Consider the following 60,999-nt stretch of genomic DNA (forward strand, 5'->3'; position numbering starts at 1 on the left):
TTTTAAAGCCTCCATCTAAATGAAATATGAGAGTTGCTGCTCCTCCTGGAGTATTGGTGAGATTTGAGTGAATGAGATTGAGTTTGTCCTAGATATGACTGACTGTGAGCCTCGGTGACTGCTCAGCGGATTTGAATTCTTATTAGTTTGTGCACTTTCTTTCTGACTTTAATACAAGAACCTGTGAACTGTGATGGATCACAGGATGAGCCGAATGAGCTATTATGTTGATGTTCTGGTTTTCATTGAAAACTGCATATATAGACTCACGGGTGAAGCTGGTCTTTTTTCCCCATAAGTAACTTTTACTGCGCACACAAAACAAACAAAAAAAGAAAAAACACATCCATTATGGCTTCTGCAACGTGATCAACGTGGCTTCTCCAATCAGAGCCAACCATTCAGTTTCTTCCGCTTATCCAGGTCAGGGTTGCTGGAGCTTATATCAGCTACCGTAGGGCGAGAGGACCCTGGATCTTCTTGCTGTGAGGCAACACCACCATACTTGCCTTTCCCCTATCCACCAGAGCACCATAAGAAATCCTAATTCATGTTATGGGTGTGTAAAAAGTACACTTACCTACATCTTTACTACACACAGCAGAAGGTAACATCTAGGATAGTACACAATGTACGGCTTAGATACGGTGGTGCTAACAAAAAGACAGGAGGCGGAGCTGGAGATGCTGAGAGTGAGCAAGATCTGGAGACAAAGTCAGGCAGAAGGAGAAGAGGAAGACCACAGAGAAGGTTCATGGATGTAGTGAAGGAGAACAGAGGAGGATGCTGGGAATGGGTGAGATGGGGACGACAACTAAAGGGAGCAGCTGAAAGAAGGCAGCCTACAAACTACTATGAATGAGAGTGTGACGACACGATTGGCTCGTGTGTTAAAGATGGTGAAGATTCAAAGATTTCTATTCGGGATTCTGCCTGTCATGTCTCTCAAAGTTTGCATGACATCACATCAGGCCCGTGTGAGAGCAGTGGTGACCATGTGTTCTGATGCAGGAGTATTTCTTGGAAGATGTCCTGCTCTGTGTAACGTAAAAAGAACGACTTCACCATCTGAGTTTATGTGGAAACTCTCATATGAGTTGCTGTTTGTGTAAACCACTCTGTGTCTTCCTGTTAACATGTCAGTAAGTGCTTCTGTAAATAAATTTAATAATTCATAACATGAGGGAGCATCAGGTACCATTAACGTGTCGATAAAAGCACTCGTGTCGTCAGTGCGGCGCTCTCAGCACATCGTTTGAAGATCTTTATTAGAAATTTGAGCCAACGACGTCAACATGAGTGCATTGTCATTCAATTAAAGCAGTAAAATGAAAATATTTACTTTAACTCGTTTTCGTCAAGTAAACTTTGTAAAAGCTGTTTTTAATGAGCTCCGTGCTGACGAACTACAAATTAATGTTCAAGCAGCCGTAATAACTGACAGATGATGCGTTTCTCCATCAGGGTGTTGGCGTCTCTAAACCTGCCAGCTGCTCTGGAGGATCTGTCAGGAGACTCCATCCCACAATCCATTGCTGAGAAGGCCAGGAACGTCGTGCAGCACGGAGGACTGCAGAGCATCGAGCAGCTCATCAAAGACCTGCCCGAGCTGTTGACCCGCAACAGAGAGATCCTGGATGAGGTCGGTGACGTGAGCAGACACGTGCCCTCTGACCTTCCTGCTCGCAGCGACCCCAAAATCTGTTTAACAAAGCGAAGAAGCCGCTTTTAGAACAACAGGCTGCAAACAGCTTGTTCGTCATATGGCTTTGCTTTCTTCAAAACGTAGCATATGAATCCTGGCTTGGACGCCGCGAATGTTGGAGTTTACTACCACCATTATTACCAGAAGAGCGTATTAATGCTAAAAAAAACTCTTAATCGTTCCTAGTGGCGGAAATCCCAGATCCGCATCATCACAGGAATCTAATCCACTGATCGTTGGGCCAAGGACTGTCTGTCCACCGGCTTCAGCCAACCCATTTTTTAAACATCATGCTGACAAACAAATAAACAGATGGGAGGGAAAACATAAAGCACAATCTGCCTCCAAGTTTGTTGGCAGAGTTGAAAAGTCCAAACTGAAATGCCCTAATTTTCCTAAAAAGTAGTCATTAATGAGACTAAAAGGAGGTAAAAAAAAAAAAAAAAAAGACGAAAATACAATTGAGCTCGCCAAAAAATGACTATTATTTGAGATTTTAATTTTTTATATATTGAGTTTTTATTTTTAATTAAACTGCAGTTTCAGTTTTTTTATTTAACATGCATGTTGAGTGATCATTAAAAAGTACACGAGGCAAACAAATATGGACGAGCAAAGTTTATAATCACTGATGTAATAATTGCTGCTTCGTGTGTCTCAAGTGTGGCAGTTTCTGAAAACACATGAATGAATGAATGTCTTTTATTCGAGCAACCAAATAATAAAGTTATTGTAATGTACAATTACACAAAAAAAGAAAAAACAAGTTTAGCTCGAAAAGGAGTGGGATGAAGACAAGCTTTTTAACTCCCACCCCTACAATCTTATCTGAGTTTTAAATTTTGTAGTTGCGCAGTACATTTAAATATTTGTGACATACAATTACGGTTATAAAATTATCGCATTGTCATAATTACGACATACAGTAGTGTAAATATTTAGCATCAATAATACAGTCTTTGTTACCACCGCTGAATATCACAGTCATCACCATCATGGTCATTACATCCTCTCCGTATATTATTTATATTTTAGCTATGAAAATATCAATGAAGTTTGCTTCCATTGTATAGTTGTAACTTCATCAATTTTACTTTTAAGAATTAATTCTGGTCTACTGTTTCCTAATAATGGAGATAACAGTAATAACAACAGCGTAAGACAATAATCAACAGTGTCCATTTCAACTCTACAAAATAATTGTTTATATAAGTATTTGTTGTTAACATTCTATATATAAACAAAGAAAAAAGAAAGAAATAATACAAAGAATATATTATTATTTACTATCATCGATAAACAATCACACACTCGATTCCTCTTTGTACCTTGACAATATACATTTTTTGTACCTCGATTTAAACAGATGAATATTTGGACATTGCTTGAGCTCTACATCCATTCTGTTCCAAAGTTTCACTCCACACACAGACACACACAAACTTTTCCTGGTAGTTCTAACTATCTGCCTTTTAAAGTTACTACATCCCCTCAAATTGTAACCTCCTTCTTTATGTGTAAAGAGCTTTTGGATATTTTCTGGCAGTATACCCTTATTTGCCTTATATAGGAGTTGAGCAGTCGAGAATTAAACTAAATCAATCAATTTTAATAGTTTTGACTGCAAAAACAAAATATTAGTGTGACTATAATATCCTACCTTTATCCTACCATTAAACCCAAAGAATACATTATTCTTATAGCACATTTTTGTAGTATAGCCAGGTGATGCAGAGAACTTTTGTAATTATTGCCCCACACCTCTACACAATAAGTCAAGTATGGTAGGACTAGTACACAGTATAACAAAAACATTGCATGGCAGTTTAAGAAGAACTTGGCTCTATTTATGATTGAGATACTTTTGGACACTTTATTTTGTATATGTCTGATGTGTGATTTCCAGCATAATTTGCTATCAATCATTACTCCCAAGAATTTTATTTCTGATACTACGTCTATGACTACACCATCTATTTTTATCACAGTATCTTCATTTACATTGTAATTCCCAAAGAACATTACCTTGGTTTTACTCAAATTTATAGATAATTTGTTAACATCCATCCATATTTTTAATTTCCTTAACTCGTTGTTAATGTTAAGTACTAGGTCACTATGGTCGTCGTTAGAATAAAAAATATTGGTGTCGTCAGCAAATATAACTAATTTTAATAACTTTGATACATTAAATTTGTCGTTTATATAAAGGTTAAATAGAGTTGGTCCCAGAACTGATCCTTGTGGCACTCCACAGCTAATGCCCAAATACCCCGATTCAAATTCGCCCATCTTCACATACTGCTGTCTCTCAGTCAAATAACTTTGGATCCATTTCAAGGCCACTCCCCTAATACCATATCTGTCTAATTTTTTAAATAATCTGCTATGATTAATCGTATCAAATGCTTTCTTCAAGTCAATAAATATCCCTGCTGCATGTCTTTTTCTATCCAGACTGTTGGTTATCTCTTCTATTGCATCAATGATAGCCATTGAAGTTGACCTTCCTGTCCTAAATCCGTACTGACTTTCATTGATTAGTTTATGTTTGTCAATAAATTTACCTAGTCTATTATTATAAAGTTTTTCTAATATTTTAGAAAACTGCGGGAGCAGGGACACTGGTCGATAGTTAGTGAAGATGTGTTTGTTTCCACTTTTATATATGGGTATAACTTTAGCTATTTTCATTTTCTTTGGGCATTTCCCCGTTTGAAATGATAAATTACATATATAAGCTAGAGGTCTGGCAATGCTATGTATGATTCGTTTAACTAATGTCATATCTATACCAAAACAATCAGTAGAGGTCTTGTTCTTACAGTTGTTAACTACATCTAAAATATCTAATTCAGTAACTCCCGACAAGAACATAGTCTTTGAATTTATTTCTATCAGTGACATTTCGCTGTGATTACTTTTTGGAATTGTTGTAGCCAGCTCCGGTTCCACATTTACAAAAAAGCTGTTAAAACACATGCCACAATGACAGGATCTCACCAGCTGTATAAGCAATTTTTCCGTATCCTGACATTATAATAACAATAATAAGAATATCCAAATAGTCTAACAGATTCCTCATGTGTCATCAGGACCTCCCCAACATGATACATATTCAAACCCGTTTGAAAACCCACCTTTAGAATCGGTTCTGATTACTTTTTTGTATCATTTCTTACTCGGGTTTCCTCATTTTATGTGTCTTTAAACTCTGTTATCTTATGCTGGTGTTATGTCCTCTCATTATTTTAGATGTACAGCACTTTTGTGCTAATCGATATGTATCGGTGGTGTTTTTGTCCTCTCAGCGTCTTTGTGTTCTCGTCCTTTAGTCTCTGAAGATGCTGGACAATGAAGAGACGACCGACAACGAGCTGAGGACCAAGTTCAGCCAGCGCTGGAGCAGAACTCCCTCTGGAGACCTCTACAAGCCCCTTCGAAGCGGTATGCCAAGGAAGATTGTTGCTCTCATTTGTTGTTGGTGTTGGGCGCTTTTTAAAAAAAATTTATTTATTGGGGCCATTACACACTGAGCGCGCTGCAAAAGAACAACAGGAAATTCCTAATTTATTGGACACAAACTTGTCGTGCAAGTTTATGCGCTGTAAAAAGCCCTCTCTTAGTCCCTCTAATCCTCTCCCTACACAGAGGGCGCTAACTTCCGCAACATCTTGGACAAGGCAGTGCAAGCCGACCAGGTGGTGAGGGACCGCTACAACACCCACTGTGACATGATCGCCCTGCTGTGTAAACCAGAGAACGAGCTCAACGCCGCCATCCCCTCTGCCAACCCGACCAAGACACTACAGGGCAGCGAGGTCTGTCTGACATCTTTACATCTTTGTTTGTGAGCTTAAATATTGGGAATGTGCTTTTTTTTTTTTTTTTATGTGTGTGTCCCATAAACGTCGACTCCTGCTGCACAGAAACCCCCGGTGGACATTGTGTTCCTTATGGCCCTTTACCTCCTCCCCTCACTGCCTCCCTTTTTCTTTTCTTTTCTTTTTTTTTTTTGCTGATACTGTGTTGTGTTTCACTGGGGAGCTCAAATAACTAAGCAAGCAGAACTGAAAGAACTGCACCTCTCTCCAGCTGCTGGACTCACTGTAACGAGGGTGAGAGGTTAATGTCGGACTGTGGAAAAGTCATGTGTCTACCTTCCCCTGTAGGTAGTGAACGTGCTGCGCTCTCTGCTCGCTCAGCTGGAGGAGGTAAAGAAAGAGAGGGAGACTATCGAGGGAGAGATCAAGTCCGTGACCTTTGACATGTCCACCACCTTCCTGACGGCGCTGGCTCAGGATGGAGCAATCAATGAGGAGCAGCTGTCGCTGGGCCAGCTCGACCAGCTGTACGGCAGCTACAACCAGCGAGTGCAGGCCAGCCTCCGCACACAGGAAGAGCTGCTGGGGAAAGTTCAGGTACAGGCAGCTTTGGTGGGAAGTGTGCGGGTTTTATGTGTGTTTATTGCTTAAATTGGGTCAGAATTCCCTCACGGGAATGATGCTTTAACTGTATCGGATTAAAAGAATGTATAGATGGACATAAAGTGCATACATAATAAAAGGAGTCGGAGGTTAACCGTCCTCTCAACCTGCGATCTGCTTCCAGACGTCCCACCAGGAGTTCAGCAGCCTGAAGCAGTCCAACGCAGACTCCAACCAGAGGGAGGAGGTCCTCAAGAAGCTGGCCTCGGCCCACGACAGCTACATGGAGATCAGCAACAACCTGCGCGAGGGCACCAAGGTACGTGCTCAGCAGAACAGCGGGACCAGCCGTGCCGCAGCGATGCATATCTTTTGTCAGATGTGCTCTACTTTTGTGCGTCCCAAACCGGGTTAGTTATTTTTGTCCCTGTTTGTTTCTCCCCGCTCAGTTCTACAACGACCTGACAGAAATCCTGCTCAAGTTCCAGAACAAATGCAGCGACATCGTTTTTGCCCGTAAGACGGAGCGCGATGAACTCCTCAAGTACGTACCCGCACGGTCATTCCAAGCTGGCCAAGAAGGAAGACTGTTTTTGCAGTTGGGTTCTGTTTTATTTTATTTGTGATGTTCGATTTTTGCTCTCAGGGACCTGCAGCAGAGCATCGCTCGAGAGCCCAGCGCTCCAGCCTTCAACGTTCCCGCCTATCAGAGCACTCCCGCTGCCCCCTCCGGCCCCGCCGCCCCGGCTCCTGGACCGACCCCTGCACCCAGAACCGTTTTTGTAAGCGGATACTCAGCCCAGCATTGAATATTATCAACATCTGTCAGTCGTGTGCTCATCTTTCTGTTCTCTCCCTCTACGTCTTCCAGCCTGTGCAGCCTCAACAACCCGAGTCAAAGCCCCAGCCCCCAGCCAGGCCACCTCCACCAAGCGTGATCCCTCAGGCAGCCTCCACCACACCCGCCAGCTCACAACCTGCTGCCGCTCCCACTAACAACCCACCACCCATGGCACCCCAGGCCCAGGGACCACCTTACCCCACCTACCAAGGCTACCCTGGGTCAGTTTTCAAATCTGTCTTCTCTGTTTTTTGTTTTTTTTCCCAGTGGATTTCTCAGATCTGAGCACCTCATTTGGTCCTTAAAGTGACAAAAAAAAAACTGCTGCAGGTTGACCGGTTCGCATTCTCATTGGTGCATGAAATATCTTCTCAGTAAACATGGAGCAATTAAAAATCTATAGATGGTCTTTAATTTTACCAGCTGCAAATGCCATTAAACCCAAACTCAGTTCTAGCTCTGTATACTGATGCTAGAAGAGGGCGTTACTTGCTTCATTATAACTTTTAAATGAAGTCTGCAACCTTTGACTCTGAAGTGTTTTGATTATACAATGTTTGAAGTTTGTCTCGTCTGTTGTCTTTTCCCTGCAGGTACTACCAGATGCCTATGGGCTACAATCCTTATGCTTACGGCCAGTACAACATGCCCAACATGCCCTACATGCCCTACCAGACTCCGGGTCAGGGAGGATACCCAGGAACTGCTCCAGCAGGACAGCCCTACCCAGGCTACCCCCAACAACCCCCTCAGCAACAGCCCTACTACCCTCAGCAATAACTCCCCTCTTCATCCCCGTATTCCTCACATGTTAACACCAAATTAAAAAACAAACAAACAAACATCCCCAGCAATAACACTTCAATCCCATGGGCTCCTCCACTCGTCTTACACTTTTTCTCCTCCTGACAGCAGCTGTGTGAAGGTGGAGCTGCTGAAAAGCCTTTAACACTTTTCTGTAACTCATCTTTCTTTTTGTTAAGCGCATGTTTTTCTGGATCCTGGCAGCACTTTTCCCTAAAACTGTTTCAGCTTTCATCAGTGCACTAACACCTCCTCCTCCTCTTTATTTTTTTATGTACTCATTTTCTAAAAGTTTTGTTGATTAAATTAAACCCTTAACCTCTTTCCGATGATAACTGACTCTTTGACTGAGGTGGACTGCTGTAACAACACTCATCGAGGCGCACAGAGCGGCTCTTCATTTCCTCGCTGGAGACTGTGCATCTGTATTGACTCAATCAAATCTCCCAGCGCATCTATATTAACTATATTACTATTTTTGTAATGAATACTGATGCTTCTCTGATGTATAAATCTATAAAAAAAACAACAAGAGAAAAACGAATGGCCGGTAGGTTTTCTAATGTAGATGACTGTTTTTGTTTCTCTTTCACTCTTTCCTCTCGCTCTCTCACCCCGGGAATGTGGGTTTATTTCCGTGTTACAATCAAGAGGCTGTACAAGTGGGAGAAATGGCTCTGCTATATAAATATATGTATAAATAAGACTCTGTATGTGATTAACCGAGACACTCTGTGTGTGCCACTCCTGCTCTTTGTGTTTTTGTTTTTATCCATCACCTTTGAGATTAAAAACAACAGCAACTAGACGCCATTTGTTTGTCTTTATGTGTTTCAGATGTCTTTTATTTATTGATTTATTATTTTTTCCTCTCCTTAAACTGTGGAGGTTTGTAAAGCAGCCAGAAGAGGGCAGTCCTGCAGTTCACAGGGGAGGGGGAGGAGGGGGTGTGAAGCAGCACTACCTGCCGTTGTTGTTTCTGTCAGCCAATCAGAGATTGACTTGTCCCATCCAACTAATCGGATGCTTTTTGACCCCCGAGCACTGGGGGCAGATCCCATTTAGATGACATGCAAATTACGTTCCAGTGAGGTCGTGATCTCATCCAATCATATTTCCCCGCAGGTGATTTCTCCATAGACAGATTTCATCCCGAGATATTTATTCAGTGTCAGGAGACGCTAATGATTTCGCATATCTCCTCCCCGTGTGTGCGCGCGCGCGTTTGTGTGTGTGTCAGGGAGGCAGATGGCAGCGCAGTGTGATGTCTGGAAGGATGCATGGAGATGTTGGCAGAGAGCTGCTGGTCCCCTGCCTACATCCATCACTCCACCTCTCTCTCCATTTTCTCCTCTCTTCTGTCTAATCTGTCTTCTCGAGTTCCTACCACCACAACTCTTTAAAAAAAAAAAAAAAAACCCCACCATATTTCACTTAAGTTTCCCTCTGGGCTCTTCCCATCCTTTGTTTTCCTTCTTATCAGATTTTTTTTGCTTTGCTCTTAAGCGTTTTCTCTTTTTCTAAATAATTATTATTTTTGTACACCACCTGGCATTTCCTCGCTCCCCTGGCTCATCTGTTTTTGCTCACCATTCGTCTGTCCTTGCTGTCCGAGCTGCGAATCGCTGGCAGTGAGTTATCTACACCGGTCAGTATCTCCTGGCTCATAAACGTCTCGCAAGATTACGTCAGTGTGCGCGCTCGCGCTTTGGAGTGAGACTCACAAGGAAACACAGTTTTAATCAGATCTAACAGCTCGCATCTCCTACTGGAAGTGACACAACACATACACACTGCCATGTTTTTCTCTCTGTGTATATCTATACAGCATGGCTCTGCCGCCGCTGCTGCCAAAGCCAATTGTAGCTCTGGATGTGTTTATCAAAGGTGTCTGTGCGTCTCTGCCGTTTAATTTTAACAAGGCGTTCTCCACCGGAGGAGTGTCATATTTTAATTGGTCTGAAACAGAATAAAGGCAGCGAACAGAGCACTGCAGTGACAGGTATTAATTACCTTCTGCCTAATGGCTCCCAAACTCCGCACTCAGCCATATTGGTGTTCACACTATTCTTACTCCCCCACTCTTCTCTCTCTCTTTCTCTCATCGCTTTGCTCTCCTCCTCACCATGTGTTTGTCGGTAATAAGGCTGAACCGAGGCTTTTCTTTGGCTATGATGTTGATAATTGCAAAGAAATACTCGATTAGAGGAATTGCTGCGCAGAGATACCCAAACGGGGGATTTGGGGCAATTTTTCATTTGTCCTAGGGTTTATGTAAAGAGTGTTTCAGTTTAATAAAATAATGGAATATAGAGCTGAAGCTCGTACACTAACCAGCCACTTACCAGGCATACTTATTTAACTCGGCAGCAGCTCGGAGCGTTTAGGCACGAAGGCACGGACACGACGACCTGCTGGAGTTCAAACCGAGCTTCAGAATGAGGAAGGAAAAGGGATTAAGTGACTGAACGTGGCTGCTGATATACTGGGATTTTGCCACACAAGCATCTCTAGGGTTTATGGAAAGGGTGTCAAACATAAGGCCCAGGCGCCAAAATAGGCTCAGCAAGGACTCCAACCTGCCTCAATGGACTGCTTTGAAAAATGTTAAGGAGGGCATAATTATTATATAAAAGACATGATAAAGACCAGCCTTATGTCCTTTTATACTACACCAAAGTAATTACCAGATAAACATTTAAATGACAGTGAAAAATCAGGAACTTTTCTATCAACCATATTTAGAGATAGAAATACATACAGTGCTGTGCAAAAGTTTTAGGCACCTGTGGAAAAAAATGCTGTAAACAAAGAACACTTTCAGAAATATAAATGACTGTTTATTGGCCCCAAATAAAAATATTCTGCAGCAGGACAACAAACTCAAACACACGGCCAAAGTCATTAGGAACTATCTTCAGCGTAAAGAAGAACGAGAAGTACTGGAAGTGATGGTATGGCCCCACAGAGCCCTGATCTCAACATCATCGCGTGTGTCTTGGATTAGATGAAGAGACAGAAGGATGCTACATCCACCGAAGATCTGTGGTTAGTTCTTCAAGATGTTTGGAACAACCTACCAACCGATTTCTTTCAAAAACAGTGTGCAAGTGTACCTAGAAGAATTGATGCTATTTTGAAGGCAAAGGGTGGTCACACCAAATATTGACTCGACTTACATTTCTCTTTTGTTCATTCACTGCATTTTGTTGATTGGTGAAAATAAATGATTAACACTTCCATTTTGGAAAGCATTGTTTGTTTACAGCATTTTTTCCTCACCTGCCTAATGAGTGTGAGTTCACAGTGACTGTGTCAAGCTCTAAAAACTGTCCAACATGGAAAAAATCCCAAAAATGTAACAAAATTGGATGTTTGCTTGGAAGTTCCACTGAGATAAAGATCTACACAAATTACATTAGAACTGACATTAGAACCACACGCAAGCTTTAGGCATTCATCACAATATACAAAATCAGCAGCAGGGGTTTCTCAGTAAAAACACCTGCATGCTTCCTGCAGCACATTTTTTTATGTGCTTCTAAATTTAGCAGCAGGAATGTTGACACAATGGTCCTTTTCCTTTTAACTGGTTTGCCTCCACACGCTGCAAGGAAAAACATTTTTATGTCTTGGATAAATGGCAAAATAACACACAGAATTATTCCGGCAACACTTTCCTTTGGAATTTTTGACCTGCTTGCTCAGTTCCTCATGGGAAAAGTTTATCAGGATGGGACTTTTCAGTCACTTCGGCGCTCTCAAATCTCATCAATGACTGATCGCCTTTGCTGCCTGTCTACAATATGGTCAATACTGGCCATATCTGTCACTGCCTGTGTGCTGTGTTCTATGTGCTCTATATTCAGAGACTAGGTATTGTGTTGTGTTGAACCATTTGTTGTAATATTTTTAAAAAATGTAACAAAAACTTCCATTCATCCATTTTCTTCTGCTTATGCAGGGTCGGGTTGTGGGGGCAGTAGCCTAAGCAGAGAAGTCCAGACCTTGCCACTTCCCCTCGCTTGTCCGGGGGAACCCCGAAGTGTTCCCAGGCCAGCCGAGAGATATAATCTCGCCATAGGGACTTGGCCAGAACACCTCGCCCAGGAGGCATCCTTGTCAGATGCACCTTAACTGGCTCCTTTTGATGTGGAGGAATAGTGGCTCTACTCTAAGCGAGAGGCAATCTTGTTCTTTCTGTCACTACCCAGAGCTCCTGATCATAGGTGAGAGTAAGTACATATATCCACTGGTAAATTGGGAGCTTTGCTCTATAAAGTTAATAGAGATTAAAACATACATGGACGAACCCTCCTTGTAGTTTAAACAGGACTGATGCTGGAAGTTCTCAGGTGTTTTGTTAATGAGGGTCTACCTGTGTGAACTTTTAACCTCTGCCTGTGATTGGTTCAGGTTGTCTGTTTGTTAGAGTGATTCCAAAGGTTTTCATGGAGGACTTTTTATTATTATTATTAATCCTTTACTCGCTGTGTGATCGGGGAAAAATGGACAATAGCGGACTTTTGTCTTCCCAAGAAAGCACCACAAACTAAAAATCCAGTGTAGGTATGCGGTCTTGTATTGTGATTGTAATTGAATAAGTTTTGCTGTGACGGCCCCTCTTTAGTGTGCACACACCCTGGCTATCATTCAGCGTTCCTCTTTCGGCTCACTTTCTTTGAGGAGAGTGCGAGAAGCTCTAAAAGGAAAAGGCACAGTGCTAAAATCTCATTTATGGTGTTAATTTGATCAGCTATCTGTCAGCTCACAAGTTGCCAGTATCAGTGCCTGTGCATTGCCTGATAATTTTGCCTCTACTAAAGCAGCTCTCTGGCCCTGCTATGTGCGATATTTTTTTTTTCCCCATAGAAGCGAGATGCCTGAAATAGCTCTGATTGACAGGTATAGAGACACAGTTACTATAACAACTACCTCCTGGCTCTCATGAGCACTTCTCTTCCTCTCAACCACCACCGCCATCATCCCTCCCCCCTCACCTCTTCTCTTTTCATTTTCTTTTACCACCTCTCCTTTTTTACCCCCCCCCCCCCCCTCCCCAATCTTCCTCTCACCACCCTCCCCCCTCCACTATGTGCATGTGTGGGTGTAGAGGGAAGAGATTATGAAAAAAAAAAGATGAACTCCACTGCAATATTTCCTTCACATGGAGATGTTTGTGTTGCAAGATAGAGGCCTGGCACCAGCTATTGGATCTAACCTGTGTGGGTGAGGGTAGGCGAGAGTGGGAAGATGAAACATGCTTATACAACACGGGCAAATAAGCCTTTTATATTCTTTTCGTGTTTCCTTTTCGGTGCCTGTTCCTCTGTCAGGTTGAGCCGCTCTGCTTGTATAATCAAGTCAGTCCAGCGTGCTCTGTGTTCCTGCATGCGGTATATATGTGTGTGTGTGTGTCGGTGGGTCTGTTTGCATGCGTGCACGCAATTTGTGTCAGCGAGCGGCACAGTGAGGCCACCCGATATGATGAGTGAATTTCAAGCATGATAGGATCTAGTGGGACTGACAACGGAGAGCGCACAGAGAAAGTAGGTGTGTGTGTGTGTGTGTGTGTGCGCGCACTGCTGGGAAGAAGACGGACGTCATTGCTACCACCTGCTTCTGTGGGACAAAGGCCAGACGCATACACAGACATTTGCATATGCAGACAGCCAAGCAGAGGTCAAACCAATCTCTTAACATAGCATTAATGATATGATTTACTTAGCCCCCACATCCAACCACCTCCACCCACTTGCCCCCCCCCACCACCACCCTGTCTTCACCCTCCCTCCCCCAGCCCCCTGTCCCTGCCTCTCCTTTCATCTCCCCGTCTCTGAGTCATCACACAGGGTGAGAGGTCTGAGGAAAACAAGCTGCCAGAGTTGGACATGCCATAACAATGCAGCACCTGTCAGTGCATGTGTGTGTGTGTGTGTGTGTGTGTGTGTGTGTGTGTGTGTGTGTGTGTGTGAGTACATGTGCATGCTGCTGTCTCAGAGCGTCTGTCATCAGGAGAAGGCAGGGAACATTTCCAAGTGCTACTGTAAATACAAAGACACTGTGCCCTGTCTGTGCTTGTATGTGTGTTTGTGTGTGTGTCTGCGTGCGCGTGTGTTCTCACCGCTGTGGCTTTCTCCAGAAGTTGCTCTGTCGCCCTATTGATTGGCTGTCTCACTTTGTGGCAGGAAATGAGACGGCGGCTGCCACTCAGCACCTGTGTGACCCCCCCACCCATCCACAGAGAGCTCCTCTAATGATCTGAGCTCAGCTGCCTGGGTCTTGCACTGCAACCGCTTCCTCACCGGCTCACGGGCTCAGACCTGATCAGTGGCGCACCCATCAGCGTCTCACAATCGTGCACACATCAGACAGGTACTCCTGAAAAATATGTGTGTGCGCGTTTCAAATAATGAGAGCACCTGTAGAGGTCTCTCCTCTGCAGAAGTTGATGATTTGGAAGAAGTGAGCTGTGCATCAGGTTGTGCTTTTGTGCTGATCCATTGCACTGAACTGACCGGCTGAACTGATGTAAACTCGTGCTGATGCTGTCAGCTCGGTGGCAAATTTGAGCCGATTTTTCTGCAGCGTTGACACGAAGGCGAATAATTCAGAATTAATTAGGCTATGACACACAAGAGGAAGGGGGGGTGGGGGTGCAGCCCATAATAAGACATTTAAAACAGGATGGGATCTGGTATCCAAGTGCAGGGTATCCATAGAGACCGTTGCTATGGCGGAGAGAAATCTCACCTCATTAGGAACAAATATAAATAGCCTTGCGACTCAGCTTATGGTCATGATGGCCACGGTTGAAAGAACAGGCTCTGAGGCTCCCGGGTCAGCAATGCAGGCTGGAGAGTTAAGTGGAAGACAGAGAGATGGATAAAGGGAGTAATTCAGAGAATTAGAAGGAAGGAAGATGGTTCATAAAGGGGAGAGAATAGATTGGGTGCCTCATGGTGGGAGGCAAAGAAAGGGAGGAGGAGGAGGTGGAAGGGAAGAAGACAGATGCGTAAAAAAATGGAGACAGAAAGCAAGTTTGTCAGTAGCATCTGAGGAAAATCTCCCAAAGGTCAACCTGTTTGCTTGTTTCTATCCTCAGGAAGCTTTTAAAAAAAAGCCAAATAAGTAAAATCTGCATTCACATCCACTGAACTTTGGATTTAAATAAAAGTACAAGACAATCCAGATACAAAGTGCAAAAGAAAGCGTGACTAAAATAGCATAATGAGACGGTGTGAGAGACTTTTTTTCTTCTTCTCTTCTCAGCAACACATGAGCGATGGAGGAGGGGAGGAGGTGGGAGTCGTGGGAGGAAAAGTTGGGAGTGGGAGAGAGGTTGACAGCCGAGAGTCGAGGAGACTGATGGCAGCAAAGTGAAAAGTGGAGACGTCCTAGCACAGATTGCATCAACAGGTCTGAGCCCCTCCAGGTATGCTGCAGTGCGCCGCAGTGTTACTACAGTATTGACTCATCCCTGAACGTCCGGAGATTCTCTGCGTGGACTTCATGCTTCTCACTTCCTGTGTTTTACTTTCTCTTTCGCTTCTTTTGCAGCCTGCGGTCTCATGCTGTCTGCATGCATGCGTGCAGACAGCATGTATGTGTGTGTGTGATTTAAGTGCATATCCATTGTGTTTTGTCATCAAGCCTCAGTTAGCAGCTGAAAGTCTGCTTAGTGGCATGAGACCAATGTGGTTCCTCTGCGTCCCTGACCTGTGTAAAATCCACCCGCTTATTATTCGTTCACATCAGATATCCAACTGTGTCCCCCCCTCCTTGTTTGTAATCATAATTATTGCACTGTAAGTGCATCCCACCCCACCCCACGCCCTCCACATATCTGCCGTCTCATGCTTAATTGCTTTCAAACCTTTTCAAAATGTGCCAGATTATATTAAATCTTGCGGCAAAAATCAGCAGAGATCCATCTGCATGGTGAATGCCATCGCACCGCTTGAGTAAATTTAGCAAATTTCAAGCAAACTGATGGGTCAATTAAGGCAGGAGAAGCAGAGAGAGAGAGAGAAAGAGACTCCCTCCTCTAAGATGCAAATAAACCTTAAAAGCTCGTCGCGGCTTCCTGTTCTTCAAAGCTAAATGGTTTTTCCTCTGCCTTTTGTTGTGAACAGTGTGTTTTCAACTCGGGAACAAAGGTGTCTGCGACTGAAAGATGAAAACTGCGACAGCTGATGAAGATGGTACAGAGTTCAGACGCACGTTTGTGTGGGCCGTCTAATTGAGGGGATTGTTTGATTCCTCTCCCCTCTGTGTTTCTCTCTCTGAAGGCCTGTCAAACTCGCACTCGGCGGAAGAAGAAGGAAAAAGAAAGAAAGAAGAAGAAAACACAACAACGCGTATGGAAGGACCAGAGGAGCAGAGGAGGGAACGAGAGTGGCGATGGAAAGACGGCATTTAGGAAGAAAAAAGGAGGGAGTTTACGCCCACTGCCTGAAGAGATGAGAAGACAGGCAGAAGAGGAGGGGAGGGGGGTGAATGTGTGGAGGAAGCAGCAGTGTGAGTGTGTGTGAGTGTGTGTGAGTGCCATAGCCCATCAGCCTGTCAAACATCCGTTACAGACCGCAAACCCACACAGCCATTGTGCTGCTGAGGTCTATCACTTAACAGGTGCACCTTCTTCACCCTCACACATCGTCTTATGATACAATATATACGTATTTGCGTCCGTGTGTGTGTGTAAAGGTGTGCGTGTGTAGGTGGCCACATTTACGCAAGTTTGAGCTTCGTTCACTGAGCTCAGCCCATCCTGGATGATTTCTGTGTAAGCGGTGATCCACAGTGAGTCACGCTCATTGATCAGAAAATAATAATTAAAAAAAACAGCCGGGTGGATTCTTCTCCCGAGCTCCTTCTCCTCTCCCTCTCTGCCCAACCCACGTTTGAACCCTCATTGTTCCTCGCCGTGCTCACAGTTTTATAATTCTGACTGCTGACGCACCGCATCTAAATTCATCACCCACTTACCCAAAGGTGTTACAGCATTGATTTCAGCACTTTTTAGTGTTTTTTTTTTTTTGTTTTTTTTGTTTTTTTTTTACCTCAAATACCCTCAGAAATAGGTACAGTTGAGATCAGAGGATATTACATAACAGAGAGAACACAGGAGCCCCCTTTAAATAAGGTTAATGTTCTTCTTCTCTGTTGTGTGTGGGCGATAAAAAGCAGCATGTGATATCTCTAATTAGAATACTCGATCATTGTGAAATCGGCGAATCGCACCCCTGAAACCTCCAAACCTGTAATCCATATGCTCGGATATATTTGCAGTCTCCGCTTATGATGCACGTCAGGCGTCCTACCAATGAGAATAGTCATATCTGTGTTACTAATGTGAACCCTGTTGTGATGCAAAATAGTGAGTCTTGCTATTTAAAAAAATGCAACCTTTTCAGAGGACCTCTTGTCACTTTTTACCATTTGAGATGAGAAAATGATCTATGTAGGCATGCATTGGTTGTTATAGTTAGAATGTTTACATATGCACAGCTATGTTGGGTCACTTTCTCTGCAACACAAAAACTTCCAGGTTTCATGTGATGTCTTATCCATAATTTAAGAGATCTGTCTGTCCATCTCAGCAGCCATCCATCCCGTCCACTTTAGACTTGACAGGTGTGTTACCGGGTACCTGAGTGAGTACACTGCCGAAGTTTGAGTTGGTTTGGATGAGCAGGCCTCAGATTTTTTTTGGCCTGAGGTTGTTTTCTGACACAGTTTTCTGACACAGACCTCATACACTGAGGCTTGTTATGTGTTGACGTTCTCTTAAACCTCCTAACAAACCTCTTAATCAAAAGGTTTAACCACCAAGATAACATCTCAAACCCTCAGAACCACAAACTGAACCCATATTTAAGTTTAACTCTAAATCCAACCTTCAATTAAGTGTTTAAAAAAGTCTTAGATTCTCAGCCTGATGATCTGAACCTTGAATTGATTTTCTTGTGACAAATGTCTTCTATTACTCACTGCTGCTCTCAGGAAAGCTGCTTCCCACACTCTGCCTATTCTCCAACATCGCACACACATTCTGAGAGTCCTTATCTGCTTATTAAGTGATAACATAGGATCCCTGTTTCCAGGCGTCTACTGTGTTGACCTCAACACCTCAAAGAGCATCAGTGGCCATTCTCGGCCTCTCCGTCTTCTCTATTAGCGCTGTTTATGTGCAGCACGTCTTTATGCAAAGTTTTTTTGTATGTTTTTTTACGGTATAAGTAGAGCCCCGGGGCTCGCAGTGTCCCAGACACAAAATATTTGGACACGTCAGAAGAGAAACTTGTACTTGAACAATTTAAACCTTGTCCAACATTTTTCCTTTCTAAGGCGTTTACATTAGCTTAACAATAGCTCTGTAGCTAGCCAGCAGTTAGCAGATCTTTATAGGTCAACTAACCCTCCACACATCACTACTGTTTAGTTGTTTACATCCAAAGTTACAGCAGAGCTGTCCGTTTTAGTTTTTTAAACATACTGCAATCAGCACATGGTTTATCATCTTTAGATGGAAACTAGCTAGCTAACTTCCTGCTAACATCGAACTCAGCTAAACCTTGTAAATGCTCATTTTCACAGATGCCTGGATGTTTAAACCTTTTTAAAATAGCCAGACTGATCATTTTACCGAAGTTTAAAGAATGTGGACCATTTTTAACTTTCAGCATTGCCTCAGTTTTTGTTACTTTTGAGAAGTGAAGGAACGATTAGCATTAGAAACGCTAATGTCAGACTTAACAAGCAGATAGCTGTCGTCTTTGCAAAAACCACACCTTTGTGATTGCTCACAGAGTGTACGAATGAAAAGCGAAGTCTGTGCAGAACTGCATTCATTCTCATGACCAGCAAGGGACAAGCTCTCTGCTTTCAAAGAGATCTGTTTGTGTTAAAGACTATGGTCAAATTACCCTCTTGACTCCTGCGCTCAGCAAACACTTTATAAGTATGCATTGTTTCTCAGCCGGATCCACCAGTGTGATGGCAGGACTGAGGGACTTTCTAAACTAATGCGTGACATCATGGTGGCTATGTCCATCCTTTGCATACAGTCTATGTGTTTTATTCCATGTGTAAAAGCTACAAAAACATGATTGAATTTTCCGCAAACATGGAAAATACTTTTACTGCAATTATTGTGCTGATTATTCAAATACTGCAAAAACAGAAAGCATAGTATATGTACATGGTAAGAAGACATTTATTCAATCTAAATGTAGTAAATATAGTTTATTTTGCTGTAATGCATACTATCATTATTCATCTGCAGAATGTATCTTTATTTTTATCTCATCTTTATAATGTGGACAGTTTGCAGGGTTTGAATCGGTAAGCCTCCACTCAGCAGGTTTGCCTCATTTGGAAACAGGAGCTGGTGGTGTGCTGCAAAGCATCCTGATGATCATTACTCTTACCCTGAGCCATAGTTCACATGAAAACGAAATCATGAAAATTATGTTGTCTTGATTAGAATGAATGAGCCCTTAAAGAAAAGCCGCATCCCACTGAGGTTGGGAAGCAAAAGGAGAGGAGGTCTATTTTTCTGTTTCTTGTCTGTGGATGTCTAGTCGCACGGCCACATGCTCCATCATAGTTTAAATATTCATAGGCTGCCAGCTGAATATTCATGAGGCCCCTATTAATATTTATGAGCTTCACTTGTTGAGGTGTCACTCGATCTCTTGTACACACATGCACACACAGACATTTACGCACACTGACAATCAAAGGATATGACTTTATCTACATGGGTACATTCATAAGCACTGGTTGCTCTTATCATGTGACGCAATGGTTAAAAAAAAGAAAAAAGAAGAAGCCATGGCCTCCTATTTATAGTAGCCAAAGCTTTATAAAACTCTGCTTACTAGGTAACAAGAAGAGCTCGACTTTCTGGGCAATAAATGTGAACTCTTATAAAGTTAGAGCTCAGTGAGGCTTTAAGATGGGAAACCGGCTGTGTCTGAACCTGCAGATATCTACCTAGCAGCACTTCTGAGAATCACTAATTAACACTGTTTAAATTAATCATGAAATCAGTACGAAAACAGAAGTGTAAAAGCAACAATTCACTGCTTAACACGTATATTGTGCAATAGGCAAAAAGCTGAGATTTAGGAAGAAAAGTTCAAACACCAACCCTGCAACATGTAGGATGGTTTTCTATTTATATATATAGTTTCTGTTCTGTGGCAGGGCTGGCAAACATATGGACTGGGGACCAGAGCCGGCCCGCCAAAGATTTAAATCTGGTCCCTTACAGCACATAGAAGGCTTTGGAAAATATGAAAATTTGAAAGGAGAGCAAAAGATGTCAGAGCTTTAATTGTTTTACAATCATCATGCTGACAAAAGAATCATAAAAACCAACATCAAACACCAAAGTGTAATACAAACCATTCAGTCACAGAAAATACGACTTTTTTAAAAAACTGGTTGTTGTGCTCACAACCTTTCCTTGATGATGATTGCGCTGTTTTCTAAAAACGGGTGCTGTCGGTTCATTTCAATAGCAAGCTCAAAAAATAAGGCATACCTTTACCTGCAGTTAGCAGTAAGTTGCGTGTCACAAATATTTGTTAATTGGTGTGCTCGTTTGATTTAAATATTCTCCTCCCTATAGTTTGCTGCTGGAGAAGGGAACTCCAACTTCTTACATGTAGTCTTGTCACTGTGCGCTCTTTGTATCTTTTTTATGCCAAAACCCAGTTCGCAGTGCATCAATGAAAGTTATCTGAATCTGAATAAATCTGCCCCCAAAAGGCAAAACATTTCCTGTTTTTGCTGTATTCACAAAATAATTATCTGTTTTCACGGCGTGTACTGAGTAAAAAACAAAAAAATTGGACACTTTTAGTGAATTAACAGGAATGTACCGTTTTTTAATGACTAGAAGTTCGGAAAATGATCTGTCAGCACCTTTTCTGTAATTTTATTTACTTGTTTCCTGACGCGTAAGCCCAACGAGTTGTGTTGATGGATTTCTTTGATGTACTGCAGGAGTGTTTCTTTATCAACTGGACCAACTGAGACTTGTCATCAGTTTTATAAATAGACATTTATTAAATGTGTAGCTGGGCTCCAGTTTGACTCTCTGGGTTGAGAAGGGGACCCATACACCGTAGGGCTTGTGCAAAGGCCATTTACGGTGCCTTCCACCTGCTCTTTCTCCCAGGTTTTCTGTCTTTTCTTCACTGTCCTGTTACAATAAAAGCTAAAAATTAAGAAAAGAAGAAGAAAAAGTGGATTTAAACTCCTCTACGCTAAAAGAAAGCCAAATTTGCATATGGTTTTGTGGGGTATGAGGTAATACTTTTACTCATCCAGCCCACTTCAGATCAAACTAGGGGTTTATGTGGTCCATGAAATAAAAAGACTTTGTGTAATATGTAATTTGTTACTTAGCAGATTTTAAGGGGCCTGCATGCACTGCATGTGACTACTGAAACAATCTAGCTAATTTCTTCTGTTTATTTCCAGTCATTGCGGTACATCTGCTGGCTGACTAACATCATCCAACCGTGTCACTCTGCAGATGAAAGCGTCTTAGAGAGACTCATGCTTGTGACAGCATATCAGGGTGTACACATTAATGGCGTCCTGCTCGGCTGAGCTCTAATGTTAGTTAGCTGCACGCTTCCTTGGCTGGCAGCTGTAGTTCAGCAGAAAGAAAATCGTTTTCTACATTAAACTGCACGCAGCACACTTTCTTTGTGCTTTATTTTGAGTAACCACAGCAGTGTCTCTCTTCAAAGATGTCTTTGAGTAAAGGCAAGTGATGTGTGTTTCCATTATGTTAAGAGACATCTCTTTATCTTCTATCTGGGCAACTTACACCAAAGTATTCAAGTAAACTTAATTTTTGCGGGTATTTTCTCTTTAATTATGGAATCATTGTTAATTTACAAGACACACTGTAAAGGTGCATGTTTTTTTAATCTAATTTTATATATATATATATATATATATATATATATATATATATATATATATATATATATATATATATATATATATATATATATATGATGAATTGTTATTATGAGTAACTTACTTCACGTGTCCTTCCACGCCCTCCCTCTGGTCAGGGCCACCCACACTCTTACCCGTTTCCAGTAAGGCCCTAATGACACTTCTTCACCTTAGTGAAAACACAGGAACTGATCTCACTGCCTGACACGCACAGTCAGCTGTGCATTTTCTAATGAGTTTATATAACAAAACACAACTGAGGTATTTCCATGCGTGCACGACGGGAAACGAGCGCCGCTCAGTCTCTGTCCTGTGTGCGCACATGCCAGCCACACTGCCAGACATAGCAGTAAGCAGCAGGTGTGTGGCTCTATATGTGTGTGTGTGCGCGTGCCTGCCAGGCTCGTTTACAAAGCAAATTTTAGATGATACACACACCAGCTGTCTGTGGATGAAATCTTGAAGTGGACAAAAAAACTGACCTTAAATTCTAATGTAAAGTCATCCTCTCTGTGTCATCAAAGTGACATGCAAATATGACAGACCTGTATAGATGTGTAAGAGTGTTTGAATGCCTGCTAGCTTTCATATGACGCACATCCTGAGGCTCTTGCACAGTCATTTCTGTAGCTTGTGGTTGTAACTGTGAGTCTAAACTTCTCTTTTGCCCCCACAGTTCTTCAGTAAGTGTAGTCTATCATCTGTACTGTAAGCAAAACATCACAGAGGCCATACTGAATCTAGATATCAAACAAAGTAAATACACTACTTTTTGTTAATTAGACGTGGGCATGGTTATATATATTTTTGAAGTGGCACATTATTCAGATTATTAATAAAAATCAAAAGAATAAAAATTCCACTTAAATTCTCTTCCCACCAGTGATGGATTAATAGTATCAAAGTTAATTCTTATTGATTAACAGCGCCATCATTTGTGGGAACCTCCTCTGTGTTCTGAATACTCTCCTTACCTGTGATTATGTGTTAAGAGGGAACTTGCTGTTTAATTCAGCTCAGAGACTCTCCCAAATAATAACATAGAGATCGGCTCAGCAGCGATGGCTTCAGATAATGCGTTTAAAAAGTTCAGACCAGTAATTTTCTATTTCAGGACAAAGCTGTGAAGTTTTTTTTTTTTATCCTCCGAGCTACATTTATCACATATCGGACCGAGGGATCTACTTGTGTAATTTTCTCTTTGAATAATGGAGTCTGTGAATGACTTTGAACTGAAAGAGACTAGAATTAATGGAAAGCGAACGAGCAGACTCAGGACTCCATAATCCCATCTTCGCACGGATCTGTGTTTTCAGTTGATTCTTCCATTTGGTCCTGATTGCTTTTTCAACAGGACCTGTGAGATAAGATGCATAAAAAACAACAACAACAACAAAAAAAACCCCCGAAAGATTAATCTCTTTCTAAAATTAGCTGCATGGATGTGCACATAGATCTGCATCTGCAGGAAGATGAACATGTTATTCCAGTGTGCAGGAAGTCCACATTTCTCTTCCAGCAGGGCAAAGGAGGAAAAAAAAGTTCATAAGTGATATCGACCATATGCACCAGTTCAGTTCATATTCACTGCTGGGAGATCATAGAGAAGTGTAGAGCTGTGTATGTTAACACCATTACCACAGAATAATTTCTAATGATGAGGAATGCATCAAGAATCTAGAATGCATCAGCAAGACCACAAGGGTCAAAACATTTATAGTAGCAAGAAGAGGTGGTCAACCACATTATAACAGGGTGTTAGTGCAGATGGTTATCTTATTGAGTCTAGTCCCAAACAAAAACACATCTACACTCATGTTAAAAGAAAGATTTTGAAGGATTTTTTGCGGTGAGACATTAAATACTTCTGTAAGAAGGCAGGGGAACTATCAGCCAGGTGCTGCTAATTAAATCCACTTGATTAAGTGATCATCAGAGAGTGTGAGCACCTCTATAAAAGCTCATGTTGTGGCAGTTTGCTGGTCTGGAGCATTCAGGTGTGTGTTACCACAATGCCACACTCTTCCCAGGAGTGGGCATCCCCGTAAATTCCCCCAAGCTCAGTCTCAAAAAAGTCCCAAGAGCTACATCTCGTGCTCTACAGGCCTCAGTTAGCATGTTAAATGTTAAAGGTCATGCCAGTACAGTATGGCTTGGAGAGTTGCCAGGAGAAATGATTTTCTCTCTAAAAAGAAAGTAGTAGCACAGCTTAGGTTTGCAAAGTTGCATCTGAAAAAACCGCAAGACCTCTGGAACAATGTCGTTTGAATGGAGAAGATGGAGAAGTGGAGAAGTCTGGCCATAATGGAGAAACACTTCATGTCTAAGGCTAGCACGGTGGTGGAGGGGTGATGGTTTGGGCTTGATTTGCAGCCACTGCACTTGGGCAGCTTGAATCACCATGAACTCTGTATAAAAGTGTTATAGAGTCAAACGTGAGGCCATCTGTTTGACAGCTGACGCTTGACCCCAAGTGAGTAACGCAACAGAACAATGATCTTTGCACACAAGCTGCACGGCTACTCGTCTGCAACAGAATGACAGAAAAAGGTAAGAATCAAGAGGTTGCAGTGGCTCAAATAAAATGATGTGGCGGGATTTTAAGATAGCTGTGGATAAATCAATGCACACAGACCTCAATGAACTGAAGCTACTGATAACATGGGCTTTGATCAGTAGTTGTTTATCAATGATCATGAGAATTTGCATATTAATGATCAAGGAACTGACTTTATAGCCCATTGTTCATTCAGTGGCGCTAGTTTCAGTCATTGTGCAATGTACTGGTTTAAAGGTTGGGGAAACCTGCAGTCAGCTAAGACTGAAGAAGTGAGTGACTTGGGTGAGTGACGAAACGTGACGAAACGTTTCTCGCACTGAACAGATGAACAGAATCAACCTTTCCTGGATGATTGAGCATGCATCAAGCCATGCAGAAAATGATTACTTCAAGTTGTCGCTGCTAAAGGTGATTAAATATGCTGAATCACGGGGTGTACTGTAGTTATTTTCAACCTTATAAGGTGGGAAAATACCTTTAAGACCAAAACTCCTCAGTCTAATTTGAAGAGCTTTTCATTTCAGTCCTTTGTGAGTTTACAGATTGTAATTTCCTAATGAATTTTCATTCATGAGCTCTACAAATTATCAATCGGTTCACGCAGCACGAAAAATACAGGGTGTTTGACAGGGGAACTCAGGGACTCTTTTTTTGTCCTGGGAAACTAGCAGGCGGGGTCATTCCCCCAGTTCATTATGTTTGCAAAGATGACCTCAGTATCACTAAAACAGACCTGGGCGTGATATAAAGCTAGATGTCATCCACGTAAAAAGATACCTTTTAACTTGCGTATCTTGTGGTGAAACCTTAGAAGGAGATGAGTCAGCCTGAAAGGTCCTCTGTGGTTAGCGCACACTGACATGTTGATAAAGTATACAAGCCTCCTGCAGCTAAGGCCTCTAAGGTCATATCTGCTGTGATGGCCAAACCATTTCATTATAAATACACAAATATAACTAGGGGTTGGTTTTCAGCGGCAGGTTCAGCTCATTTGGACATGTTATATTCATATTTATTGTAATTTGCAGTTGACAAAACAGACATACCTGGGGAAAAGTGCAAAGGTGGTTTTAAAACACTTACACTAAACACAGGTGAACTTTTAAATGCATAAATAATAATGTGAAATGTTTCTTTACTTGTAGTTGCCATAGTTTATCTCATCTACATCATGTTTATTAGGTTTTTCACTCACTTGACATGTCAGGATTGTTATACGTCTAAAAGTGCAACAGTCAGACAAGTTAATGTCACGTGTCTGCAGAATCTCTATTAGATTGAGATCTGGTGACTATGGAGGCCATTTGAGTACAATGAACTCACTGGTTCAAAAAATCAGTTTGAGATGATCTGAGCTTTGTGACATGGTTTGTTAACCTGCTGCAAGCGGCCAACAGACGACGGGTACACTGCGGTCATAAAGGGATGGACAAAGTCTGCAACAATACTCAGGTAGGCTGTGGCATTTAAATTACACTCAGTTGGCACAAAGGGTCCAGGGTGTGCCAAGAAAATATCCTCCACACAATTGTACCACCGCCAGCAGCTTAAACTATTGATGGAAATGGATGGATCAATGCTTTCATGGTGCTTACTGCCAATTCTGACCCTCCCATCTTAATGTTGCAGATGGATACCTCGGTTGTACCAAGTGGTTACTTGGGTTATTTTGACTTCTTGTTGCCTTCCTATCAGCTTGAAGCAGCTCTGACCTCTGATATCAACAAGGCATGTTCACCCTGAGAACTGGATATTTTCCCTTTTTCAGACCATTGTAGAGATGGTTGTGTGAGAAAATCCCAGTAGATGACCAGTTCGAAACTATGAGTTTCTATGATGTGAGTGGCTGATTAGTTTTTTGTGTTAACAAACAGTCTAACAGGTTTAGCTAATTAAGTGGCTAGTTAGTGTAGCTGTCCTCTGTAAAACTCAAGTAATAACCATTTTTTTAAATACACCATTAGTTTTATGAAATGAAGATTTTGTATGAATGGAAACATATGAATTCATCCAGCTGGCTATCATGTTAAAAGGTTAAAACTATCAATAGTTCATGAATAAACCAAATTCACCCCATTTGAACGAATTCAAACATCTGACTGAATCATCCAAGTACGGACACTCACTTTTGATTAAAGTACATGCTCTTGATAATAATTCAAGTATCAGTCTGAATTCACTTTTTTTTCTCGTAACAACCCACTTTTTGACATTTTTACTTGAGTAAATGCCATGAGTAGCACTAATGGTTAGTCCCATGGTTGGGTAAAGGATACTCCAGTCTTTGGCTCCTGAACAGAAAACAAAAAGGAGGCAGCGATTTATTTGCTATTCATCAAGGTAAACTAACCAACGTGTGATATAACAGGCTGTCTAATTATTCTCACACAATAGGCCGTGCACACGCAGCTCTTGTCTCTGTAATTAAATGCTGTTTTGAATGGTCTAACATTGTACCGTGGCAGATTTTTAATTAACTGCACAATTCATAGGCCATATACCGTACGTGTAGAATATTTAAATTGCCCTACATACTGTAAACGCTTGTTATTGCAGGAGCTAAAACATACAGTCTGAATAATATACCACAATTGTTTTAATGCTTGTAATTAATGAAATTATATTTAAATGTAACTGCTAAAAAAAAATCTAAACAGATTGGAAGCTGAAGTGAAAGTGACATTCATACTTTCTTCTTAATAAAGAGCACAAGTAACACAGTTCAAATTTAAAAACAGATCCCCCCCATTCCTCACCTTAACGCCAGTCTCCAAGTGACAGATGAGACGCTACCAGATCTGCTATGCAAATCTGTTCTGTACTCATGCTTGGAGATGTTGGGTCATTTATTAAGAAATCATTTGCCAGTGTGAACTTCCTTTCAGTGCATATCCAGTACGTATTTAGAGTCTGCAGTTAAAATGTTCTCTTAAACTGGACCCATTATGCTCATTTCCAGCCCCACATTTGTATCAGTAGACCCCAGTATGGTAGCTTTGCATTATTCATAGTAGTCCTTATTCATCTTATACTGGGCCTCAGTTAATCCTCTGTATGAACCAAGATGTCTTACCTCTATTTTCTGTTTGCCCAGGCCAACTTTCTTCCAATTGGCTGTCAGTTGCAAACAGAAGGTCTAAATGATCATCTATGAATTTCCTCTTTCTTTAAAAAATACTTTCCCCTACAGATTCAAGAGCAGAAAAAAACTGCCTAAAATTGAGTTTTTAGGGTTGTTGTGTATGTACATAGATGTTTAATACGAGCACCCATAACTGTAACAGCGTGCAGAGTGCAATTGCTTTATTTTAATTACAGCACTGTATGTTCTTTATATTTTGGTTTCAAAAAGCCAGACTTTCTTGTATTTTTTTAAACTGGTCTTGAGAAATAGTTCTGCAGGATTTCTTAAGGTCTCCCAGAGTTTTTCATTGGACATTTGCTGATTTTTTACGCAAACTGAGTCCAGGGCTTCTACCTGACCATTTTCAAACATTTTTTTCCTTGTTTATTAAGCTACCTAATGCTGAACCATGAATCAGAAGCCGTGTTGTGTTTACACATGACAGAAAGCTTAGCAAAGACCAACCTTAAAATCAAATCTTTAGGCACTATGTCACAAATCACAAATCAAATCCAGTGCCTGGACTGGATTGGACTGGACTGTGCCTGCAGTGTGGGATCATCTTGATAGAGAACAGAACAAAAGGCAGCAAACATCCAAAGAAGATCTTTGAATGTCCTTTAAGAAGCCTGGAGAACTATTTCTGATGACTACTTAAAGAAATTACAAGAAAGCTGCTTAAGTGAGTTTAGCGTGTGTTGAAAAGGAAAGATGGTCACACCAAATATTGCATTTCAAGCTTGTTAGAACTGTACAAACTCTGTTTGGTTTATATAATGTATTTACATGTATATTTGCATATTTCAGTAAGTTCCTGCACCTGTTTCCAATTTCCCTGGCAAAATAAAAAGAAATGAGGAGTGTCTCAAAAGTTTTGCACAGTAATGGCTATTATTTGGAAATGTACTATTAGCATAATATTATTAAGACTACACGAGCTTTAATGGAAGTAAGTTATCTTAACTATAAATAAATTATATGAAAAGCACAATCTCTTTTTTTCCTTGCTGTGATGGAGCAGCTTGGCCCAAAACGCTGGCTAATACTCAACCAAAGTAGGCTACATGAGGTAACAGGGTACATGAGGCATATTTTTAGCTCCGATAGAAGAGAATTCAAGTGTAGTTAGTGATTATTGCGGTAGTTGTAAAGGAGGCTGAGCCGAGTTGAAAAGAGAAACAGCCTCTCCTGCAGCGAGGGAGACGCAGGGACCGAGATGGAGATGAGTGGGCTGCTGGAGGGCCGGCTCTCGTGCATTCCTTGCGCGTGTGTGTGGGCGCGTGGCTCAGGGTTCAGAGCTGTCGGCCCTCCTCTCTCTCTCTCTCTCTCCCTCCCTTCATCCCTCCCTGCTCCTCTGCTCCGACAGAGATAGGCAAAAGGCGGAGGAGGAGCAACGGAGCTCACAATCAGCAGAGGCAGGGTGTACGGCGGACCGTCGGTTTGTAAGCTGCTCCGGCAGAAGCACCGCGGAGGGAGTGAAGACATCAGCCTGCTCACGGTAAGCTAACTGACGCCGTCACCGCGGCAACAATTGTACTTCTCCGCGGTTAGCTCGATTAACGGTCACTCCGCCGGCAGACAGTGACGCTCCCCTCTCTCTTTTGATGCTATTATGTCACCTCCGTTTCCTCTTTGTATCACTTACTTAAAAAAAAAAAAATCACACCGACTCATCTACTTGGGTTGAACATTGTTTTGTAATTTGGCTCTCCTTTTTGACAGCGGCTAACACCGGTAATCTGACAAGCTAACTGCGCCCCGGGGCGCACCTATCAGCCGCATTTCCCCCTGTAGCGACAGGGGGAAATGTTAGCGACACCGCGGATTGATAACCGCCGATAAAAGCCTCTTATTGTCAACTCAATATGTGTATTATTACTTTAGTAAAGAGGTCCGTTATGCTCTAACAAAGGAATATCCGCCACTTTATTAATATTTCTTATTTCCTCGTGTGTGTTTTTAAGTGTACAAATGTTAGTTTAAGTTGCCCCTCCTCTATAACATCCACATTATTCCTCCTGCTTTACATCCGCCATCCTTCCGATTCACGCTGACAGCACGGTGAAGTCCCGGAGCAGGAGGTCCACTCCCTGCCCCTGGTGTAAAAATAGCCCCGGTGTGTCAGCTTAATGCGACACACGCTCCCACCGGCTTTCTAGCTTCCAGGACCGAGAGAGAGAGAGAGCGAGCCGCAACCCGAAAGTAGACCGCACATGCCCTATCAAACACCGGCCCGTCCCGCTATATGGGTCAACAGGATGCTTCGAAGTTGTGCATGAAGATGCCACCTGTTTCTTGCAGCCTACTTTTTTTTTAATGTGTGTGTGTGTTTGTTTTAACCCTCTATCGCCAGCCCTTTCCTCCCTGATGAGCTGCATGTATGTGTGTTTGTATCTGCATGTATGCACAGTAGGTGTTTTCCTCGCCTTTCCTTCGACTTCAGCTGCAGACCAGTGCAGCTGTCGTACCCGCAAGATACTTAAGTGATAAGACTGCTGTGGCCGCCCAGGTGCTGTAACCTAAATCTCACATGTGTAGCCTAGTTTCCTATACATCTCTCACTGTCTTAAAGTGGAGGGTGCAGCAGCAAGGAGATGAAGTAAAAACCTGCAAGCAAGCTGGAATGAATATATACTGTATGTCTAAACAAAAAAAAGAGGCACCTTTATATTATGCAAGAGGGGGAACAAAAACAGCCCAATTAGGAGCTTGTGGGGGCAGAGGCTGTACACATTATGGATGAACAAAGCGGCGAGTTTGCCTCGAAATTTCTCAGTTATTGTTTTAACACCAGAGAGACTTGCTCTCTCATTTTCAGTCTGTCACTGAGCCATTTCCTAATGAGCTCCCGGGCTGAGGGAGAAAACATATGAAATCTTGTTTTAGATTCAGCTGCAGCCTTTAGAGACAAAACACAAGCAGCAGCAGCAGCTCCTGTGGCCAGAGGCAGCGAGGGTTTTTATTTTTTATTTTATTTTTTGTAGGTTTTCTTGAGATGGAGAGATGCGAATGAATTCCTCGGAGGTGGTAAAATGTAAAGATAAATGTCTACAAGTGTAAAGAGCACACAAGCAATGATGTGGATCTCTGTGTTAAACGATGCATGGTAATTATAGCCCTGCTATTCAAAGGCAGATTTCTTTTCTCTCTTTCTCTCTTTCTCTTCATTGGCCTTAATTACAAACATGGCTGCGGCAGGCTTGAGGACTTAATATAACCCGCTTTAGCTGACAGTGGCCATCTAAAGTAGTTTCTGGACATTTTCCCCCTGGTCCGCCTGTGTCTCAGTGTGTATAAGCCAGGCAGCTTTTGGCTGGAGAAGAAAGGTGTCCTGGTGAGTAAGTGGCTCCGAGGTTGGAGGCTTCGGGGAGAGCAGCAGATGGATGATGATGTAGCGGGTACTGGCGCTCCCTGCCTCCCGCTGCCATCCGTCACACGCTAATGATCGTGTCACACCTTCTCCCCGGGCGGCCGGCCACTTTCTGCAGTGCTCAGCGCAAAAAACCTGGTAGCTCCACTCAAATCCTCTCTTCACGGCCGTCGGCTGAAAAGCCCGGAGACAGACTGCACGGCGAGCCTCTCCCTCGTTAATTCTTCACTCTTCTCGCTCTCTCTCCATCGCCTCCCGTCACCCCTCTTCACCTTTAAAGTCTCCACAGACTGCTTCCTCATCTCTCTTCATCCCCTGCTTCCCGCACCTTCCATTCGTCTTGTTTTCCTTGTGCATATCCTTCCCCAGTCCCGCTCCGTCTTTCCATTTCTCCTCTCAACGGTTGAGGTATAACGCAGCTCAACAGCAGCTTGCTCCCTCTCATTTAATACTCAGTTTGTCTTTGATTGTATGTCGTTTACTGCTCGCCGCCCCTCCCCTCTCCGAGGTGCAAGGTCAGGGTCGGCCTCAGGCAGCGCTCATGAAACTGGTCTGTTTTGGTTGAAGGACAGTTCAGCAGCAACTGGCCAACATCACGCTGGGGAGTCTCTGAAATGATGTCCGTTTGAGAGTGTGTGTGTGTCTCTGAAGTGCTTCTTCTTTCTTAGGATCACAACGCCAAGACAGAGAAGCGGCTTTTTTCCAGCTTTGTGTTAAGACATCAAAACTAATATCAGCAGATGGTCATATCAGTATGTTTGGAACTATAATCAATACTACACATCAGTACATTATGATTCACCTTCTTTAAGTAGTACGTAAAATGTTAGACCAACACACACGTTTAGTCTCCTGTGTGCCATACTGAGAATAATTCCTTTTCTTTTGCTGTCATGTACAGTGTTTCATTTCACTGGAGCATAAACACCACTTTGGTTGCACATGGACTGACAGATGATTTTTCTCTTCTCTTCTTTTTTTTTTTTGAACAAAAAAGGCTGCCATCATCTCCAGTCGGGTGTTAAATAAGCACGCTGTGGGACTCTGCATCCTCTGAGCTCGTTATTCTGTCCCGGGTGTTACAGGAGTAAGTGTCCCCTTGAGCTGTGTCTTACAGCAGAATTCGGCCCTGTTGGGAAATGATGGAGGAATGCCACTGCCTCGTGCCCGTCTGTCTATCTCTTTGGTCTCAGCTATGTTCTCACCACTGGGATCAGAGACTCAGCTTGGTATTCTAGGAATATCAGAGCGGGCCAGATCGGGTGATACTCTCCACAGCTGCTGCTTCTAAGAAAAGCTCGCAGACATGCTCGAACGCAGACACGCGCACACACGTAAATACACACAGCAAATGCAGCATCCGAGCACTGGGCTGCGCGTTACCGTCACCGATACACGAGCGTGTTTACTGTAAAACGCTCGCTGGTGTTAGGCAGTGATTAACTGTGACGCCAGGAGAACATTTTGGAAGCAGAGACACACAAGCTCAGCTACTTGATCATCTTGATGTCATTTCCAGCAGCTTTATGCTCCGAGTGTGTTCGTCAAATGTGTAGTGCAGTTTCTGCTGTTAAATGACCACTAACAGTTTTTTTCTCCTCCCCTCCTGTGTTATTTGAACTCTTCAGGCTATTTCCCCCTCTCCAGTAAAGTGCCGGCAGAGAGAGAGAAGAACAGTAGAGGAGGCGAGCAGAGGCGGAGACGATAATTGTGTTTCTGGCTGCCCTGTGGGAACATGGGATATATGACCTCATCATTCACCTGTGAGGCTCAACAGTAAACAACTCCACATAGGTAGAAAAAATGTGCCCCCACACACACAGAAACAGAGACTCATGCAAATGCAGGCAAAATATCTTTAAATAGCAGTAAAATATACAAATGCAGACACCCACTTGGTAAACAGGCTCAGAGTGGAAGTTGTTTTTTTTTCTGTTTTAGAAGGATGACTGAAGCAGTTGTAGCAAGTACAGATGTCCTCCTAAAGCCCTCCGTTGTCACGTCATGTGACGTCGTCAGCTGCCCCTCCCCTACGTCATGCTTGCCCCCGTGCAATCAGAAGGAGGGCGTGGAGTGTCAGAGTGACTTTAAGAAGCTCGAGCAGCAGGTAAGCAACACTAAGCGTGGATCCACTGAAAATTATGCGTTCCCTCCACCGATGCCCGTTCACGCTGTTATAATAAATTGTATCCTTACTTGCAGAAACAGTGCAGCCAGGTTCAACCAAAGAAAAAAGTCAAGGTAAGCTAAAATAATTCTGCCTCACATTATTCATTCTTTCTAAAATATTGATTGCATTGGACTCTATGAATTCATAATATTGCTTGTGTGTGTGTGTCTGTGTGTGTTTCAGGCTAGACCAAAGTTAGTGCGTGCTGAAGCTGTCTGTGAGGACTGCCCACCATTTGAAGAAACCGAGGTAACACACGTACACACATAATCATCCACCTTCTCCTCATCACCATCACCACCACACTCAACTTATTCTTTCTTTCTTTTTCAGGCACCTCCAGACGCAAACATCTCATCGAGCTGCCATGACAACAGGAGAACTTCCTGTAAAGAGGAAGAGCAGGAGAAGAGCAGCACAGATCCAAAGAAACCTTCACTGTCCAAAGGTATGTGTGTGTTTTCTGAAATATCTCATAAAAGAAAGAAAAGAAGGAAGCAAATAAAATGTAATAAAATTGGACTCTGTGCCGCTATTTACATGTGGCTCTCCTGGGGTGTTTAATATTGCGGTGTAATTTCGGATTGTGTTTGTTGTCTTATAACACATCCTGCCTGTGCCCGTGTCGCTCTCAGAGTCCAGTGTGGAGTACACCGACTCCACCGGCATAGACCTGCACCAGTTTATCGTCGACACCCTCAACAGCAACCCCAGGGACCGCATGATGCTGCTTAAACTGGAGCAGGAGATGATTGACTTCATCACCAGCAATAGGTGTGTGTGTGTCTGTGAAAGGACACCTTCACTGAGCTTTTAAAAAAAACAACTCACGTTTTAAAGATTAGGTGAATATGTTATGATAGCGCTGGAGTGTTAAAGTCTATTCTTTTCTCTTTCACTTTCACCTTCCCACTCGCTTTCCCTCTTCCTCTGTTATTCCCGTATCTCTCCTTTTGTTTTTCCCCTCTCTCAGTCCCTTTAAAAAATTCCCTCACATGTCATCCTACCACCGCATGCTGGTCCATCGGGTGGCGGCCTACTTTGGCATGGAGCACAATGTAGACCAGACAGGCAAATCTGTCATCATCAACCGGACCAGCAGCACACGCATGTAAGCAAGTACAATGTGCATTTCTCCCGTAGTGCGCTACTTTTCAGTGCAAACTTAACAGCAGTCCTAACTTCTTTTGTCAAAGACCCGAGGAGCGTTTTGTGGACAAGGTGCATAAGGACAAGACAGAGGAGATCCAGCAGTGGAAAATAATCCTAAAGAGAGACAACAGCTCAGATGACCAGGTCTGTCTGACCTCCTATATTGCAGCTCATTTGGGAAATTTCCATCCTAAGTGACTTTGATCCCATTGATGATTTCACCTGGCCTCTCTTTGCTTCCTCACAGCAGAGACGTCTCCACCCTTTCCAAGAGAGGCAAAGCAAGTCGGTGGAGGAGAGAGAGGAGGAGTACCAAAGAGCACGGGAGCGCATTTTCAACAAAGAGGTGAGAGAAAGAGAGCAAGGAGGACAAAACCGACACAGCGGCACGGGCACAGAAAGGATTTTCACTAATTTCTCTGCCATACTTTTACAGCCGTTCTGCACCCCAGAGAGCGCCCATGCAGAAACCAGGTAACCTTGCCTGCAGTGCAATTTTTCCATTTCAGCCTTTCAGCTTTTATATTTAGATGAGAACATTTATATATGTCTGTGTGTATGTGTGTGTGTGTGTGTGCAGGCATGTGGACGAGTACTATCCAGATGCTGAGGCCCGGAGGAAACTCTTCAGGTAGAGCTTCGTCGGCACAGATGCACAGTCATTTATCATCTTAATTTGGTCAGCCTGGCTGGCACACAGCTTTTCAGCAGAAACAGGAATAAGACCCAGATTTTATTTTCATGAGTTTGTGGGAATCAGGGTTTAGGAATCTTGGCACAAACGAAAGGTTTTAGAGATCATTTCAGTGGCTTTTTAATGGTGCACCTCTCATGGGGTAATAAGACGGTAGGATAATTCTGGATGTGCCTCACAGGGGGAGCCGTGACAGCTCAGGCTCCAGCTGGACAGGCAGCAGCAGGCAGAGCAGCACAGAGACTGACTGTCGCTATAGCAACGACCCCCGACCTTGGAGCAGCACAGAGTCAGATTCCTCCTACCAATGGACAAGTGCCGCCCAGAAGACCCGCCAACCTGCTAACAACGTCTGGGACGCACGAGGTGCAGGTGCGTCTTTTTTTTTTTTTTTTTTTGTACTTCGTCTCAGCGTAACATTTAATGACTTTGTGACACTTCCTGTGTCACACGTTCAAGGTGTAAATTCACTCATCAAAGGCTGAGACGTGTCGGTTCATCCGCACCTGAGCGCTCGCGTTTGCATGCGCAGACATCGGCGCCATTGCCGCACTTGGGAAAAATCACTGTTTATAAATTAGTGGTTGCATCTAATTAGCGAAAAGCGGTGGAAGTTGTGGTGTGAACATTTTTAACTCCATGAGCGCTCGCACACCATAGCTGTAAATTTTCACACAACACCTCCAGCCTTCTTCACATCTTCAGGAAGAACAAAACGTCACTGAGACTGCGCCGAGGGGCCGCGCGCTATGTCTGTAGCACAGACAGGTGGGGTGTGGAAATGTGGTATCTGTTAAGTGGTGTTATAATAAAACTCCCTCCTCTCTTCTTTCGAACGCTCCCAGGCTCCATCTCTCTGTACAGACTGCCATCCACTTGTCCTCACTCGTCTCCTCCCATCATGGAGGAGCAGGCACCCAGCTACATTATTGAGAATGGGATCCCGCCGGGAAGCATTTTAGTGAACCCACATACTGGTAATTGACACGAACGGAGGCTCACACACACACACGCACACGCACACACACACACACACACACACACACACACACACACACACACACACACACACACACACACACACAGATATTATTTTAAAGAAGACAAGCACATTTTCATACCCAACCTTTGACCTCTCAGGGCAGCCTTTCCTCAACCCTGATGGAACCCCGGTTGTGTACAACCCTCCAGAGAATCAACAGCCAATCAGGAGCCAAACTCAGCTGCAGGGCTCCCCCCCTCAGCAGCCGCAGCAGCAGGTATCACACATACACACACAAACATGCACACACGCACAGCAAGATGTGCTTTACATGCAAGATACGGTCTAGCTGACACTCAAGCACATGCCACTGTTTGTGCCTTTATCTCTGTCTCCATATGTGTGTCTCTCTCAGGTGCTTCAGTACTCTGTCTCTTACACAGCTCCGCAGATGTTACCTGTCACCCCCCCACAGCCATACTCTACAGTATGTATCGCAGCGCGGCACCTCCACTGCTGTGCGTTTGAAGTATTGTGCGCATTGACCTCCTTTCTTTTGACCTACAGATTGAAGAGCTCTCCTCACAGTTTGCTCATGTGAGCTGTCAGTCAGTGGGTGAAGCCCCACCCCTCTACCCTTCCAGTCAGGGTTACATCTATGCAGCACCTCCCCTTCATCCTCCTCCCCCTCCTCCCAACCCTGCCAACTACTGCCAGCCCTCACCTCAGGTAAGGATACACCAGCGCTTTATATCTCAGGTCTCTTCTTAGTTAAATACGGACATTTTAAAGGAATAATTGCAGACAATCATACACTGAATAAAGCTACTCTTATAAATGTCCTATAGGTGCCTGTGTATTATTACCCTACCTCAGCTCAGCATGGATGCAGGCCTGCCTCACCCACTCAGCAAGTCCACAGCCAAGCTGTTCAGCCAACAGGTACATTCTTCCTGTGTGCGTGTGAGTGAGAGAGAGAGAGAAAACAAGCTGTGGCAGTAGAGGAGGGGGCCGTTACACTGTCAGAGATGTAGTCTGAGGGTCTCACAGTGAACCGGTCTCTTTTCCTGCTGCTTCTATTCATCACAGTGACAAAGAGCGAGAAGACACAATTCAGTCCCGTCATCTGCGGCAATTTACGAAATAAATTATTGTATAAAGTTGGCAGGAAATTTAAATGACTCCATCAGCCAGACTGAGTGAAGGATGGAGAACATGCAAGTGTAATTTCCCAAGCAGCACCAAGTGAAATAACCTGCATCCCACCAAATTTACCACAGATAAAACTGAGGAACAAATTATATATTATTTTTAATTTGCTCTTCTCAAAAAGAGAAAACAAAATAATGAATGAGTGTCAAATAGAGGATATAGCTCCACTCACTATAATAAAACTCTTGTTTTCCATGAAAGTCATATTCAATCAGCTTAATTTCTTTATAATGACCACATTCTGAGAACCACTGATCTACACATTCAAGACTAATTATGTTCTATGTGTATTTTTATGGTTTCTTAAAGCAGTATTGAAGCCTCAAACCAGATCTTGCATCTCCTCTGATGTGTTCTTAAATATTTATAATGGTCTTATATGGTTAATTTCTTTCATTAATCCCAGTATCATATAATTAATAATGTTCTTTTTTATATATGTGTGTGTGTCTCTAGGAGGTTATGCCCCTGCTGTGAGGGTGCAGCAGTCTTCCCACACCCAGCCCCAGGCTGTTCTGGGCACCTACTCACCGGTTGCCTCCCATCAGTGTAGCATGGTTCAGGTAAACACCAGAAAGGTCTCATTGGGCATCAGTCTGAAGCTGCTTGAGCCCAGAGAAGAAACCCTCTCACTAAATGCTTCTTGTAGCTGTTCCCAGCACCAACTTTGCTTCTTTCTCTCCCTGTCTCTCTGCAGGGAAGCGTTCCGGTGTCGTTTCCCCAAAGTAAAGCTGTGACCGGGGTAGGTGGGGAGACTGGTTACTGCTGCGTGGTGCCCCAGCCCTCCCACCTCAGCGGCTGCCAACCTTCTACCTGCGCTAACCTCAGCACGCCTGCCTGGAGTGCACAGTACTGATCGAGCACTGATACATTAGTCAATGCGTGAACTCGCTCGCACGCACACATGGTTAACACATAAACATCTTTTTTCACACAACCTCCTGCCCCCCTTTCCTGCTAATGCCCCCTGGATATGCTGTATGCACACATGCACTCACAGAGATAAATGTTCCACTGTACCAAAGCTTAAAAGTATATATAAGAGCTGCTGTATTGAATGCATAATTTATATACACAAATGGAGTTTTATATTGATATTAAATTATATATATTGTGTTTTAAGCAAATGCACTGTGTGAAGAGAATAAAGTGCTGTGGCTGGACTGATGAGGTCACATTTCTATATCATCCTGACTCTGTTTCCTCTGAACTCGATGATGATGATGATGATGATGGTCATGATGATGATCATGCTAATGGCATTAGATGGAGCTGAGATGAGACAAGACACCAGGAAATAAAGCTCAGTGTAGGAGGACAGCCAAACGTACCACACACCCAGACATAAACAGTCTTGATCAGTGCGCTGTGGAAAAGTCCAGAGTTTAGAAATAAGAGACTGATGGCAAGCAAGTAAAGGATTTACATAAAGCATATTGATTGGTATGATCAATCAGGATATTGGCTTTTAGATCAAAAGGGCATTGGTGTTACTAGGAGACTAAAATGATCATGCAGTAAAAGAAGAGCAGCTTACAATGCACAAATTATACCATTTTTCACACTATTAAGCAAATGAAGGATCCCCAATGTAAGACTTAGGCGCCCCCTCCTGTTTAAATACCCTCATTACACATCTTCAACAGTAAATTCTGTCTATTCAGGCCTTACAACAGCTGACTTACTCTTAGAAACCTGTGCAATAAAAAAAAGAGAATAGTGTTCATTTTTACCTTAATCACAGAAGACAAATGTTATCATTTCAGAATGTGGGAAAACAGCAAAATTATTAAAAACAAATACAGATTGTTAATTAAGTAATAAAACGGACAACTACTTATTTCAGCTTTGTAAATAATCGCAGCAAGAGCCCCTCCACTCTATTCAAGTGTCCCAGTAAATCAGTGGCACAGCAGCAGTGCCCTGAATGTGAAGCAGCTAAATGGGATTCAGCTGTCGTTTATTATTTTTACACCCGTGCTTTTCCTGCAGCATCAAGTCAAATAAACAAATCAGAACCCAACTAATTACAGCCCAGAAATCAAACTAGTTTTCACAGACACACAGCACTCCTCTCTTTTTAAGTCTTCAGACAGCTAACATCTCGCTGTGATGTAGCCACTTGCATGCAGGCAATAACTGCCAATGTGTTATTGTTCAGGAGCTGAACAAGCCATTTTGTACTCAAAGTTATTCATATCTCCCCCCCTTCAAATTCAATGAAACATATCCATCATCCACACCGGGCCTTAAAATTAAATTTAGCTTTCATCTCTGCGGTGCTGAATGCATAATTTATACGGGCTGACGCCTTCGCCGAGCCGGGCCTATTTTTTTGCCCCCAACATTCAGACACGCAGAAGCAGGTTCCATGATCTTTAATAAAAGGCACATGTACAGCCATAGTGAGATGAGTGAGTCCACTGGCATAGAGACAAAGCATTAAAACACAGAAATACAGGAAGTAGAGGTCAGGAGGAGAGAGATCTATCTGCTTTACAGTAGAATCTACTTAAGTAACGTTGCTTCGCTTTCCTTCAAGTAAGTCTAACACTAATATGTCACCCTTGTTAGGTAAAACACCACCTCTCTACACACACACACACACAAACACGCACACACACGCACACCATCCATCACCACCTGAAGTCTGACCTTCAGAAAAAGCCTCTTGAGACGGCTGCTGATCTCTGAGCAGATGAATGAAGAAGTCCTGATCGCCCTGAGACTCTCTGAGGCTAACCCTGCTGCACAGATTTGGGGTGCGAGGGGGGGGATCGGGTGTAGAGACAACAGGAACTCACTCATGCTCCTGCTGAATCCCAGCACACACTTATACACTGTTCCTAGAAGTTCCTATGTGTCAGTCAGTTTGTGGTAATTTATTTAAACCCAGTGTGATCTAGTTAAAAAGCAAAGGTTCACCTGATTTATAACACAAACACACAAAAATAACAAAAACAACAAGTTAACACAAAAAAACCCTCCAGAAATGCACAATGAGAACTACACTGATCCTGTGATAATCCATCTACTAGATGACATTTCCTTTTAGAGATGCAAATAACAAATAAAGACGATAATTGACCAAAAATTAACTGACACACTGTGAACCCCTAGGGGACTTTCTTTTTGGGGGGGGGCTTTGAAGGTCTTGTGGTGGTCCTGCCTTGCTAGTAATGTCCTCTAAGCTTATACTGCTCACCTGGAGACACGTTTGCAAATAATCTCACAGTTTGGATCTGTCTACACTCACTCACTCATGTATGCACTACACAGGTGGCCGTTCACACGCTAAAACCCAACTAAAGAAAGAAAAAGTTCAGGGGTACTTAAATACTCGGGGTTAAGAGAAAATTAAAATGGTATTAGTGTTGAAGGTTAAATATAACCCCCAGCTGCAGGAATAAGTCGAAGAACTAAAACACATGCACGCAGCCAGGCCGTCTCTCCTCTTGATGAAATGCAGACCGGGGGGGTGGTGGAGGTGGGATGATGAGCTTCGCGGGGAAACTCAGGTGTACAGTGTGTAGAGGGAGGAGAAAAGACAACACAGACTAACACACACACACTCCTTCACGTGCTCCAGCTCAGCAGAGTCGGTCGCTCTGTTTTCACATTATCACGCGTCTTTGGGACACCTGAACAGGTGAGCAGAGTTGCGGCTGTGCTCCGGGGTCCCTGCCACACAACTCTGTTTCCCTCTCACCCATGCACACACACATGTGCACACAACAGCCACACCTGTTTCGGTTGGTGTGTGTGCTACCTTTGGCTGTGGGTGTCAGGAACTGAAAGGTCATTCACGAACCACAGGTACACACCAACATTTGGGAACTTCCCCCCGCCCCCTCCCGCTCCTCCACTGCTGCCGACATTCCCACCCGTGCCTTCGCAGGCTCCACCCCCGCCATCACAATCTCATATCAATGCCCACCCATCTCTATAGCAACTCACAGCTTTCTCGGGCAAGGGGTCTCACTATCTTTTAAAAGCAAAAGGAGGTATGTGTAATTAGTGGTGTGTGTGTGTGTGTGTGTGTGTGTGTGTGTGTGTGTGTGTGTGTGTGTGTGTGTGTGTGTGTGTGTGTGTGTGTGTGTGGAAGCGTGTACCCTGTGTGAAGGTGTGTGTTCATGTATTTGTTTTTGTGTTAAGAGGTATCAATGGTTCTGCGGTGTCTCTCTTTAATCATCACATCCTCTCTCTGACCCCTCACCCCCACCCCACCCCTGCTCCATCTTCCTCCTCCTTCTCTCGCTCCTCTTTATTTTTGGACTTGGAAGATGAACAGGCGCAGGTTGATGTTTTTGGCAGCCAGCAGTTTGTTGCACTCCACCGAGTCGGAGATGGGCAGCGGGACGTAGTCGGTCTCGTTGGTGTCGTTGCTGAAGGAGTGGTGGTGGATAACCGGCTTGATCCACACATCGTCGTAGGGGCCCTTCAATAGCAGGAAGGAGCACTCCAGGACCGAGTTTACCTGTGGAGACACATCCAGGTTAGAGCAGGGGGCCGGCTCCAGCTCGTGAGCTCAAATTTTACAGTGAAAACTCATCTGAAAATCTCTGAACTTTGATCAGTCGGTTGGCGAGAATAAGCAACTTCAAAGTATCGCTGACATACACATTTATCATCAGAAATGCCCATGGGCTCTTCTATTACCTCAAATTTTCTTCTCCATAACTGAATTCCTCGCCCTCATAATGCAATAACTGGTGGTAATTTTAGATATTGCTGCTTTTTTCACAAAAAAGAGAAAATGTAAAAAAATGACACATAAAAACACTCTTGGTCTGTTCAGGCATGTCTCACTGTAACTGTAAAGGCAGCCATAATGCTGTGAAAATGTGCACATGTGTGGGGAGAAGCCATTTTTTAAGCCTTATTTTATGAGACTGTATGCATGCAATCCCAGTGACCACTGACACTGAAGTTACCGCAGCTTCTCTGTGCATTTAGACAAGGGTCTTGGGGTTGTTAACCTGCCTTATTTCTAACCTTTTGGTTAGTCTCTTCTAACCAAAAGTCTTTTAAAACTAAATAAATGTAGACTTCCCTTGAAGTTTTAAATAACAATCATTGTGTGTACAACCAATCTGCCTAAACCCGTAACGCTCTTTTCTTGGCTCTCATCTTTCAGAAACCATTTGAATTTTCTATGCAGCCCAAAATGGTTGACGAGTTTCAGTAATGTGAAGCGCACATGGTAACGTCTGTGTTCAAACAGAAGTACCTTGAGAATACTCTAATCTACCATGATAAACCAAATATCCCCTTAGCCTCTTCTTCTCTTCTTTCCAAAACTGTTTGAAATTTGTCTCTTGCACAAATGGTACAAGAGTCACGTTAGAGTCATGGTAACAGAGTTGATTATCTGTCTGTAAAGTCAGTTCCAGGACCTTAAGTGTCTCCAAACCTCTCCATTCAAACCACATCAGGCGAAGAGTGAAATCCAGCAAGCGTGAAGAAACCTAAAAATAAAGTAAGTGGGTAGCGAGTGTACCTTGCTCTTGAGGATGAGCTGGAAGGAGAGGGTGCGCTTGCAGGAGAGGTTGGGGTTGCGCTCAGAGTCGTTCACGCGGGCCTTCAGCACCCACGTCTGGTTGAGGACAGTGAAGCGCGGCGTTTCATAGTACAGACGAGTGATGAAGTCATCAGTGCGGTACGGCCTGAACTGTACCTCTGGGTGGATACACAAATGCAGCATGAATTAGAAAGGAGGAGAAAGGCTGTGATGAGGACAAAAACTGAATTACAGGCACAGATATCACCAAACAATTTTATCCTCTTTTTTATTTTTATTTATTTATTTATTTGGGGGGGGGTTACCTGTAAACCCAATCTTCTCGTAACACAGCAGGCTGAAGATGCTGTTGTACAGCTGCATGTCTCTGCGGTGGCTCTGGTCCATCTCTCCCAGTATTCCCATGAGTTCTGTTCCAGTCTTCGTGGGGTGTGAGCACTCACTCTCGTGTGCTGGTAGCTCATGAAAAGGACCCTGCCACGGGCAGCCGATCCTCTTGTACTTACACTGTGTCACCCTGGCAAGATAATGGTGGGGAAACAGCTGAGCGCAAAGGAAGCAAAGGCGTGGGTGTACATAAACGACATCCTTTCCACAGGTCCTTTGTGATAAATGCGTGACACGTGTAGTGATTGGACGTTACAGTCACCAAAGGTATTAATTAATGTGCGCTGGGAACTAAAGAAAATTAATGCTGCACTAAAGATGAGACCCAACCACAAGGAATAAATGCATGTATTCATATTAGCTACATCCTTTATAGCGGTGCTTTTCAGCGAGAACATGTTGACGCGCGCTATTAGTAATGTGAAAGGTACTAGTTAGTCTCTGCAACGAGGCACGCCTAATTGAAGCCATGCTTACATAAGTCAACCTTCTGACTGGAAAGTTTTGGCCTACGCGGACATTTAAAAAGGATTCCCAACAAAAACACCTGTAATCATGCACTGTAATTATGCCGTATTAAACTTCATATCTTAATGAGCAAACGGCCCCGAGGGTACGAGCCAACGTCAGCGCCTCCTCGCGGGAGACCGCCGTCATTTTCTGTGTGACCCGACCAGGGGAAAGAAAAAAAAACAACAAAAAAATAACACCTGGCGAAACGGCAGTCGTCATAGCAACACTCGCACAGATACCAGTATTCTAAGCAGGGTCACCTATCGCTATAGCAACAACCCCATAGGACTTCATAAGGAGCCATGAGTATCACATACAAGATAATGTGCAGTCTGTAATCATGTTAGTGGTTTTTCTCCTCTGGAGTAGCTGCTTCACCACATTAACCCCGTGTGATCCTGCAGCGCGTCAACACACACACACTATCATGCTACTGTCACATGTCCGTATGTTTACTCTCCTGAGCCCACTTCATTTGATGCTTTTGGGGCCTTTTGTAAGAAAAGTGGCTGGAACTCATTTCTCACTTTCTCTGGCTACAAGTGCTGCAAAACTTGGAAAAACTGTCATTCTGTGTGTGTGTGTGTGTGTGTGTGTGTGTGTGTGTGTGTGTGTGTGTGTGTGTGTGTGTGTGTGTGTGTGTGTGTGTGTACCTGTCTTGGCACTCCTCTTTCTGGTGTCTCTCTAAGCTGGAGCGGGGGAACTGTTTTAGGCAGAAGGTACAGTCTGTCGGCAGCTCACTGACAGCCTTCTCCACCGCGAGGTTCCTGCAGCACAGGTTCTTGCTGATCTCACACCTACACAAACAGGGAGAAAAAGCATAAATCACACCTCAGGGCAGGGGTATATTTAAGATTTGAGGTATGTAGAATATACTGACGCAAAGTAAAGCCAAGAGCCACTGAGTACTATGTCTTTTGTTGCCAAGCGTACTATAAGGCTGAGTAAAACTAATTAAGGTGTTTTTGTGTTTGTGCAAAAATTCAGATGTCAGACAAACATGCTTCAATAAACCTAATTAAAAATTCAACCGTGAGAATGTTTCTCTTATAAGAGGCCCAGTGCTAACAAGCAAAAGATGAAATATAAAATATTAAGCAGCAAATGTCGCTGGTTATAGTTTTGTTTAGCATGTTTTCTAAACATTTGGATCTACTCCAGCAGCTTCTTCTCACTATAATGACTGTAGATCCATAATAGCTGGGTACACAGGTGGCACTAAACTTTGTATGAACATTGTCACACATACAGCGATTATTAACATCTATGTTTTCTTTTTTTAAATATTATAAATCCAAATTCTTTTGATCCTCATATATATTATATGTTTGTTTGATCATCTCCCTGCGAATGCGACGTTACATACCCCTTTGCGTTTCTTTCACGAGTCACGTTTAATTTATGTCACCCTTAAGCTTAACTTACCGGTCCCCAAAATCGGGATCCACACTGGCATTTTATTTGCTGGTTTACCTGCAGTTGGGACATGTGGCCTGTTCCTCCTTCAGACGGGAATCAGCCAGAAGGTGGATAAAACAGCCAGCGCACATCAGGTGTCCATTGGTACACTAGTAGGACAAAAACAAGATGCTGACGGGTCAATCAGAAGGTCTGAGGAAAGTGATAAATTATCTTGTGATGTTGTTAAACAGGAAGAAACCTAGAGAATAAATATTGACTTAAATGTGTCAAATATTAATGAAATAACAGATCATATGTTACATGGGTTTATTTAAATAATAAACTGGAACAACTTATAAATATGAAAGAGTGGTCAGTTTAATTTATATTCATATTACAACAAATAATTTAGTGTAAAACCATTCAACACGTTTGCTTAAATGTTTGGTTATTTATAATTTTGGTTAAGTTGTAAAACTGAATTGGCTATATCTGCTGAACAGGCTGTCTGCCTCTTTCTGTGAAATATCTGACAGATTATAACTCAAAGAAGAAACTATACTTCTTTTTACATAAATGATGTCATTTTCTGTGTGAAACTGGGCTTAACAAACCTAGCACAATATATCTGGATGCATGTGCAGAATATTATGTATTGAAAGAACATAGCGTTGTGTTTATATTACCGATAAATGTTAAAGATTAACACTGTGTAGTCAGGCATGTAAATGCAGATGACTACCTGGACAATGATTGACTTAGCAAATGTGCTCCTTTGACATTGACAAGAGAAGTTTGGGGTTATTATGTAGAAATCTGGGGTAAAGATCAAGGAAAGGACAAAAGATTATTCCGATTTAGGTTTTGGGAGTCTTATGAGGGGTTGGGGATGTAGTTTTTCTGTTTCTCTCTTTCTCTCTCTGAGGATAATTCACAGTATTATGTTATAAACTTGAGCCAGTACAGCTGACCACCTGGCCTGGTTGTGTCTGGTCTCTTGGCCTCATGGCTCAATCTGCTGTTGACACTTGGGGCCTTTGTCGGATCCAGTATCACTAAAAATAAATGGAGCTGGCCAACACATTCAACAGGTTGACAGTGGGGATTGAGGGCTGGGGACACATGGGCAACTTCTATTATGAGGTTGAGCTGGTGTGCTGATGTTTGTTTGGGGTTGTGGGGTGGGTGGAGGGGGCCAGATTTGTGATTGACAACATGTTTACCTGGTATACAGACGCCTTGGGCAAGTCTAGGCACACGGTGCAGCACAGCACTGAGTACAGTCTCTCCTCCAGCTTCCCTGCCTCTCCCTCGGGTAATTTCACCCTCTTCTTGGGTGGCTCGTCTGGGTTTGGCTCGGGCCCTTCTCGACGTATCGCGACCTCCTCTTGCATGGCTGCGACCCCAGCGACAGCCTCCACAGCTACCCCCACGGCCCCGACCCCTAGGCCGGCCGAGGAGGAGCCAGGGGCGGCCGCAACGCCTACGTCTCGCTCTTCCAGTGAAGACATGACGGTGGCTTTCTTGAAAAGCCTGTTATGTACCTGCCGCGACCAGGCTGAGCCCGAAATACCTGCAGGTTAGCTCGGAGTTAGCTTACCACCTGTCAAGCTAACGGTCAGCTGACAGCAAGCTAACGTGAGCTATGCTAGCGCTTCGGCAGTCAGGAAGGAATGCAGGCCAACTTATTGTTAACGCGACCCTACATTCACAAACTTGTATCTTAACACGCCAATTAATGAATAATAACGACAGCATGTGCACAATGTAATCACGACTATCTGATAAATTAAATGTCGACTTTTTTGGGGGAGGGGGGTGACTTACAGTTAGGCTAGCAGACTATGCGGCTAGCTACGTTGACAAAAACACAGCAGTCCTCTCCCTCTGCCCAGGCAGAACAAAAACAACCCGGGCTCTCTCAGCTGTTGGTGCCCTCTCTCGACGCCGTTACTCGCAATGACAGCGGCTTACAACACCAGCGGGCCCGGCTCGGCTGCTCCCTGCGTCCCTGCTCCGGTACCGGCTGACTGTCCGCGGGACTCGCGGGACGTGTCGGTGATTAAAGCTGCTGCTGGAGACAGTTCCGTTGGGACTTGTCTCTCTAGCTACACAGCCATCTTTGTTTTTTTGGGGGGTTTTTTTCTCCTGTCCGTCTCCCCCCGACTTCACCCCACACAGCCTTTTACGACTCCAGGTCAATTTCGTTAATACTCAGACAGGTTCTCGATTTAGATTACTAGCAGAGACGCAGATATGAAAGTAAATATTTGTCTGTCTCTGCCAGGGCCTCTTATGCGCCAGTAACTACTATAGCACAGCCGTGAATGGGCTGACAGCGGAATGTTTTGTTGTGGCAGATGACTTGGGGTATTTAAAGAGTTTTTAAAAGCGCATGCGTAGTGTGCACCTGTGGGTCAGCGTATGGCAGGGCTTGAAAGGTGACTAAAACCTGATATGCGACGAAATTAGGGTACTACACCAAAGCACACATGCTCTATATGATTTAAACTGTATATATTATAACACCGTGATAACATATTTACTAATAAGACTGCTGTGTAACAAACAAATAAATATAACTTTTATCAAAACCTTTTGACTAAAATAACCTCGTTTCCGGTACTCTGGTACGCCGACTCGATGTTTATATCCCTGCTGCAATCTATCAAACCGGGTTCATCTGATGTTGCTTATTAAGGATACATAAATTATTCAGCCCTAAACATGTAGTGCTCGAATAACTACCACTACGAAGCCATAAGCATTTATAAGCGTTTGCATGTCCTAGATATTTGTTTGAGGAGCACCGAGGGCTGGGAGGGTTTCATATGTAAAGGATGGGGGTGTTATGCCTGTGCTTTGGCTGCTTTGGGTGGGGTGGGCAGGATGTCAGAAGGTCAGCTGTTTGCAGTCAGGAGGGACAGATCTAACCACTCCCACTGGACACACAGATCTGCCTTATTTGGTCTGTGTGGAATGGCCTGCAGCCCCACTCAGCTATGTACACACACTTTACCCAGTAGCCCTATGTGCTCACCCTGTTAGCGGTGTTGGGCAATCTTCATTACTTACTTGAGCTTACCACATACCCATTTGCCACAGATGGCTGTCTGTCATCACACAGGATCAGTAACATAAACTCAAATTTACAGAAGCTGGTTACACCCAACACACTGTATTGCCAACAGAATTTATTTGGACAAATAATATACAAATGTATGTATATTTTTATTTCATGAGCAGATAACAAACTAATGTTGCTAGATAAATAAGACAGATTTCTAGGAAAGAACATCTAGTATAAAAGTATATCAAGTATAAAAGGAAGCTGGATCAGCTTCAGCTTACAGCTAAAAATAACTACTAAAACCAGTGGCATACATGACCTTTTACTCTCAAAGTTAACCATAATTTGCAGAAGAAAAAGAAAAAATACCAAAAATTGACTAAAAAAATGCATTTTTAATGCACCAGCATGTAAAAAAAATCAGAAACTGCGCTTCACTATTTTCCTTTCCATCCTTCTCTCACAGTATTGCACAGACAGTGCTTTGGTCATTACTTGGTCATTACACAACACGGTGATTAGTTTCTGATTGCAGGATAAATGGATTACATACATTTATGAGATGTATCCAGCCTCATTAATCCGACCATATTCATCCCCAGGAGAGTAAAAATCGCTTCATCTGCAGGCCATTGAAGGATTCAGCTGCCAAGAAATCAACAGTATTGTCCGGAACAATGAAATTAATGACCCTGATCTCATCACACAAATGGGAGATTGACAGTAACATCAGGACAGAGTTGGAGGGTGGGCGATGGTGGTGGCATGTGCGTCTGGTTTGTTATGGTTTTGCGGTGCAGAAGTTAAGTTCTGTTGATGCAGAGAGGAAGCAGGGGTGGAGGATGGGTTGGTTGGAGGTGTAGAACCTGTAGGTGTCTGCATTCTGGTCTGTTTTGCTTGTGTCTTAATCTGTGGTAGAAGTTCAGTTTCAGCTGCTGTGGGGGAATCAAGGTGATTGAATTTAGAGTTCAGCAGCTTTGGACTTGGACACTGTGTTTCTCGTCTATCTGTAGAGGCAGCCTCTGGTTTATGTTGACCAGTCGAAGCCTCTGAGGGTGTGTGCTCTCCGTCCTGTGGGGATAAGTGGCTTGCCTCCACTAGATGTTGCTCTGCTGGTTTGTTCTTATCCTGTCCTCTTCCACTGCTCATTGCTGTTTGTCTCTCATCTTGTCTGCCGAGCTCCTTCAGTGCGTTCTCCTCATTGATGGCGCGTTTTCTTGTTTTGTCTGTCAGTGATTCTGTTGTGTTTGTTTTAGGTGGTTTCTGGACTGTTTCTGGTTTTCCTTCAGTGGCTTCTGTGTCTCTCGGAGTTTTGTCTGTGAGCGCCCTCTGCTTGCAAGTTGAAGCCATTGCTTTCACCCAGGGATGCAGGAGGGTCTGCTCTGCTGTCAGCCTCACGGTGGGGTCCGGCTGAAGGAGAGCTCGGATGAGGCCTCTCGCTTCTGCACACGAGTGCACACAGAGAAAAAACACGCTGTAAATATGTGTGTATACACATATTTGCTTTTACACTTTTACACGAGTACTTTTACTTTTACTTGTACACTTATACTTAACTCACCCTCTGATATGGGGTCCCAGTAGGGGGATGGAAAATTAAGCTGTGCCTGCTTTATTAGCTGGAACAGCTCTACCTGGTCACGATTACGACTGCGAAATGGGGGGAAGCCACACACCAGGATATAGAGAATCACACCCAGAGCCCAAACATCCACTGCTACACCATAACCTGACAGTCAAAAAACAAGTACAACTTTTCAGAATAACAAAACGCAACCCAAATTCAGGCAGAGGAGTCACATAAAGTCCTCACCTGTCTCACAGAGGATCTCTGGGGCTACATATGTGGGTGTGCCACATATGGTGAAGACTGGCTCAGTTACAACCATGGCAAGACCAAAGTCTCCCAGCTTCAGCCTGCAGATGCCAGCAGCGACTTGCTCTATCTGAGAAAGGGAGTAGGTGAAATAAAACACAGACGGAGTGAGCCATGGAGGCAAAGTTGGGTTTGAATTTTTTGAGTCTTTGAGGTCATCAAAATATTTATCCCGTTGACATTTTTGTGCATCTTGGAGTTTAAAAAATAATTGCACTTTCTTACTCTACAGACATTATATATAATACCTGTATGATGATCTGACAGCACACTTGTGTTGATGTGGCTGTTTTGGTTTATGAAGTCAGAGAGTGTGTCAAACTTGAGTGTTGGTGGGAGAAAAATTTGAAGAATAGCTGCTATAATCTAAAGTCATTTTGTGGCGGTTCTCCTTCTAACCTCAGTTTGTGTAGCGTACTACAAAGTTCAGTTCTAGGCTCAGTCTTATCTGCTAGACTTAAGATTACTAGACACATAAAGGATCTCAACTACCATCTGCTTTTAGCAGTGTTTTTTTTTTAAATCTATATTTATCTCTGTTTATTCATTATTATTAAACTGTATCTATTTGCTTTGGGGTTTTGTTTTTTTAATTTTTGTATTCTAACCACAAATCTAGAAAGGTATTAGTTTAACAAATGTTACTTAACATGATGGGCATGCGACAAAACTATGACCGACCTGTTTTGATTTCATAAAAAATATACTTTGTACTTTTATTTGATGTTATGTTTTGCTGTGTGCATGCATGTGTTTTGTTGCAGAAGTATCCTTTCATTTGAGTTATTTTCATTTTGTTTTAGCACGCATGTATTGTGTCACACACTTGCCAACTCATCTATGCACTGCTTTAAACCACTAATATTGACTTATGTTAGGTTTTATGGTGTGGGTGTCTCATTGGTGTAATTATTGATGTTACACAATATGTATGTTGTGAAACATAAATAACATGAGAAGGCAGACTTCTGCTAACTAAGTTAACAAAGTGTTTTTGCCAGGGGCCCAATTGTGTTAATGTTTGTTGTCACCCTCCTTAAGGACCCCTTTTAAGCCAGGGAAAACCCTGAATAGTATTATGTTAAAATGAAAAAAAGATGCTTGATTACCATTTTTTACACACAAGACCTTGAGAACCCAACAATCATTCTCACTACCCTGAAACCCACCAGGAGGTTCTCTGGCTTGAGGTCTCTGTGGACGATGCTCTTGCAGTGGATATAATTCAGAGCTTCACTCACATCTGACACCATCAGTCCTGCCTCTGCCTCTGAAAACTTTCCCCGGTCACTGATGGCCTCAAACAGATCCCCTCCACTCACCAGCTCCATCACCAGATAGGAGTGAGTGTTTGTGTGGTGGTGAGCGAACAGCCGCACTATGCGAGGGTGACGCAGACTCCCCAGGAGACTCAGCTCATTCTGCATCATGTGCTCTCGACCAATCAGTTTGGTCCGCTCTACTATTTTGATGGCGAGGGTTTGACCATTGTCACGACGGCGGCACTCTCGCACCACCGCAAAGTTCCCGTCTCCAACCACACGTCCAAATTCGTAGCATTGCTCAATGTCTGTCAGGGTGACGTCTCTGCCATCGGTGGGGGGGTCAGAGGTTTCTTTATTCTGTGATTCTTTAAGAGCTTCACCAATGTCTGGAGCTGCACTTTGAATATGGCTCTTCTCCTCATCTCTGCTGATTGGTCGAGGAGATGATGGGTTGTTATAGATATCCGGCTTTATTGCCTCCTGCTCTTTTTGCCTCTTTGACACAGGAGGAAGTGGGACCCTCGCTGATAGCACACTGATCGGTTGTGGACTCTGATGTTTAAGTCTTCTCACTAAGCAGTTTTCACAAAGTGCAGGAGATGGTATGTCTGCATTTCTTGGAACCTCTTCATGTTTAAAAGGATCAATCAGAGAAGGCTGATGCACTCTGACTCCTCCCCTCACATTTAGCCTCTGCAGGTGGTTGGGAAGGTGAACAGATTTTCTGCATGAATTCTTTTTATGAAACTTCTGTGTGTCAGAATTATATTTGTCTGCCTCATGTGTGTCTGTATGTTGAGATGTGTGAGTATTAGTATAAGGCTTGGCATGTGTATTTGTGTCTTGGCATGTCTCTTGGTTAGTCCCACTGCTGTCGGTCCCTTCGCTGTACCCACTGTCAGCCTTGGCTGCTTTATCTGGCGGTGGCCTTAGTCTCTTCTCCCAGGCCCGCTGCGCACTTGATCGGTAATGTGAATGTTCTGGAAATAATTCCTCCAAAGCTTCCTGCACACTGCTCAACTCAGGACGAGCCTTACCAAGAGCCAGGAAGGCGACCTCCCCTCGGAAAAAATCACACACACCCTTAACCTGTGATAGACAGAGACAGTGGTGAAAAAAACACACTCACAGACATCAGATCTGCAGCAAAAATTCTATCAATTTCATAAGGCTGCTAAAATATTTATATTTAATATAAAATCATGTTTTTCTTTTTGATCTTTTCCACCTCTTTTAATTTCATGTACTGTGATTATGTGGCTGTAGCAACCTATATTAAAATGCTCTGGCTAATTATAAAAGCAAAGTTAATAGATTTTGTGCAATGATTTATTTGTCTGAGAAATATACTATCAATGTGCATTATTTTGCTCAACATTGTACACAGCAAACTGTGAGGGATGCTTCTCAGATTAAACCTGTGAAAAATGTGCAACTTATTGTGAAAAGAAAACATTGAATATCTTTTATGCTTAGCTAAGTTTATATTGGTTCATTTGTCAGTCAGTTGTGGAGTACAGCAAAGCCTAACACGGTCTTGAAGACCTGGAACCCCTAGTCCCAGTCTTTGTCACTTTTACATACACACCATACTGCTTTATGTCCAAATATGTTTTCTCTGTGTCCAAATCAGACCATTCAAAACATTTTTGAACACAAAAGAAAAAAACAACAACTGTGCACCTTGCACAAATGGGGTTTTATAGTTGCACATTTTCCCCCTCAGTCTGAAAGTCTGAAATATGTGCCAAATATAAATAATATTCATATGAGATGATTTGCAAATCTCAGAGCCTTATACAGTATTTTATTAACAGATCTTTTTTTAATTTGATAGCAGCAACACATCTCAAAAGTTGGAAAACTAAGTGGTACTAAAAAGAAACAGCCAGAGGAATAATTTAGAACTTTAGGTTAATTGTGATCAGGTCAGTAACATGGCTCAACCATCTATAACAAAAAATATTAACAAATTACAGAAGAATTTCAGAACAATGTAAAAACACATCATTATCAAATAGTAAAAATTAACCTAAAAATATAAAAACTTTGAATATCCAAACATCTACAGTGCATAACATCGTCAAAAAATTCAGAGAGAAATTCTGGAAAAATCTCTGTGTGCAAGAGGCAGGGCAAAAAAAAATCTGTGTTGGATGTCTTTGATCTTAAAAAATGGTACATTTTCTGAGTTAAAACATTTTATATATTTTCAATGCTCTACTGTAAATAAATGTTCAGTTTATAAAATATGCAAGTCGTTCCATTCTGTTTTTATTTAAATTTTACACAGTTTCCCAGCTTTTTCAGAATTGAGGTTGGAGTAAATGACCACAAATCTCTACATTGAACTGTATACTGAATGTGTGGGGTGCAGGAGGTTAATAGGGGCGCCTTCTGCACATTTTTGCCTGCTCCTTTTTCAAGATAATCTGGTCATGGTTGGGCCTCACCTCTCGTGCATGAGTTGTGTAAAGACGTGTGACTCTAGCTCTGTGCCAGCGAGGAAATCCCAGTGCCTCTGAGATATCCAACAGCAGTTGCTCAAAGGACACCACACCCCTGCGGTTCAACAATACTGTTACCTTGCAAGCCCAGAGACAAAAATCACTGTTAGGTTAGGAAATTCATCCCATCTAAATTATATTCTTAGAAATTGAAAACATCAAATCATCACTTTTAGAAGGGATTTATAAATCATCAATATTGTCTTTAAAGTGGTTAATAAATCAGGTTGATTCTAAGCTATTAATAAGAATCACTTTTAGAGTGTCCCTTCTTTTCTTCTACTAACACTTCCTTTATCTTATTGGGTCTTCTCTTCATTAGATAAACATCTCCAGTGGACTGTATGAGCACTTCTGATGAAGAGTTGCCATGAATCAAGCCATCATTGTGTTGCATTATTATCAAATAGAAAGCATTAAAGTCACCACAGGGGATTTTTTGATATCGTTTTAATCCAAAAATGGTTGTAATAACATGTCTCATAAATAGTCTGTGAGGCACTAGTAAGATTGTGCCTTATTTTAAAGAGCTACCAAAAACAGTCAACATTTAGCTCACCTTCCGTAGTGTGCTTTGGCTACATGGGCGGACAATGGTGACCAGATGAGGCCGCTCAGCGCTCTCCTCTGCATGCCGGGTGTGGAATAGGGGGAGGAGAGGAGGAGGTGGAGGAAGAAAGTGGGACCTGCGAGCATGTTCTGCAGGATGAGGGTGAATGGGCCAGGGCTGGGGGACCCCAACTGGACGTTTCGACATGGGTACAGAAGGACCTGAAGCAAAGGGAGGGGTAGAGGAACAAACACGGAAACCAAGTTGGATTTATGAATGTGTGCTATAACACTGACTGAAGTTGACATGGCTGGTAGATCTCTTGTAGACTTGTATACAATAGAAACTCATAAGTAACACAACACCCGCTCCTCATCCTGTGAGCCTGTGTGAGTGTGAAAGCAAATCCGGCTGATCAGATTTGAGTGTTTTCCATCCTACAGAGTCCAAAGGCCATTTGAGATTCCTCAAGCACCTTGCCCCGTCGGCTGAATTATTTAGGCTTCCTTAAGTCATGAAAAGCCGTTACAGATATACACACACCCACACCAACAAAAGCTTGTGTGACCTATTTAGGGCTCAGCAAAATCTGCATGATTAATGAATCATTAGAGACCCACACAGCATCTTTGACATTTCACTTTCTGGCAATGCGGTGAGACAGAGAGATGCTATCCATTCAGTCAGCAGAGCTGTGGGTTTTATGTTTTGTTTCCACACAAAGAACAACGGACAAAGACACAAGACTTTACCTTCAACATGAGCAGCCCCCCCCCCCCCCCCCCTCCCCCAAATGTGAGCAAACACACACACACTCAAAAAGCTTTTCAGAGTGGACACAGAAAAACATTCATGTCCCATAAAGAGCCAGCTGTGACCAGTCAAAGAAGACTGAATCAGCCTTTTTTCTGTGTGTGTGTGTGTGTGTGTGTGTGTGTTTTGAGCTTAGGCCATATATATTGTGAGGTTAACTATTTTTCATGCCCTTTGCGGGCTAGCCTTTTTCAAAAGAGCCATTTTAGCATGACGTTATAACACAGGTGTTACTAATCTCATTAATTAAGCCCCAAATATATGAGGATATGAATATCAGAGACCATTAATATCAATTAACATAAAAACGTTTTCTAAAGCTTACCTCGTTTCAGAATGGTTTCTATGAAAAAAAGGGTCTTTAAGATTTTAGTTAAATAATATTTGTATTTTTTTAGTAGCTAAAAGCGAATGTTTCCCACCTACTTTTGTAGTTCAAAGTTTTGGCTGAGACACTCAGTTTTAAATTATTTTAGCTGCACGTAAACTCGATTCAGCCCGACCAAAGACTCACCTGACAATCTTAATTTAGCGTTACGCCCCCCTTCGCATCCATACCGTGCTTTCTGTGAGGGAGTCATGTCTTTCGAAACAATAACATTTAACAAAAAACAAAACAAAAAATACAGCGAATTAAATTAAAACACAAATGATAAAAAATATATTCAAAAACCAGCGACTCTTATTTCCTGCTCGGCTTTATTCCTCCATGAGCTACTGCTGTCATACCGCCTCTTAGCTTTCACGTAAAGTAACGGGATGCTCTGAGAGAGGGCCCTGTAGCTACTGTGGTTGCTATGGATACAGGTCAAGTTGAACGGATGGAGAGGGGAAAACACCGGAAGCTCAGCGAGTTTGACGTCAAAATAAAATACTTTGAATCAGTGAGCATTGTGTTGCATCTAGATGTGTGTGTCTCCCGAACTTGATACTTTTAAAAAAATCCACACATATTTATCACGGCAATTAATTACTCTACTGACATATTAAACAAACTAATAGCTCGAGATGGCTAACGATTGTAGCGGGCGCGTGGCTTTATTTTGAGCATTTTTACCGGAAGTATTCAGTTTTGTCTTCAAGACTTGACACCGAGTATTATTGATTTCTTTGAACAGAGTGGACTGATTCTACAGCATACATCTTTGATGACTTTGAAAAGCAAGAATTGGGTTCACAGGTTTGCATTTATTTTGGAATTTCTCTAATCCAGCGGTTCCCAACCTTTTTTGCGCCACGGACCGGTTTATGCCCGACAATATTTTCATGGACTGGCCTTTAAGGTGTCGCGGATAAATACAACAAAATAAAAGTAGCGAAAAAAAGAAAATTTATTCATAACACACATGAAAAGACCCAGGAAAACCGAGTAAACGATAAAAACGATAACAAAATAACGCTGAAAACCGATGAAAACTCTGAAAACTATACATTTCACACCTGAGCCTCAACTCTCGCGGCCCGGTACCAAACGACTCACGGACCGGTACCGGTCCGAGGCCTGGGGGTTGGGGACCGCTGCTCTAATCCACACAGGCTCAAATATATACATAAACCTCCACATGTCTGTGAAGGTTCTCAGTCATCCAGGTCATCGTAGTCAAAGGAGCTTTCAAAGAAAAGCGTCTGGACTTCTTTAAGTTGCTTGAAACCTCCACATGTATTTGTGGGTTGGGTTGTGTGTGTGTGTGTGTGTGTGTGTGTGTGTGTGTGTGTGTGTGTGTGTGTGTGTGTGTGTGTGTGTGTGTGTGCGCGCGCGCGCCTTAGCAACTTGCACCTAACCTCAGGGGTGAGTTTGGGATCATTAAGGGTTAAAACCCAGACACATTTCTGACAGGCCAACAAAATAGTTAATCTTTTTCAGATTCATATCTTAACCTTAGATTCAGGTCTATATTTTCTCATAAAAAGTCTACCTGTAAGTGATTGTCGCTATTTTATTTATTTCGCAATATTTCCCACAGTCCAGAGACTTTCATGTTTAATTTGATTAAGGTTAAATGGTGATTCTAAATTGGCCAGAGTGTGAATCTCTGCGTTAACCCTGTGATAGATTGGCAACCTGTGCAGAATGTACCGCCTCTTGCCCTATGACAGCTGGGACAGGCTCCAGCTTCAGCCATGACCTTGAACTGGATAAGTGGAAGAAAATGGATGGATAGATAGGATTTGGTTGATCTAGTGGTTAAAAACACAGCATGGGCCTTATTGCTGGTTTAAATCCACATCAGCGGCATTCACTGTGTGCCATTGCGCTCTCTTTTGCCCTTGTTTTCTTACTTTACTCTTTGTATATTTGGATTGACAGTCCTAGAAGATGATGACTTCATGGCTTAGAGGTTTAAAACAGTGAACATGTAAGAGAAGAGCCATGTTTTTTTTAATATCGAGGAGCTATGCTTGAATGTCTTTGCCAGTTTCGTCCTCCATTCATCTTCAAAATTCTCAGAAAAGAGAGAACATGAACTGACTCGTCTGTGCTTAAAGCCAGCTACTGTCCTTGTGAAATCACTTTATGTTTCAACCACAGAATGAGGGAGAAAAATGAATCCCCAAACAAAGCCTTTTATATCACAAAGACTGGAGATATGGTGACAATTCACAGTGACGGAGGGGGAGAGGAGCTGCCAGTCTCAAGGGGGTTACCAGAGTTTCACAGATGGAATTTAACACACATACACAATGAAACACACAGTTTGTAGTTGATCTTTAGATACGCTGCCCCCGCCCCCACCCCCCACACACAACTCTGTCTCCCAGGATACCGTTGATATTGGATCAGGAAGCATCAACTTCTGTTCCGGCTCCTGATCCTGGACGCACCACTGAAACGTAACAGTGCGTGTGTTTTCTCAAAGAGAGGACAAAAGCTCAGATGACTGCTAGGACTATATTTATTATTTATTTTGCCTTTATATCAGGAGGAATACCAGCTTTTTTAATATTTATTGTTATTTTATACACTTTAACTTCAGAGTACTTCAGCAGGGAGCTCAGAAGAGCCGTACCTGGAGCTGAACCAATTTTTTCTATTAAGGGAGAAAGAAGTGGAGACCCTGGAGGGTTAATGTGGATAATTTCTCTGCCATTTGTTGCTAATTTTCGTGAAACTTTGTTAGAAATGTGGGTCACAGGCAAAATAATATCCAGTGCTTCACTTTCTTCATGAGGTTTTGCAGCACGACACTTCCACTGATGCAATCACATTCACATTGATTCAGTCTTTTGGATCGAATCCTTGGCCAGATAATATTAACAAGTTTAAATCAGGGTAAATATCTCAGAGGTGGTAATTTTTGATTTACGTGTTCACATAATTGCACTTCATGTTTCTGACCAGCAGATGTGGCTCCTGTACTCACTATATCTTCCTGCCTGCAGAGAGGACTTGGTTCCATGTGGTTTTCTTGAAAAGGGCTAAGCGATTCCTTGGAAGAGCCATCCAGCTACAGAAACCTGAATCAGCTGTAAGATGCGGTGCTGTGTTTCTCTCTGACTGCTTTTTGCAAAACATACAAATTCCAAAGAAGACGACAGGTTGACTCAGCACTCTGTCCTTGAGTGACTCAGTCTGTTTTTCCTCTTTAAAGCTTGTCGATAGGTACTGGAGGATATGCAGAGTAAATCTAGGATTTTGAGCTTAGGCGTATCAGATGCGGTAAACAAATCAAGTCAGTGCTGGTGCTTTCTAATAAGCTAAAAGCCTTTCAGAGACGAACTTTTGGGTTGGCACGCTTTAAGAAATCTTATTTTAATTATGCTTTCTCTATCTTTTTAACTTACTTTTAAATTAGCCAGGATGCTTCTCTGCATGGACTCTCTGAACCCAGTGGCTAAAAGAGTTGCACTTTATTAGTGTTACTGGTTAGTAACCATTAACGAGAAGCTGCTGTTGCGCATGTCATAACAGGCACCACACACCCTGGATGCCATCTGTTTGGGCTCCACTCATCCAAACATCCATGACATTTAAAAGCTCTGACACAGTCAAAGTCAGGCATCTTTTGACTAACCCAGGCATATGCAAACGTTACTGTCAAAGGAGCCATTTTTCATCTGTATGAACCCCATAATCATATTTAGGTTAAGTATATACTAACTTATCCGTATTATATGTGTAAATATTTTCTTACTATTACCTTTTTGCCATGTGTGAACTCTGCAGCTGCAAAGTTGCATTACAGAAACAACATGTTTTGTGCCGATTATTAAATTATAGAACCAAATCAACAACAGTTGTTTTTCCATTATTTTTTTTTATTATCAACATAACAGAACAATTATGAAGTGGAGGAAAAACAACCCATTAGCATGTTTAGGCCTATTTTGAAAATGGAGTAGCTATAAAGCCACGCAGGCCACTTTGAACCCTACCAGTGTTTGTGCAGATGAATCAGAGTAAAAGTACTCCACTGTGTTCACAAATAAAAAAAATATAAAAGCTTTGAAAATAGAAACATTTAAAAACAGCCTTCAGCTAATCAGGAAGAGCACTGAGTCAATAGTGTTGGTGGAGGAAGCAACATACTGTTAAATTCTTTATTTTCTACAGTGACATCCACAGCAGGACTCCAGATGAGCCATTTGTATACACGCATCCATGTTAACCACCGCTACTAAAGTTCCTCAAAACTACAAAAGTCAGGCACCAGGTCATAAGTGTATGGGGTGACCCACAAAATTCTATTTACCAGTTGAAAGCTGGAGAATAAGTCCTGTGCAAAAACGAAAGAAAAAAATCGTCATTACCACGTTCATATTCATCTGGTTTTTGCCAAAGACTGGAAATGATCACAGACTGGTCACATGAGCCACATGTCCGTGGCTGACTAGTCATGTGATGCCACACATGCCTCAAACTTAGACACAAACCACAAGTGACAGTCGGGTCATTACAGTCTGTCTCTCTCCCTTTCTATCGACACTTTATTAGGTACCCTTTCGTAGCACTGCGTTGGACCCCTTTTCCCTTCAGAACTGCCTTCATTCATGGTAGATTCAACCAGGTGCTGGAAAATCCTCCGAGATTTTGGTCCATTTTTACACGATAGCATCATACAGCTGCTGCAGATTTGTCGGCTGCACATCCGAGATGGAATTTCCCGTTCCGCCTCATCCCAAAGGTGCTCTATTGGATTGAGATCTGGTCAATGTGGAGCTCATTTGAGTATATAGAACTTGTCGTTTTCAGCAAACCATTTTGAGACGATTTGAGATTTGTTATATTGTGTGTTATCCTCCTGCAATCAAACTTTAAAAGGTACAGTGTGATCATAAAGGGATGGAATGGTGAGCAACAATAATCAGGTACCCTGTGGCCCAAAGTGTTCCCAAAATTATCCCCCACACCATCATATCCCCATCAGCAGCCTGAACCATTGATTCAAGGCAGGATGGATCCATGCTTTCATGTTGTTGTTGCAGCAGAAATCAAGACTCATCACACTAGGAAATGTCTTTCCAATCTTCTGCTGTCTACTTTTGGTGAGCCCATATAAATTGCAGCCTCAGTTTCCTGTTCTTAGCTCACTGGAGTGATACCCAGTGCCGTCTTCTGCTGCTGTCCATCTGCTTAAAGGTTTTGCATGTTCTGCATACCTTGGTTGAAACAATTGAACAATGACAAACTTCTTGAATCTTGAATCTCATAAAACATGCCATGCTGAAAGGTGGGTGCACAATAAATAACACGTTTAAAAGTCTGTCGCTCATTCTGCAATCTGAGTCATGCTGATTTATGATGTTCATAATCACCCTGTAATTTTCTATCCTGAGCGCCGCATAGACAAATCAGTGTGAATAAAATTATATAAGCATTGCCGAGAGAGAACCCGACATATGAACACACTACAGAAGGGAGTGGCAATTTCCAGATGTTTATTTAGTTGTATTATTCCCACACTCACATAAAGTTCTATAGAAAAACCCCAAAACACCCTTCTATGCTTGTGAAATTGGTTTTAGCCTTGTAGTTACAGTTGTGGTCAAAAGTTTACATACACTTGTAAAGAATATAATATAATGGCTCTACCGAGTGTCCCGTTATTTCTAAAACTCTGATTTTTC

General features: G+C 42.8%; 4 protein-coding genes across 10 annotated transcripts in view; 2 read left to right on the forward strand and 2 right to left on the reverse strand.

The window, feature by feature from the left end:
- Window positions 1–8,585, forward strand: part of pdcd6ip (programmed cell death 6 interacting protein) — a 17,792-nt gene extending 9,207 nt beyond the window's left edge. For both annotated transcript variants that reach the window (XM_026157034.2, XM_026157035.2), the window contains exons 10-18: window positions 1,465–1,642; window positions 5,041–5,152; window positions 5,357–5,526; window positions 5,878–6,126; window positions 6,317–6,451; window positions 6,582–6,676; window positions 6,779–6,914; window positions 7,004–7,194; window positions 7,567–8,585. In XM_026157034.2, the coding sequence (XP_026012819.1) occupies window positions 1,465–1,642; window positions 5,041–5,152; window positions 5,357–5,526; window positions 5,878–6,126; window positions 6,317–6,451; window positions 6,582–6,676; window positions 6,779–6,914; window positions 7,004–7,194; window positions 7,567–7,753 (1,453 nt within the window). In that variant the 3' untranslated portion in view covers window positions 7,754–8,585. The remainder of the gene's footprint in view (window positions 1–1,464; window positions 1,643–5,040; window positions 5,153–5,356; window positions 5,527–5,877; window positions 6,127–6,316; window positions 6,452–6,581; window positions 6,677–6,778; window positions 6,915–7,003; window positions 7,195–7,566) is intronic.
- Window positions 8,586–28,561: 19,976 nt separating this feature from the next.
- arpp21 (cAMP-regulated phosphoprotein, 21) lies at window positions 28,562–38,218 on the forward strand. Of its 5 annotated transcripts, XM_026157038.2 has the most exons (21): window positions 28,820–28,948; window positions 31,818–31,907; window positions 32,449–32,614; window positions 32,762–32,927; window positions 33,023–33,061; window positions 33,174–33,239; window positions 33,324–33,438; window positions 33,626–33,764; window positions 33,964–34,101; window positions 34,187–34,286; window positions 34,390–34,488; window positions 34,579–34,616; window positions 34,723–34,773; window positions 35,018–35,208; window positions 35,682–35,813; window positions 35,977–36,095; window positions 36,234–36,305; window positions 36,386–36,547; window positions 36,667–36,760; window positions 37,487–37,593; window positions 37,728–38,218. In XM_026157038.2, the coding sequence occupies exons 4-21, from the start codon at window positions 32,766–32,768 to the stop codon at window positions 37,884–37,886; spliced, it is 1,983 nt and encodes a 660-aa protein (XP_026012823.2). In that variant the 5' UTR covers window positions 28,820–28,948; window positions 31,818–31,907; window positions 32,449–32,614; window positions 32,762–32,765; the 3' UTR covers window positions 37,887–38,218. The 5 variants fall into 5 exon arrangements, with proteins under 5 accessions (XP_026012822.2, XP_026012825.2, XP_026012826.2 ...); XM_026157037.2 differs by lacking the exon at window positions 31,818–31,907 and having other exon boundaries at window positions 28,562–28,948; XM_026157040.2 differs by lacking the exon at window positions 31,818–31,907 and having other exon boundaries at window positions 28,562–28,948; window positions 34,393–34,488.
- A 2,851-nt stretch (window positions 38,219–41,069) lies between these two features.
- zftraf1 (zinc finger TRAF-type and ring finger containing 1) lies at window positions 41,070–47,074 on the reverse strand. Of its 2 annotated transcripts, none has more exons than XM_026157043.2 (7): window positions 46,680–47,074; window positions 46,076–46,425; window positions 44,925–45,019; window positions 44,105–44,248; window positions 42,857–43,068; window positions 42,531–42,709; window positions 41,070–41,507 (listed from the first exon to the last, which is right to left on the reverse strand). In XM_026157043.2, the coding sequence occupies exons 2-7, from the start codon at window positions 46,361–46,363 to the stop codon at window positions 41,295–41,297; spliced, it is 1,131 nt and encodes a 376-aa protein (XP_026012828.1). In that variant the 5' UTR covers window positions 46,364–46,425; window positions 46,680–47,074; the 3' UTR covers window positions 41,070–41,294. The 2 variants fall into 2 exon arrangements, with proteins under 2 accessions (XP_026012828.1, XP_026012829.1); XM_026157044.2 differs by having other exon boundaries at window positions 46,076–46,410; window positions 46,680–46,822.
- Window positions 47,075–48,029: 955 nt separating this feature from the next.
- dclk3 (doublecortin-like kinase 3) lies at window positions 48,030–56,411 on the reverse strand. The gene is made up of 7 exons (XM_026157036.2): window positions 55,448–56,411; window positions 54,130–54,341; window positions 53,517–53,648; window positions 50,968–52,152; window positions 49,736–49,868; window positions 49,484–49,651; window positions 48,030–49,364 (listed from the first exon to the last, which is right to left on the reverse strand). Exons 1-7 carry the CDS (start codon window positions 55,512–55,514, stop codon window positions 48,652–48,654), a joined length of 2,610 nt encoding a protein of 869 aa, XP_026012821.2. The 5' UTR covers window positions 55,515–56,411; the 3' UTR covers window positions 48,030–48,651.
- Between the last annotated feature and the right edge of the window lie 4,588 nt (window positions 56,412–60,999).

The sequence above is a fragment of the Astatotilapia calliptera genome, chromosome 22 (assembly GCF_964374335.1).
Source record: "Astatotilapia calliptera chromosome 22, fAstCal68.1, whole genome shotgun sequence".
In the NCBI taxonomy this organism is placed as follows: domain Eukaryota; kingdom Metazoa; phylum Chordata; class Actinopteri; order Cichliformes; family Cichlidae; genus Astatotilapia; species Astatotilapia calliptera.

Excerpts from the sequence above, each read along its gene's own strand:
- arpp21 (XM_026157037.2), top strand. The coding sequence starts at position 32,766 with ATGACTGAAGCAGTTGTAGCAAGTACAGATGTCCTCCTAAAGCCCTCC. Across the intron at positions 33,062-33,173 it reads AACCAAAGAAAAAAGTCAAG|GCTAGACCAAAGTTAGTGCG; the intron begins GTAAGCTAAAAT and ends TGTGTGTTTCAG. Across the intron at positions 36,096-36,233 it reads CTCAGCAGCCGCAGCAGCAG|GTGCTTCAGTACTCTGTCTC; the intron begins GTATCACACATA and ends TGTCTCTCTCAG.
- zftraf1 (XM_026157043.2), bottom strand. The coding sequence starts at position 46,363 with ATGTCTTCACTGGAAGAGCGAGACGTAGGCGTTGCGGCCGCCCCTGGC. Across the intron at positions 45,020-46,075 it reads CCAAGGCGTCTGTATACCAG|TGTACCAATGGACACCTGAT; the intron begins GTAAACATGTTG and ends TTGTCCTACTAG. Across the intron at positions 44,249-44,924 it reads GCCACATGTCCCAACTGCAG|GTGTGAGATCAGCAAGAACC; the intron begins GTAAACCAGCAA and ends CTGTTTGTGTAG.
- dclk3 (XM_026157036.2), bottom strand. The coding sequence starts at position 55,514 with ATGACTCCCTCACAGAAAGCACGGTATGGATGCGAAGGGGGGCGTAAC. Across the intron at positions 54,342-55,447 it reads CGCTAAATTAAGATTGTCAG|GTCCTTCTGTACCCATGTCG; the intron begins GTGAGTCTTTGG and ends CCTTTGCTTCAG. Across the intron at positions 49,652-49,735 it reads AGAGATCCTCTGTGAGACAG|GTTATGGTGTAGCAGTGGAT; the intron begins GTGAGGACTTTA and ends TTTGACTGTCAG.